The following is a 72089-nucleotide window of genomic DNA, read 5'->3' as shown; positions in this document are numbered from 1 at the left end:
GACTATTAAATTAAGAATATTTGACTATTAATTAAAAATACTGACTAATATAAATTAAAATTACTGACGCTTAAGACATTTTATCAAAATAATATGATTAGCTATTAAAAGTGTATATATAATCGTTATTATTATTTTTTTTAGTATGAATATAATTTTTAATTTCTAAAAGATTGAAATTGTGACTAAATTTTTATAGTGGTCTTTTAGATTCACAGTTTTTACCAATTTAATCTTTAATATCCCAATTGCATTATAGTGGGGTTCTCTAGATTGAACTTCGAACATTATAGTGGTTCCTAGACTCCTTTTTACGTTAACTCAGTAATTGCAGTGATGATGTAGCACTCTCTAAAACGTCGTTTTCGTTTGATGACCAACGAAAGTCTAAACGACGTAATTTTGATGTGTGAAAACTATTTTAGATGTCTACTAGAGTCAAAACGATATTTTTTCGACCTTCATTGGGCACTAAACGAAAATGTTGTCATTTCACACTAATCCAATGTGGCACGGAAATGCTATATCATCACAGCCATTACTGAGTCAGCGCTGAAAAAGGATCCAAAGACCACTATAGTGTCTGACAATTTCAAAAACTACTATAATACAATTGAGATATGAGAAATCAAATTAAGGAAAACCGTGAATCTTGAATCACCATTATCGATATTTAGTCCTGAAATTGTAGTTGTGGCCTTGCGGGAGTTACTATAAAAGGACCAAGAAAATGGCACTTTAGGAATTGCAGAAGTTTGCACTTAGAATAGAGAAATATTGGGCTTCTTTCAACAAAGGAAAAACCAGTCCATATTTCAACTGAAAAAGTGCAGCCCAATATGAGAACAAATTGAAGATTCAAAGGAAGATTACATCCTTGTTTTTGGGACAGGGATGATTCCATCCTCTGAGCAAACAAAACAAGAAAGATTCTATCCTATGTCCAAAAATCCGGAAGATTCTATCCATGACCAAGAAAAAAAAGGGGGGAGGATTGCATCAATATGGTATTTTTTTTGGTTAAGTTAAAGGCCCAACGAGAAAGACCCACGAAAATAAAAAATACCCTGACAGTCAAGTTTTTTTTTTTTTGACAGTATTTTTTAAGGCAATTACTCTGATAAAGACATCAAAATGTCTTTTTTTAAAGATGTTACGTGTATCATATTACTATTGGACGAATTATTAAATCGGTCAATAAATTACTTTTAATAAACCAGAATAAAATCGGTTTATTATAATTATCAGATTCGATTCGATCCGATCGGTTTACATAATCTAAACTGAATCATGTTTAAAATTTTTATCAAAATGATAAATATATCCCTAACTTTTTATTTCACAGACATTTAAATCCATAAAAATTTAAAATTACAATTAAATCCCTGAAAAAAAAATTCTAACTCTAGACCTTTGTTCTAGCCCAAACCCAAGCCAAGCCAAGCCCAATCTCAATGTCTCACCAAGAGGAGTGCTAGGGGCCAGCATCTTTTGTACAGCCATCAATAATGATTTTAATGGTCTGAGATTAGTGTAAGATTTCATCCAATGACTCACTTTTCTTTGCTGGTTGCATGCTGGCCAGAATTTGAAAAAGTTGCTGGCCCCTATGCTTTTCCGTCTCACCAATATCTGAATTTGACCCCAAAAAAGCCCTCGTCCTCAGAATCTCCTTCGTCTCATCTTTCTACTCACTAGCTCTTGTGATCTCAAGCTTTCTCCCTCTCTCATCTCCGGTCTCGCACTCAAGGTTCTCGTTGCTCTCCGTATCGCTAGTCGTCACCATCTCACACTCACTCGCGCTCGCACGCCTTCCCTGAGCTCGTTGTCGCCGGCGGCAGAAGTAACCAGTCCTGGGACTGGTCGTCGTCGTCGCTCCATGTCTCCTCACTGTCTCGCACTTAGTCGTGCGCCTTCTCGCGCTCGTCGTTGCCGACAGCAGAAGTAGCCGGTCCCGAAGTTGGTTGTCATTGTCGTCTTCTTACTTTAAATCTCGCCATCAGCTTCCTCCCCGCCCTCAGATTCCTTCGCCCAACCAGAAACTGGTCCCGATTTGGTGATTTCCAATAAATTTCTCTACCGTTGTTATGTTGGTAGCGGTTATGGCTGCTTTGTTGTGTTATTTAGAATTAGATAGAGGCCCCAATTTAATAATATCTACAGCTTGTTACAAAAGAGATTGATCATCAAACCCATTGAGGATTCACCATTTGATTCATAATGATCCTTGTGAGATTAATTTATGGCTTTGAATAATCCAATTGGTGCATGCAGTTTTAATTCATTTAATTTGGTTGACTCCTGTAACTTTTTGAAAGGAAGATCTGCTAGCTGCAATTGTTTCATTGTGAGTAACAGGATCATGATGGGTGAGATCCAAACAGTAGAAGATTAAGAGGTTAATGGAGGAGGACCCCTAGTTTTGTGTTGGATGTAAATATATTTTGTTCAAACTTTGTAAATTCATTTTCCGAGTTAGGATTCTCTTTCTTTTGTTTCTTTCTAACACAAATGGTTGCAGCATTTATTTTATATGCTTTAACTAATTTTGCCATTTTGTAGAAATTGGTTTGACTTTTGATCATATCCAGGATGATATACTATTTAAGTATTTATGTTCACTTTAATTCAATTAATTTCCTTTTCATTTTTCAATTTCAGTTTTGTGTGAGTACTTCTAGGTGTTAACAATTGCCTTTTCCATAGCATGATATATGAAAAATGTGTTTATTACTTTATTTTCGATTGTTCTTGAAGGAATCATCTTCATCTAGGTTCTATCAGCGGTAATAATTCTCCTAAATTGTCATATAATTGAAACATAATTTCATCGTATATAGGTTTAAGATTAGAATTATTGTAAATTTGTGATGTATGAATGCTTTTCGTTCAAGTCTTACCTTGATGTTTTGTTTATAAAAGATAGTAGTTTTGCATATAGTTGTTGGTTAATAGAAAGTAAGAAAGAGTTCTCTAAACTTTAATCTTCAAATAACATTTATCACATAATTCAAATCTATGCAAGAGATAGTGGCACTTTAATCTTTTCTCATATCATCACAAGAGACCCTTTTGAATCTTAGTATTTATCACATAATTCAAAACTATACAAGAGGTAGTGGCACTTTAATCTTTTCTCATATCATCACAAGAGATCCTTTTGAATCTTAGCATGAATAAGAATCAACAATAATTTGATATGGGCTATTATGTTTTCCTTTTGCAATTAAAAGTCTTTAATTATAAAAATTTTATATCAACCTTAATGCACTACTATTTGAAATCCAAAAATTTAAATAACAACTTAAATATACTCTCATCACACTATATAAGTACATACTACTGCATCCCATTGAACTTCGGATATTGTCCTTGTTGTACAATCTATTCTCCACAGCACAAACAAATTTGAGAGAAAAAGACATTTGCAGGATCTCTGTTTCAGATGAAGGTCAAAACTCAGTCTTAGAATACATGTCAAAAGCAAACAATAAATACCAGGGGAGATGGAAATCAATGAGATACAAATATAGACTAAAAAAGTGTAAACAATCGTCTTAAAGACTAGAGGAATCTTAGAAAAAATAAGAAAATGTTTTAAGTTTTAACCAATGAATCATATGTATTTAGCTAATGTTTGTAGCAATCAAAGACATGTAACAAATAGCAAATCATCGAAAAAAATGAACAACCATACAAATTTGTCCTGCTCTAAGCATAACTAAGCATGATATTACACAGTAAATCATCGAAAAAAGGAGAAATAATAATTTCTAGCAGCGATCTCCCTTTAACATTCATTTTCATGTACTAAGTGATTATTCAGCAAGACAACAACAAATCCAAGGTGCAATCACTAATATATTCAACTCACATTTTCAGCAACAAAAACATTTAGCTAAGTAATTATTTGAGCAAGACAGCAACAAATTCAAGCTTCATTGATGATAATCAGTAAAAAATTCATCTTAGTGATGATTTTAAGCAACAAAGATACTAGCTCAATAAATTATTCAAGGTTCGGTGGTAATAAATACTAACAAATTCACGTCAATGATGATTTTCAGCAAAAATAAAAACTAGTTTACTTATATTTTCAGCAACAAATTCAAATCAAAGTGCAGTGATGAATTAGGGCAACAAAACTGAAAAAAAAAGACCAGAGGAATTTATTGGAAATCACCAAATCGGGGACCAGCTTCTGGTTGGGCGAAGGAATCTGAGGGCAGGGAGGAAGCTGACGGCGAGATTCAAAGTATGAAGACGACAACGACGACCAACCTCGAAACCGGCTACTTCTGCCGCCGGAAACGACGAGTGCGAGAAGGCGCACGACTAAGTGCGAGACGATGAGGAGCCATGGAGCGACGACGACGACCAGTCTTGGGTCTGGATGCTTCTGCCGCCGGCGACAATGAGCTCAGGGAAGGCGTGTGAGTGCGACTGAGTGCGAGATGGTGACGACTGGCGACACGGAGAGCGACGAAAACCTTGAGTGTGAGACCGGAGACAATAGAGGGAGAAAGGTTAAGATCGCGATAGTGAACAGAGAGATGAGACGAAGGAGATGCTGATTGCTGATTGCTGAGGGCTAGGGCTTTTTTGGGGTTAGATTGAGAGATTGGTGAGACGTTGAGATTGGGATTGGCTTGGCTTGGGCTTGGGCTAGCAAGAGTCTAGGGTTAGGTTTTTTTTAAAGGAGTTAATTGTAATTTTATATTTTTATGTCTGCAAAATAAAAAGTTAGGGATATATTTGTCATTTTGATAAAAAAATTTTAAATATGATTTGGTTCAGATTATGTAAACCGATCAGATCGAATCAGATCTGATAATTATAATAAACCAATTTTATTTTGGTTTATTCAAAATATTTTATTGACTGGTTTAATAATTCGTCCAATAGCAATGTGACATATGTAACGTCTTTAAAAAAAGACATTTTTGATATCTTTATCAAAGTGGTCGCCATTTTTTAGCCCCAACAGTCAATAATTAATCCGGCTTAAATTTGAAGCTTCATTTAAGAATTTGTATATGGTTAATGAATTATTGTGTACACAAGTCTGATTCAAACCCTCAAATTGGCCCAAGAGGAACTTCTCTGGTTAAAAAAAACTCGTTGTAATTGGTTAGAGTTTGGGGACCGGAATACAAAATTTTTACATGCCTTGGTGCGGAATTTACAACCACAAACTTACCGATAAGTGCACCGGGTCGTACCAAGTAATACCTCAGGTGAGTGAGGGTCGATCCCACAAGGATTAAAGGACTAAGCAACAACGATTGATTAATTGGCTTAGTTAGACAAACAGAAAAGAGTGTTTGAATATTCAAAGAGCATTAAACAATCGTACAGAAAGTAAAATAGTAAAGTAAATGGATTGGGAGTAAAGTATGGAGAAGGCAGTTAAGGTTTTAGAGTTATCTATTCTTCCGGATTAACTTTTCTTACTAACTATTTTAATCATGCAGGATTTAATTTATGGCAAACTATATGTGACTAGACCCTAATTCCTTAGACCTTTCTAGTCTTCCCTAAAATTCATCAACAGCCAATTCCTTGGTCAATTAATTCCTAATTAGAGGGTGATGATCAAATTCCAGTTTATATGCCACAAAAACTCAAATTACCCAAAAAATAAAAGGATTATATGTCACATATCCCGTTAAATCCAGATAATTAAAATTTAGGAGAATATATTTTCAAGCTATTGTTCAAGTAAAGAGCTTTTCCAAGTTATACAAGAACTCAAATAGAAAGATGGTCATACTTCTGTTCCACCCAAATTCATAAGATAAAGAGCGAAAATAATTCTTAAATTATAAATCCATACATGAATTAAAATAGAAAAAGCAATAAAATCAATCCATACAAATAGACAGAGTTCCTAACCCTAACAATGGAGGTTTAGTTGCTCATGGTTCAGAGAAGAAAACTAGGATTGTAAATTGGAATGGAATAATGTTGTGTTGGAACCACCCTGTTGGCATCCTTTTTTATATCTAATCCTAATTAATTTAAAATATATCTTCTTAAAACTAAAATAATATTTTTTTCCTAAAATAATATTTGAATTTAAATTAAAATTAATTAACAAGTCTTCAGTTGATGGGTAGGGACCACTCGTTTTGTCCATTCTGCAGCTTCTAATATGTGTTTTCTGGGCTTAAAATTGAGTCAAAACAGCCCAGAAATCGCCCCCAGCATTTTTCTGCATTTTCTGCACGTGGTGCATGTCACGCGTACGCGTTGATGGCCTTTTCACGTGTCATGCGTACGCGTCAGTCACGCGTACGCGTCGCTGTGCAAATCTTCAAATCACGCGTACGCGTCAGTCACGCGCACGCGTCAGTCACGCGCACGCGTCGCCATGGAAAGCTCCAAATCACGCGCACGCGTCAGTCACGCGTACGCGTCAGTCACGCGTACGCGTCAGTCACGCGTACGCGTTGCTCCTTACTACCATCTTCTTTGGTTCTTGTGCTGCAGAAACTCCATCAAATCCAGCCGAATGCTACCTAAAATAAAAAAAATTGCAAAAGACTCAAAGTAACATCCATATTAGCTAAAAGATAATTAATTCTTTATTAAACTCAACAATTTAGATGCAAATTTACTAGAAAAAGATAGGGAAGATGCTCACGCATCAGAACACCAAACTTGAATTGTTGCTTGTCCTCAAGCAACCAAAATAATATAGGCTTAGAATGTGAATTTGCATGAGAATGAGAGTTCGATTAAGCTCATGTCTCTTCTTATAGTGGGGTTTACAACTGTAATTCTGAATAGTTTTGGCATCTCACTCTCCTTTGAATCAAAAGAATATTACTGTCATTCGGAATTAGAATCCGGATAATATTATGAATTCTCTGATCTTTTGTAACTCAATTTAACCCTTGAACACAGCATTTTTTTCTTTTCTTTGGTGCTTTGCACCTTGAGCCTAGCCGTGACTTTAAATGTTTTGTCTCAAGTTTTACTTGACACAGAAACACCACAAGCACTTAACTAGGGAACTCTTTTGAAGTTCTAATTTTTCTTTCAGCTACTCCCAGACAGTGGTGCTCAAAGCCTTTGGCATACTCTTCTAATTGCAGTTGATCTCGACTCTAAATGTTTTATCTCAAGGATTACTTGATACAAGAACACCACAAGCATGTAACTAGGGAAACAACTCTTTGAGCTTTTAATCATGTCTGACCTCCCTAGTCATTGATGCTCAGAGCCTTGGACCTGTTTTTTTTTTTTTCAGTGCTATTTCTTTTGCTTCAAGGATTAAACTTTTTACTTATTTCAGAGAATTCATAATAGTTCTCTAAATCCCTGTTCCTAGTACATCAACATTCTTCGATTCAAATTTAAATATGCACTGTTCATGTCATGCATTCAAAATCACAGAAAGTACCACCACATCTAAGTAAATAAGACTATTCTTCAATATAAACTCACTTTCTCATGCAATACATCACTTCTGTATTTTCTATTTGAATTCAAGCTCAGTGGGTAATACATGAAACATCTTTTTGGAATTAAGGCAATTAAGAGAAAATTAAACTAGCCTAGGATTCTAACTAATAAAGGATCATGCAACAAACAAAGCAAAATAGCAGAAAACTGAAACATCATATAACAAAAGCGGGAAGGAATATAGAATGAAAGGAACTCAACCACCTTAGTTATCCTAGCGGTCGTTTTATTCTTCAGGTTGTGCTCCTCCTGTGAAGATGATTCGCCTCCCTTTGGTGCCATAAGAATAAACAGAAAACTTCTAAGCGAAGCGTTAACACCAAACTTAAAGGTTTGCTTGTCCTCAAGCAAAGAAGAACTGAAAATAGAAAGAGACAAATATTATGATGAAAGAAAAAGAAAAGGATAAAAGAACAAAAGAGAACTAGGATTGGGAGAGGGAGAAAGAAAATTAAAACTGGGCCGCGAACTAGTGTAGTTGTGCGGCGAAGGCGACGCGTACGCATGCGGCACGCATGCGCGTGGGTCGCGAAATTTTCTTAATGACGTATGAGCGTCAGGCACGCGTCCGCGTGCCCATAATTTGTGCAATTCACGCGAAGCCAGCCGTGTGCATGCACAACTCTCTGTTCGCGTGGCTTGGGAACCAATAATTTCATGCGACGTGTGTGCGTCATGCACGCGCACGCGTGGATGGCCATTTGTGCAGATGACGCGCACACGTCAGAGACGCGTCCGCAGGAACAAGTTTTGTGCTTCTAGCACACTTCCAGCCCCAATCCAGCACAAGTCTCTGCCCAAACACTTATTTATGTCGATTTTTAAGGTCATGCGTACGCGTCGATGACGCGTACGCGTGGAGTGCCAAAATCACGAATGACGCGCACGCGTGGGCTTGTTTGTGTGAAAGGCATCATTCCTGCACCACTCCCGCGCAACTCTCTGTTTATTTTTATTTTTCACGCACACCCATCTGACGCGTACGCGTCAGCGACGCTTGTGCGTCGGGTGCTCTCCTTTTTTTTTTGTCCGGCTCCTGTTCTAAGATAGCTACATGATCTGAAAAACAGTAAAAACTTAGTAAAAATCAAATAAGGAAGAAAACTACTACTATGAAAAATAGCTAAGGATACAAATTTATCGGGTTGCCTCCCGACAAGCGCTTCTTTAACGTCACTAGCTTGACGGTCAGTTCTGCTAGTTCAGCAGATGAGTGGACCTCTGGCAATCAATCTCGCCTCCAAGATAGTGCTTCAGCCTTTGGCCATTCACTATAAATTTTCTGTCAGAATTCTCTTCCTGTATTTCCACATGACAATATGGTGAAGCTATGATAACCACAAACAGTCCTGACCACCGGAATTTCAGCTTCCCAGAAAAGAATTTGAGCCTTGAATTATATAGAAGCACTCTATGTCCTGGCTCAAAGACTCTGATGGCAATCTTCTTGTCATGCAGTAGCTTGGTTCTCTCCTTATAGAGCTTGGCATTCTCATAGGCTGAATATCTGAATTCATCAAGCTCATTCAACTGAAGCATTTGCTTAATTCCTACAGCTTCTGAATCAAGATTCAGGTACCTGATTGCCCAGTAAGCCTTGTGCTCCAGCTCAACTGGAAAGTGACAGACTTTGCCATAGACCAACTGATATGGGGACATGCCAATTAGAGTCTTGTATGCTATCTGGTATGCCCAGAGAGCATCATTAAGCTTCCTAGACCAGTCCTTTCTTGAAACACTGACGGTCTTCTCTAGAATCCTCTTAAGTTTCCTGTTGGAAACTTCAACCTGTCCACTTGTCTGAGGGTGATAGGGGGTTGTCACCTTATGACGGACTCCATATCTTTGCAGAAGAGAATCCAGCTTTCTGTTACAGAAGTGACTTCCTCCATCACTAATGAGTGTCCTTGGGACACCAAACCGGCTAAAGATATACCTCTGAAGGAAGCTCATTACCACCTTGGCATCATTGGTGGGTAGAGCCACAACTTCCACCCACTTGGACACATAATCAACTACCACTAGAATATAGTTGTTTGATGTTGAGGGTGGAAAAGGTCCCATGAAATCAATACCCCACACATCAAACAACTCAACCTCAAGAATCCCTTGCTGTGGCATTTCATGGTTGGCAGGGAGATTCGTGGCTTTTGCACATATGTCACAGTGCTTCACAAATTCTCTTGAATCTCTGAAGAGAGTAGGCCAGTAGAACCCGCTCTGAAAGACCTTTGTAGCTGTCCTTTCTCCACCAAAGTGGCCTCCATATTCAGAACCATGACAGTGCCAAAGAATCTGCTGTGTTTCTTCATCTGGAACACATCTCTTGATTATACCATTTGAACACCTTTTAAAAAGGTATGGTTCCTCCCAAATGTAGTACTTTGCATCAGTCAATAGCTTCTTTACTTGTTGCCTACTGTATTCCTTTGGAATAAAATTCATGGCTTTATAATTTGCAATGTCTGCAAACCATGGAGCCTGCTGAATGAGGAACAATTGCTCATCCGAAAACGTCTCAGTCACAGCTGTGGGTGGTTGTACTCCGGCTTCAGGCTCAATCCTGGAGAGATGGTCAGCTACTTGATTTTTTGACCCTTTCCTGTCTTTTATCTCAATATCAAACTCCTGAAGGAGCAATACCCATCTGATTAATCTTGGTTTAGAATCCTGTTTGGTTAGAAGGTACTTCAAAGCAGCATGGTCAGTATAAACAATAACCTTAGAACCAAGTAAATAGGACCTAAACTTATCAACAGCATACACAACAGCTAATAATTCTTTTTCTGTAGTTGTGTAATTCTTTTGAGCATCATTTAACACACGACTGGCATAATAAATGACATGTACAAGCTTACCATGCCTCTGTCCTAAAACAGCTCCTATAGCAAAATTACTAGCATCACACATTAATTCAAATGGTAAATCCCAGTCAGGAGGATCTATAATGGGAGCAGAGGTAAGGTTTGCTTTCAGAGTTTCAAAAGCATGCAGACAATCAGAATCAAAGACAAAAGGAACATCAATAACCAACAGGTTGCTCAATGGTTTAGCAATTTTAGAAAAATCCTTTATAAATCCTCTATAAAATCCTACATGACCCAAGAAACTTCTGATTGCCTTAACATTAGTTGGTGGTGGTAATTTTTCAATTACCTCCACCTTTGCTCTATCAACCTCAATTCCCTTACTTGAAATTCGGTGTCCAAGAACAATACCTTATGTAACCATAAAATGGCATTTTTCCCAATTTAAAACAAGGTTTGATTCTTGACACCGTTTCAAGATAAGAGATAAATGCTTAAGGCAGGATTTAAAAGAATTACCGAAGATAGAAAAGTCATCCATAAATACCTCAATAAACTTTTCAACCATGTCAGAAAAAATTGAAAGCATACACCTCTGAAAAGTTGCTGGAGCATTGCAAAGTCCAAATGGCATTCTCCTGTAGGCAAATACTCCAAAGGGGCATGTGAATGCTATCTTCTCTTGATCTTGAGGGTCCACTGCAATTTGATTATATCCATAATATCCATCTAGAAAACAATAAAAAGCATGACCAGCTAACCTCTCAAGCATCTGATCAATGAAAGGCAGGGGGAAATGATCCTTCATTGTAGCAATGTTGAGCCTCCTGTAGCCTATGCACATTCTCCATCCTGTGACTGTTCTTGTAGGAATAAGCTCATTCTTTTCATTCTTGATCACTGTTATCCCTCCTTTCTTGGGAACTACCTGCACAGGACTTACCCAAGGACTGTCAGAAATAGGATAAATAATACCTGCTTCCCATAATTTCATTACCTCTTTTTGGACCACCTATTTCATAGTTGGATTAAGTCTCCTTTGTGGTTGCACAACTGGTTTAGCATCATCTTCAAGGAGGATCTTGTGCATATACTTGGTTGGACTAATCCCCTTCAAGTCACTAATGGTCCACCCAAGAGCTGTTTTATGGCTCCTGAGCACTGAAATAAACGCCTCTTCTTCTTCAGGCTTCAGAGAAGAGCTAATAATCACTGGATATGAATCATTTCCACCCAAGAACACATATTTCAGAGAAGGAGGTAAAGATTTGAGCTCAAGCTTGGGGACTTCCTCCTCCTTTATTGGCGTGTTCATCAACTCCTTTTGGGGTGGTGAATCATCAACTTCAACTAATTCATATTCAGAAATAGGATCCAGAACATCATCAAGTACCTCAGCTTCCAATACTTCTTAAACAAGTGGTTCAATAACATCTATTTTCATACACCCCTCAGAATCATTAGGGTGCTTGAGGGCTTCAAAAACATTTAGGACCACCTGTTCTTCATTGACCCTCAGGGTTAATTCACCCTTTTGCACATCAATCAGAGCTCTACCTGTAGCTAAAAAGGGTCTACCAAGTATAATAGAGGGTTTTACCTCCTCTTCCATGTCTAATATAACAAAATCAACAGGGAAAATAAATGGTCCTACTTTAACAAGTAAATCCTCAACCACACCCACAGGTAATTTAATAGAAAGATCAGCAAGTTGAAGAGAAATACGAGTGGGTTTTACCTCCTCAATTTGAAGCTTTTTCATCACTGAAAGTGGCATGAGGTTGATGCTAGCTCCAAGATCACATAAAGCTCTCTGAATGCCGACATCTCCAATGGTGCAAGGAATGACAAAACTCCCTGGGTCTGGCATCTTCTCAGGAAGGTTGTGTTGAATTATGGTACTACATTCCTTGGTTAACACCACTGTCTCTTGTTCCTTCTAATTTCTCTTGTGGGTCAACAATTCTTTCATAAATTTAGTATAGAGAGGTATTTGCTCCAGAGCCTCTGCAAAAGGAATGTTGATCTGCAGCTTCTTGAAGACATCTAAAAATTTAGAGAATTGCTTTTCTTTGGACGCCTTCTGAAGCCTCTGAGGATATGGCATTTTTGGCTTGTATTCAGGAGCCTTTGGCAAGGTGGGATAAGTGTCAAGAGAGTCAAGAAACAGGTTGTCTGCACGTTTAGGAGGGGCGTGCTCTACATTTTCCTTTTTCTCCTCGGGAGCTTCCTTTTCAACTAGCTCTTCATTGGCCTTGGTCTCAGAGCCAGCTACTTTACCACTTCTCAATTGAATAGCCTTGTAATCTTCTCTTGGGTTCACCACTGTATCACCTGGAAACGTACTTGCAGACCTCTCAGGTATTTGCTTGCTTAGTTGGCCCATTTGTACTTCTAAGTTTCTAATGGAGGCTCTGGTTTTCTGCATAAAACTCCTCATCATCTCCCAATTGGAATCTTCTTGGGATTTAGAGTTTGCCTACTGAGGTGGTTGTTGTTGCTGAGACTGAAATTGGCGGTTGTTGTAATTGTTCTGTTGAAAGCCGCCCTGGAAATTATTGTTGAAGTTCTGAGGTCTCTGAGGTTGGTCTCTCCACCCAAAATTTGGGTGATTTCTCCATCCCTGATTGTATGTCTTCGAATATGGATCATTGTTGGGATTCCTAGGACCACTCCCCATGTAATTTACCTGTTCAGAAGAGGGTTAAGCATAATCATAATTATCATTTTGTACAAAGTTACCTGCCATGTCATAGGAGGCCTCTTGAGGTGGATTTTGGGTGTTGATAGCTGAGACTTACATGCCACTCATCTGTTGAGTAAGTAAATTTATTTGCTGAGACATAAGCTTGTTCTAAGCAAGAAGAGCATTAACAACTTCTACTTCCAACACGCCTCTCTTCTAAGAGGTCTCAGAGTTCACAGGATTCATGTTAGATGAGTATAAATATTGGTTGCTTGCAACCAATTCAATAAGCTCAATAGTCTCCTCTGGTGTCTTCTTCTTGTGCAATGAACCACCTGCAGAGGTATCTAAGCTCATCTTGGATATCTCACCCAAACCTTCATAAAAGATATCTAGTTAGTTCCATTTGGAGAACACGTCCAAAGGGCATTGCCTAGTCAGTAGCTTGTATCTCTCCCAAGCTTCATAAAGAGTTTCACCCTCCTTCTGCCTGAAAGTCTGAACCTCCAACCTAAGCTTAGTCAGCTTCTTTGGTAGGAAAAATTTAGTGAGAAACTCAGTAACAACCTTTTTCCAAGTATTCAAACTCTCCTTTGATTGGGAATCTAGCCATAGCTTTTCTTTATCCCTCAGAGCAAATGGGAAGAGCATGAGCCTGTACACCTCTGGGTTCACTCCATTTGTCTTCACAGTATCACAAATCTGCAGAAAATCAGATATAAACTGATTTGGATCTTCATGAGGAAGCCCATGATACTGGCAGTTCTGTTGCACCAGGGTGACCAATTGTGGCTTCAACTCAAAGTTGTTTGCAGCTATAGGGGGTACCACAATGCTTTTTCCATAAAGATTTGCAGTAGGGGCAGAGTAAGAGCCAAGCACTCTCCTTTGTTGATCATCCCCATTCGGATTTGCCACATTGGCATTAACAGCATTATTAGTATCCATAGTGGACTCTGCAGCCTTGTAAAGTCTTGCTTGTTGTAAACGCCGCCCGAAAGTTCTTTCAGGTTCAGGATCAAAGTCTAAGAGATGTTCTTTGTCTCTGTTCCTGCGCATACACAAACAGAAGACAAGAAAAGATGGGACTCTCTACGTCAGAGTGCAGAGAAGTCCCTGTGAGGTAACCTGTGTAAAGAAATAAAATAAAAATACTAAATAAATAAATAAAAAATTCGAAAATAATAACTGAAATTAAATAAAAAATTTTAAAAATTAACAGGAAAAATAAACAGAAAAATATTAAAATAAAATCAACTGGGTAACACCAAACTTAATTTTAGAAATTAAAAAAAAATAATACGAGATGCAAATAAAAAAATTTTTAAAGAGAAAAAAATAAAAAAATAAAAAAAAATAAAACTAATAAAATATAAAAAATAAAAAAAATAATGAAAAGAAAAAACAAAATAAAACGAAAAAAAAATAAAAATAAAAAGAAAAATAAAAGAAAGAACGGACGAGATTTAAATAAGAAAAATTAAAAGGAAGTAAGAAAAAAAAGAAAACAGGGGTACGGGGATGGGAAACGAACGGAAAGGAGGAAAAAAATATAAAGGAAACGAAAAAAATAAAAAATAAAAATTAATAATAAAAAAAATTTAATTAAAAGAAAAATTATCTAATCTAAGCAATCAAACAACGAGTAGTTGTCAATCACAGTCAATCCTCGACAACAGCGCCAAAAATTTGGTGCGGAATTTACAACCACAAACTTACCGGCAAATGCACTGGGTCGTACCAAGTAATACCTCAGGTGAGTGAGGGTCGATCCCACGAGGATTGAAGGACTAAGCAACAACGATTGATTAATTGGCTTAGTTAGACAAATAGAAAAGAGTGTTTGAATATTCAAAGAGGATTAAACAATCGTACAGAAAGTAAAATAGTAAAGTAAATGGATTGGGAGTAAAGTATGGAGAAGGCAGTTAAGGTTTTAGAGTTATCTATTCTTTCAGATTTACTTTTCTTACTAACTATTTTAATCATGCAGGATTTAATTTATGGCAAACTATATGTGACTAGACCCTAATTCCTTAGACCTTTCTAGTCTCCCCTAAAATTCATCAACAGCCAATTCCTTGGTCAATTAATTCCTAATTAGAGGGTGATGATCAAATTCCAGTTTATATGCCACAAAAACTCTATTTATCCAAAAAATAAAAGGATTATATGTCACGTATCCCGTTAAATGTAGATAATTAAAATTTAGGAGAATATGTTTTCAAGCTATTGTTCAAGTAAAGAGCTTTTCCAAGTTATACAAAAACTCAAATAGAAAGAGGGTCATACTTCTATTCCACCCAAATTCATAAGATAAAGAGCGAAAACAATTCTTAAATTATAAATCCATACATGAATTAAAATAGAAAAAGCAATAAAATTAATCCATACAAATAGACAGAGCTCCTAACCCTAACAATGGAGGTTTAGTTGCTCATGGTTCAGAGTAGAAAACTAGGATTGTAAATTAGAATGGAATAATGTTGTGTTGGAACCACCCTGTTGGCATCCCTTTTTATATCTAATCCTAATTAATTTAAAATCTATCTTCTTAAAACTAAAATAATATCTTTTTCCTAAAATAATATTTGAATTTAAATTAAAATTAATTAACAAGTCTTCAGTTGATGGGTGGGGACCACTCGTTTTGTCCATTCTGCAGCTTTTAATGTGTTTTCTGGTCTTAAAACTGAGTCAAAACATCCCAGAAATCGCCCCCAGCATTTTTCTGTGTTTTCTGCACGTGGTGCATGTCACGGGTACGCGTCGCTCCTTGTTGCCATCTCCTTTGGTTCTTGTGCTGCAGAAACTCCATCAAATCCAGCCAAATGCTACCTAAAATAAAAAAAATTGCAAAAGACTCAAAGTAGCATCCATATTGGCTAAAAGATAATTAATTCTTTATTAAACTCAACAATTTAGATGCAAATTCACTAGGAAAAGATAGAGAAGATGCTCACGCATCATGCCTCAACTATGGCCCGGAGAAGAAGAAATCGGATTGAGGCTCTGCACGATGACAATGGGAATTGGGTGCATGAGCGCACAACCCTGGAAAGAATGGCAACCAGCTTCTATAGCCGGCTGTACACCGAGGACGCTCCGGACACCTCTTTTATTCTGAAAAACTACTTCCCACCGCTTGATACAAATGACCTTGCAAGCATTGGAAGCAGCATCTCCTGGATGGAAATAAAGAGTGCTCTGTTCTCTATGGGGAGCCTCAAGGCCCCAGGAAAAGATGGAATCCAGGCTATATTCTATCAAAAGAAATGTGATACTGTAGGAACGGACCTGTGCAGACTGGTGGATAGAATTTTCAACAAGCCTTCGGAGGTCAGGAATATTAATGAGACCCTTATCACTCTTATTCCAAAGGTCGAACCTATAATATCCCTGAAGCAAATGCGTCCTATCTCACTATGCAATGTCTCCTATAAAGTCATTACTAAAGTCCTATCAAGGAGACTAAGAGGAATCATGGAGAAAGTGATGAAGCCGACTCAGGGCTAGTTTGGCTAAACTTTTTAAATAAGTTCTTTTAAAAAAGGAGCTTAAAATATAAGGACTTTTATTAATAACAACTTTTAAATAAGTTATTTTGTGTTTAAAAATTTATTATAGAAGTTCTTGTTTTAAAGTTGTGCATTAAATAGGAGTGATAAAATAGCTTTTGAAAATAGGAGAAGTCACATTTTTTAACTTCTTCAAAAGCTCTTAAATAACTTTTTGAAAAGTTAAAAGTTTATCTAAAAAATTATACCAGACACTATTAATGTAACTTTTTATAAGTCAAAAGCTAAAAAAAAAAAGTAGCTTTTGGAGTTTCCCAAACGGACCCTCAAAGCAGCTTTGTTCCAGGAAGGATACCTCGGACAATATTATTATCACCCAGGAAGTCATAAACTGCATGCGAAATAGGAAAGGCAAGAAGGGTTGGATGGCAATCAAGATCGACTTAGAGAAGGCGTATGACAGGCTGAAGTGGAGCTTTATCAAGGATACCTTGCAAGATATTGGGCTGCCAGAGTATATGGTGAATATTATATATGCTTGTATCTCGACGGCTAGGATGAGGGTTTTATGGAATGGTGAAGCTTTAGAGGAGTTCGCCCCCTCTAGAGGCATCCGGCAGGAGGACCCTTTCTCACCCTACTTGTTTGTTCTCTGTATTGAGCGCCTATCTCAACTTATCAGTGTGGCAGTGGAAATGGATGTATGGAAACCTATAAAACTGTGTAAGAAGGGGCCATCCCTCTCACATCTTTGCTTTGCGGACGACCTTATCCTTTTTGAAGAAGCTTTAGTTGGATAGGTTGAGATTATTAATAAAGTGTTAACTGCCTTTTGTGATAGTTCTGGCCAAAAAGTAAATAAGGAGAAGACTCATATCTTCTTTTTCAAAAATTTTGGTCACACTGTCAAGGATGACATTAGAAGGGTCTTTTAATTCTCTATCACGCAGGACTTGGGTAAATATCTAGGAGTTCCGATCCTCCACTCCAGAGTCGCAAAAAATACTTATAATGATATCATCATCAAGCTTCAATCGCGCTTGAACAATTGGAAGGCATCTTCCCTCTCCTTGGCAGGGAGGTCAACCCTGGTGAAATCTATGCTTACTTCCTTACCTAGTTATATTATGCAAACTGTCTTTCTGCCTATATCTGCCTGTAATATCATTATTCCAAATGCAGGAACTTCCTATAGGGGGAAACAGAGAATGTCAAAAAGGTCCACTTGGTTAGCTGGAAGAAAGTTAACATGCCGAAAGCAAAAGGCGGCCTGGGGATCAGGCATGCAAGAACCTTAATCATGCTTTCATAATGAAGGTTGGCTGGGGTTTGGTTGAAAAAAGAGATAGTCTTTGGACCAAGGTGTTGAGGACTAAATACAAATGCGGTAATGACATCATGCCTGACATCAGGAGGAGAACCAAGGATTCAAATCTATGGAAAGGAGTCTGTTCAGCTTAGAAAGATGTTGAGAGAAACACAGCTTAGTGTATTGGTGATGGGACAAGCATAAACTTTTGGAACCACAATTGGGTGACAAAAGCAGGACCTTTGGACCAATACTCAAAAAAGGTAATTAACCCCAATGATTATAAATCGATGTTAAATTACTTCCTCCTTGTTTCAGGTGATTGGAACTTGGAAAAGATTCGTGAATGGATCCCAGAGGACTGGGTTTCTAAGATTGCTGCTATGGCCCCTCCATCCCCGTGGAAGAATGCCGATCAGGCTGCCTGGGACCCAAGTATAGATGGAACCTTTACTGTGAAATCAGCTTATGAAGCTTTGAATACGGATCTCACTGAAAATGATCGCGTGTTTCAGTTTGTCTGGGACTGGAAAGGGCCTGAGAGGATTAGAACATTTCTGTGGCTATTGGCTAATGATGCTCTTCTTACTAACCACAACCGACGAAGGAGAAACATGACTAGTGAAGCAGATTGCCCAAGATGTAATTCCAATGAGGAAACTGTCTTACATACGGTCAGGGATTGCCCTACAGCAAGGTTGGTTTGGCGAGCTCTTCTACCCCATTAGAGAAATCAACACTTCTTCAGCTTGGATATTCGTGATTGGATATACTCAAACCTCGAAGCTAAGAACTCCTGGCCCATTACCTTCGGTGTTGGAGTTTCCTTCCTTTGGTATCTCCGGAACAAGTTTGTTTTTGAAGGCTCATTCACTATGCCAAAAGATGTCGCTACCTCTGTTATGATTCGCGCCAAAGAGATTTCAAATTGGTGCCGGAAAAAAGTCATCCCATGCTCGATTAACACCAACTCTGAGTTATGTATTAGATGGATCCCTCCTGACGAGGGTATTATTAAAATAAATGTGGATGGTTCGATTTTTGCTCAGACAAATAATGTTGCGTGTGGGGGCGTGCTCAGAGATTCTATGGGAACTTGCTTCATGAGTTTCTCTTGTAATCTTGGAAATTGCTCGATCATGCACGCCGAACTTTGGGCTATTATTAAAGGTCTCCAAATTGCAGCTGCTAATGAGATGAATGATGTGATTTTAGAATCGGACTTGCAAATGACAATTAAGCTCGTCCGAGAAGGTTGCTCTCAGTTGCACCCGTGCTATTCCCTACTACAAGACATTAATATTCTGGTCCGGCGAATCCATCATGTGAGTATATGCCATACCCTCAGTGAAGCAAACTTTTGTGCGGACGTCATGGCCAAAAAGGGACATCAACTTGGAATTGGTTTGCATTTATTTGATCATCCTATCCCTGAGATCTATCTTCCTATGCTATTTGATTGTGCGGGAACTTACAGGCTTAGAGGCTCTGCGTAGCCAGGTTCTGTATTCTGGTTTTCGGAGTCCCTGACCCCTCCCCCCTCACCCAAAAAAAAGTCTTCTACCAACGTGTGATCCATTAAAGTAGTAGATAACTAGATACTTTAGTCCCTTAACCAAAAGTTGAGTTTGACGTTTTTGAATGAAAAAAAAAAAAAATCCTTGCTGCAAGATTCTTACCCGAATATGGGTAGTCTTGCTCAAATGTCGGTGATTTCATCGGAAAAAAAATGTCACTTGTCTTTTAGTGGCATTGAAAATGAAACCCCCATATCATCACACAATAATTTGTCAGCAAGCACAGGAAGAGGGACTTCCCAATAGAAGTAGTCACTGCAGTCATTAACTCTATATTGGCAAGCTTATTTGCCACATTGAAGATTCCAACTTTAGTTGTATAATTCTAAACCCGGTGGCTCAAAATCCATACATACTTCTATACATAATTTAACATGCTTTAGACTTGTTATTCTTCATGCAAGCTAAGAAGTTTGTATCCACAACTAAGGCATTCTTTGCCATTGAAAGAGACAACTTACAAGTTACAACTATATTTATAACCATATATAGAAGATCAGTGTATTTACCCTAATTACTTCTAGACATACAATAATATAATGCGCAAGTTCAAACCAAATATCAATTGATCGACAAATTAGAATGTATGGTATTCTATTCTACTTTAAAATATATAAAATACACTAAGGATTCAGGTTGGTAGAAGAAATCACCTTAGTCTCTGAAATTTTTTTCCATCAGACATAGATACTATACCCCATTACATTATGAACTTCTACAAGAGATGTAACAAATATTACAGTATCTTTGTCAGCATCAAACTCAACATTATTATTCACTTTCACATGTTGCCTTTTTTATGGCGTCCTTAATCAAGGCCTGCCCCTTCTCATGCATGATGGGCATTTGTATTGCTTTATGCTCTCAGCCTTTGCCGGTGTGATCTTCACACATTTTCCATGGAACCACCTCTCGCATATGTCGCACCCAATCCAAAATTCGTCCGCGTTGTAGTTTCCGCCGCAGCTCCCACAAAGAGTTTCGCTGTGCTCGTCGTCTTCCTCCTCATAACCCTCATCGAACTTCGGGTTGCTTTTGACTTGCCCGTCACTTGATCTCTGCAGAAGTGTACAACAATTGCATCATAAAGCTTTGATTCAAAGGCACAAACTTTGTTCCACAAGGGCAGACTTTGATTCAAAGTCTTATACTCCCCTTTTGTTCCACAATATCTGCCACTTCGGAACATTCATAATATAATGCATCCGAACGCAATTTGTATCTAGATGCAGTGAGTTATTATTGATGCACCAAATTTTTAAAGTGATAGATATTATAGACCAGAAGTATTATTTGTACTAGTGTAGCAATAACATGGAAACACAGTGGTTAAATAGTAAAAGATGAAGTCCAATGAAACTCTGTTCAGTTTTATACTCCTAGACTTGAGTTGCAAAAAGAGAAAAAAGTGAGGCTTGATAGATTCTTAACTTAGATCAGCAACTAGATTAAGATCCACAAAAAATTTTTTTGTCATAGATTACAATTTGCCTGTACTCAGAGCTGCTTCTGAGAGTTAACCACAAGAAACTAGCATAAATAAGCGAGTAAATAATTCTATTTGATTTATGAGATACTCTTACCCTTTGCTTTTTTGATGAAAAATTAGAGAGAAAGATAATGAGAATATAGAAAACGGGTGGATTTTACTATTTTCTCTTACTATTCTCTCTTGCTTAGATGCGACAACTAAATCGAAGAAAGAAAAGAGTAGGTGTTAAGCTCAACAAAAAGTTCTCTCACTTTTGGAGAGAAAACTAGAGAGAAAGAGTGGTTTAATTTGGAAAGGCAATAAACAACATTATCTCTATGTTTACTTCTATCTTCATTCAAGTAATGATAAATGACCATTTAATATGATTTTCATTTCTTTCCTCTTACTTTCTCTTCAACCAACAAGAGAGAAATATTTTTTATTTTATTATGTCTCTTCATCTAAGTAATAGGAGACAAAATGAAGATTTATCTTCTCTTCAGTTTCTTTTCATCTTTTTTTGCTCTATATCTCTTCTTTTCAAAAGTTTAATATCTTTGAAAGCAACAAAACAAATTTATTTTAGTTACCAAACTTTTGAGTATTATCCAACTAACTGCTGATGATTCAACCAAAAATAAGAAAGACAAGGGATTGCTAACCTTTGTGCTGCCCCGCGATTTGCTTCCACTGTCTGCAGCTGGCTTGTCCTTTACTGGTTTCCTTTCAGTTACAACTTCAAAAACAGTTGGAAGATCATTGATCAAGCTAAACAAACGCTTCCTGCCATAAAGAATCAGTTGGACCATCAATATGAAAAGAGGGAGCATATGCCAATGTCACAGGAAGATGTTAAGCAAAAAGGCAACTACTAAAAAAAACCACGGGAATGGGAATGCTGAAGGTAAACATCACAAGGACTAGAACAGCAACAACCACGCATTCTACATACAACTCAAGCAATAAATTAAAGTTCAAATCATTGCACGAATTCACTCAAGTGTCTTTGCATGCATGAAACACTTGGGCAGACTTTGGTTATTGTCGTGAGATAGAGGAGACATAGATGTTACGGACAAAATCATGTGTGGATAGGAGTATGGAGACAAAAACTTGAAATTGTCCATTTCATGACAATTTTCTGTCTCGATATAATTTTTAAGTTAATTTCTATACTTTGGACACAGGAGACGGCTCTCTATTGTCCCACTATCTCCATCTTTCATGTCCTGCGACAGAACCAAATGGTATCTTAATTTTGAGCATCAAATCAAATAAGCACATAGGATGACAGCATGAATAGGGAGAGGTAAATGACACAAGAATAACAGAGTCAGATTTCACATGGGTTATCAGGAATAGATCAGCCACCTGGCTACTTCTACCAACAAACTCAAGTTCATGAATTAAAATATTGTTAATCTTTCAGATAAGAAGGAACCTTTGCTGATGTTACAATTTTCATTTAGACACATTTTACAACCTACTGAGGGAATCTATGTATTTAATCCAATCTACAATCCCCAAAAAACCAGAGTCTAGTTACAGTTACTTCCAATTGATAAAGAGAGAAAAATAAACTATATTTTCATTGAAGACATTAATTTATCCACTATGATACAGAATGTTGCATTTTCAGCCACAACTACAGATTCAACTGATAATTTCTAAACATTTCATAGGGAGCTAATTGATTAAGCAAGTCCATTAGTTACATAAAATGCATATATCCAAACCAAAACTACATTGTAACATGTACCTCTCATTGCGGTTAAGTCGGGCTCCAAGATAAAAGGCAACTGAGAGCAACCACGAATCACTGTGCACAGCAACTAGAGAAAGCCAATCCCTGCGGTTCATGCCATCTCTAGCAAAATTGATTCCCAGAGCCGGCTCTGGAAGCTCTGGTGGAACTTCCTCAGCTGGCAGGGTCACTTCCCAGGACTCATTTGGATGTCCGTAAAGGCACAAGTTCTCCTTTTCTTAAAACACCAAAGACCAAACACACCAGATAAACTTTGAATCAAATGGAACAACAAACAAACGAAAAAGTTACTAAACAAAAGATTAATAACAAGTTAACAACAATAATTGTTTCGTAAATGAACACATTATATAGCAGAGCATTTACCTGTAGTTCAAATCTCATGTTATTTTTTTTTCAAAAAAAAAGGAAATTAAACAAACAATTTTGTTCTGGCTTGTGTTCTTATGTTTTTGTTTTCATTCCTATCTTCTGGCTTTTAGAACTTTTTAAGAAAATTAAAATACACTGAAATAACAAAATCCAAAAAACAGAAAACAAATTAAACATAAAGTGGCATTTTTGTAATTTAAAAATATTTAAAAATGAAGAAAAAATAAAACCAGAGAGTATGTAAACAACAACACATGGGGCATGCAAAAACTTTGACTTTTATTTTATCCCCTCATTTTTTTTCCCACATAGAATTCTACGAAAAAATAAATAAAAAAGGTCAACTCTAACCACTGTAATTCAGAAACTAGGCCCGCACAATTCACACAGAAAACCACAACTTCAAAATCTTAAGAACAGTTATGAAAAGAAAAAAAAACATATTTTTACGTAAAATTAACATAAGAACAACACAGATCGGGGATAAGCGTTTTACCTGGATCGCAGAGCCCATAAAATTCATCAACATCTGAGAACAAATTAGAAAAAAACAGTGTCAGAACACATGTATATGGACAGGTGAATTTTCGAACGGTGAAGTACCAAAAAAAGGAGGCTTTGTTTTAAGGGAAAAAAATGGAAAATAAATAGAAAATGAGTTACCTTGAGTTAAAGCGCGAACGATGGCGGTTCTGCGAGAAGAGTAATCCTTGAAGATTTCTTCAACGGTGCGGGGGCTCGAACCCATTTCCATATAAGAATTCAGATCTAAGTTGAGAGGGGTTTGGAGAAGGTTCTAGAAGGAGGTTTGGGAAGGAAGAAGAAGAAGAGGAAGAAGAAGAAGAAAGTGATGCATGAAATGAAATGAATTGAATTGAATTGAGATTTGTGATGCGATTCGAAGGAATGAAAGGAAAGCTAAGTAGTAAGACACAGTCAGAGCGAGAATACACTCTTATTTCTTAAGACTTAAACTAAATTAAATTAAATTAAATTGCAAAGTAATTTTAAAAGGGAATGATATCCTTTGATTCAAGTTTAGCATTCTTCACTCTCTCCCATTTTGGAAAGAAAAATTAAGTGTAATTTTACCCTTAAAAAAAAAGTAGGCATGACTAATTTATTCTTTGAATATTTGCTTAAACAAATAAATAAACTTAATACTCGATTAATAAAAATTGGTTATATCGATATTAGATTATTAGTAATTTACATAGAAATAGTTTTATTTATTTATTTAAAGTTTTTTTATATCTCTAATTGATACGCATTCTTATTTGAAAATTATAAACTAAATTGTCAATGAAGATTATTAATATTGACATTATAGATTTTCAGGAAAGCTATTTTAATATCAAGATAATAAAAGATCCACTTCATATATAACAAATGTCAAAACTAATTTTAAAATAGAAAGTCAACTCATGAAGCTACTTGTATATTTATCAATATTATGTTAGATTTTTTGCAATCAATATTATATCAATGATGCTCTACATCCATGTGAAAATTTCATTCAAGTTATCTAAGCACCTTGGGTCAGACGCGCCTCCCCCACCCCCTCACTCGTTTGTCATACACGCGCCACATATAACCTAAACCTTCTCTGCTGCGTGATAAACCTTTGCTCAACATAAACCTTCTGCTGCAACCTAAACCTTCTTCTTTGCTCGCATTTTCGTTCTTCTTCTTTTTCTTCTTCATCTCTGCTCGCGTTCTTCCTTTTTGATCTGCATTGACTTCAACGTAATAAGCTTCGTCGTTTTCCTCTGCTCATGTTTTCTTTCTTGTTCTTCTTTTTCTTCTTCTCTGCTCGCGTTCTTCCTTACTAATCTGCATTGACTTCAACGTAACAAGCTTCGTCGTTCTTCTTCTTCTTCGTTTTCTTCTTCGATCTGCACTTCTGAATCGAAACAATGAATGATTCAACTTCAAATCAGTTGAATGAGAGCGATTTGGATTATTCTTCTGAAACAAATCATGCTGATGAGGTTTGGATTATTCAATTTTGAATCAAATTGAATGGAATGCAATTGTTAATTTTATTTGAATTGAATTCAATGGATGTAGGTGTTTTGTATCTGAATTGAATTGAATTGATAATATCTAAATTGTAGACATATGTGTTTTGAATCTGAATCTGAATTGAATTGAATTGAATCTGAAAATTTTGTATAATGGATTATGTTTCATTCACTCAGTACTATACAATTGGTTCACCATGAGTACGTGTTTCGATTCATTATGCAGAAAGCTTTTTAAATTTGATTTTATATACTAGATTATGTTTCGTTCACTCAGTACTATAAAATTGTTTCACCATAATGACGCTTTCAGTTCATTATGCAGAAAGGAGTTTGAATTTAAATATATATAATGGATTATTTTTCGTTCACTGAGTACTATAGAATTGTTTAGCATAATGACGTTTTCAGTTCATTATGCAGACCAGGTGTGTTGTGGATAAAAAATTTGTCCCAAAGGAGGGGATGATTTTCAAGACACAAGAAGAAGCTGGAAAGTTCTACAAACATTATTCAAAACTTGTTGGTTTTTCTACGAAAATAAGGAACACAACTCGGAAGGGAGACGAGGTTAAGAATCAACTAATCGTATACAACAGAGAGGGGACGTGAAAATCTAAGATATCTCCAACTTTGAAAACAAACTCCTCAGCCGGGTTAAACTGTCCAGCTAAGATCTATGTACATATAACGAAGGACGTTAGTCTTTGGACAATTTCCAAAGTTGTTATGAATCATTCACACCCCTGCTGTCCATACCATGCAGAGATGCTCAAACAACACAGGGAGCTAAGCATGTTCGTGTGACGCACCATCGAAACCAACGAGGAAGACGGAATCAGACCGAGCAAAACCTACCAATCATTCGTAGCAGCAGCTGGCAGTCATCGAAGATTAAGTTTTATAGAAAAAACGTAAGGAATTACATTACAAGAGAAGTACAGAATGTGTCCGAACAAGACGATGCCAAAAAATTCAGGAAGTACCTACTAAGAATGAAAGACAAGAACCAAAATTTCTTTTTTGAGCTCAACCTCGAAGGCGATCACTCCATCAAACATGCATTCTGGGCCGACGCAAGAAGCAGGGGGGCATGCGAGTATTTTGGAGACATAGTTTCATTCGACACCACCTACAATACAAACAGGTATTCGGTTCACCCAAATTCAGTATTTACGTTCACCATATGCACACATTTCGGTTCAGTAAATTGTGAGATTGTCCATTTATGCAGGTACAATCTGGGTTTTGGTTCTTTTGTGGAGGTGAATCACCACAATCAGTCGACACTTCTTGGACACGCGCTATGAAAAACGAGGACATCCAATCATTCAAATGGCTATTCGAGTGTTGGCTCCGTTGCATGGGAGGGAAGACACCAAAAGACATTCTCACTGATCAATGTGCATCGATGCAAAGGCCCATCGAGATGTCCATGCCAACAACAAATCACCGCTAGTGTATTTGGCACATCATGTAGAAGATCCCAAACAAACTAAACGGCTACAAGCAACACGAAGAAATCGAGCAAGAGATGAGCCACGTCGTTTGGAACTTGTTCATAAAAGACGCATTTGACAGAAACTGGAACGATTTCCTCACAAAGTTTGGCCTCAGAGGCAACAAGTGGCTCTCAGGTAACCGAGGTTTCAGTTCGGATTATTTTCATGTCGTTACCTTTTGGGTCAACACATGCACAGATTTCGGTTTAACACAGTTGATGTTTTCAGTTCATTCTGTAGAGCTGTATGAGGATCGGCATATATAGGTTCCAGTTTACTTGGATCACCACTTCTGGGTCGGGATGAGAAGCACACAAAGGAGTGAGAGCATGCACGCATTTTTCAACAAGTTTATCACACGCAACAGCTCCTTGAGTCAATTCGTGAAGCAATACGACAATTGCCTAGCAAGTAGCAAGCAGAGAGCAAAGAGAGAAAGAATTCGATGCTGCAGATTTTCACACCGTGATACTGTGCACAACAAAATCAGCAATAGAGGCTCAATTTCAGCACGTGTATACCCACGAGAAGTTCAGGGAAGTTCAAGCTCAATTCAGAGGAAAGGTGAACTACATCACAAGATCAAAGCATTCCACCCTAGGTTTCACAACATACGAAGTGATGGAGCAAGTTTCTAACTCCACATTCAACAAGTTTTTCGTCACCTACGATGTATTATCACGATAGGTAAAGTGTCAATGCTTTCTTTTCAAGTCAAGGGGTATACTGTGCCGCTACTCTCTAAGCGTCCTAAGCTTTGAGCGAGTAGATAACGTGGCACCGAAATACATACTGGAGCGCTGGAGCAAGAACATAAAGAGGAGGCACACACACATCAAGAGCAGCCAAGACGAGCCTCTACTGGAGCCAAGAAGCAAGAGATTCGACGATTTGGTGTTCCACTCCCACAATATCTGCGAATTTGCCTCAGAGTCCGAGGAGCTGATCGGAATTCTGCACCGTACCTTTGACAATGTCATAGCCGAGATGCAAGAACATCAAGCGAGAAGCAAAGAAAAAAGTTTTTTATCCCACGAAGAAGCGACGTTGAGCGACGTGAACGGCCTTCAAATCCCTCCACGTGTCAGAACAAGAGGTCGGCCCAAGAACAGACTTGGATCAAACTTGGAAAAAAAGATCTCAAACGCCACGAAGAAAAGGAAAAAACCAGCTACAAGCGAGGTAAAATTGATTTGCTTTCGATTAGGCAAACATCCATTTGTGCATTTTGCTAATATACAATTTATTTTTTCTTTTTGTAGTTGAATCTTTTAGACGGCGGACCAACGATTCAGTCAAGTTCTAGCTTTTACAATGCACCGGATATGAATTATCCCGGAGAGTATTATACGAGTTTTAGTTTTTATTAACATAAATTTCCTTACAGCTATGAGCAAATTTCGGTTCACTGAATTTATAGTAGGGTTAATTTCTGACTGATGCTAGTCTTGATTGAATATTCACTATTTTTTTATATTAGGTTTTGTGAAATTTTTTATTCAATAGTCACTTTTTTTGTTTATTGTGCCATGTTAGAGAGTTCAAGTGTTTCTGAAACTTAATACTGGTATATGCACTTTTTCGATTCACTGTGTGTAATAATTTCAGTTCATTTGTTTATTTGGGGTTCCTAATGTTTGATAAATACCCTAATTCTATTCACTGTGAACCTGGAACAAAACAGCAGCCAGACAGTTCCAACAGATATATACATCTTGAATCAGATATAAATATTAACATTAGATATATACATTAACATTAACATTAGATATATACATTAAGATTTACATTAATATTCAGATATATACATTGAAAGAAGTAGTGTTTGTTTTTTTAAATAAAATAATATTAATTACAACCAGTTAAACAAAGTATATCCTATTTACTACTATATATATCCCCATACGTGAATTTACAAAAAGGGCTTAAGAGGGTAGCAGATGGCTTCGGGAGTCTTATTGCTTCACATTCCCGAATCACTTGGTCTCTCATTTTGTTCAGTTTATGCAACACAATATTTGGACCATACTCAATCCTGAAAGCATCAATCTCTTCCTACATTTCAATTGAAAGGAATTAGTTACATAAGAAATGAACCTTACTGAAATGAGAAATGAAAGAATTTTATTAATTTAGAAACTACTTACTTGTGTCCAAGCTTTATATTTATACCTCTTCCCGGGTTTGATCTTTCAAGGATCAATTGTTTCAAGCCATTTCATGACGTATATCGCACTATCATAGCTAATCAAGAATTTAAGTAAAATACGATTAATAGTATACAAATGAAAACAAATTTAAAATACACTATAGCAGAGAAAGATTTTTACCTTGTACGTTGGCCATTCAGCATTATATACTCTGCTTCTTCTCCAACTTCATCCTTTAAGGGTTTCGCCCCAGTGTAAACCCCCATCTGGGAGATTATTAATCCCTGAAAGTGATAAAAATAGTGACTTAAAATTAGGTGAATCAAAATCAGCACCTTCACTATATAACGTCATAAACATTGAATCAACAAGGGAAACATTTATATAACTTACAACAAATTTGTTCAGTTGAATTCTTGAATCATGTATTTCATTCTTCTGCTTGTTCACGGGGTCAAGCACATAGAATGCTGACAAATGGGATTCTTGCTAGTAAAGAATTTTATAAGAATAATCGCGTTGTAAGTATAGTTTCTAAACCAACAGAGAATCCTTTCGTAAAAAAATTTGATTGTCACAAGTAACAAAACCCAATAAAATTTATAACCGAAGTATTTAAACCTCGGGGTCGTCTTCTCAAGGAATTGCAGGGAAGTATGATTTATTATTGGTTATGGAAAAGGTAGAATTTTGGATTTTTAAAATAAAGAACAAGTAATTTAAATAGCAAGAAAAATAAATTAATAATTATAAAGAAAACTCTTGGCAAGGTGTAAGAACTGGGAATCCTATCCTAGTTATCCTTATCAGGTGTAATGAGAATTGGATTTTGCTCCCACTTAGTTAACCTTTACTAAATAAAGGTAAGTCAAGTGGACTAATTAACTTGATTCCTCAGTCCTAGTTAACTCCTATGGAAAGACTAGTCTTAGAGGGATCCAAATCAATCAGCAATCCTAATTTCCAATCAACTGCTGAGTTTGATAACTCAAGCATTACCAATTACTTAACCAAAGCCAAAAAGGGGAGAAAATCTACTCGAATAAAAATTCCTTCAGATTGGAAGCAGTAGTAACATAAATAAAAGAAAGAAATCTTAAATCTGAAATACCTCAAATTATATTAAGTAGAATATTCAAATCTAACATGGAAAGATTCATAAGCCAATTTGGCAACATAAGTAATTAACAAGTAAAAGCATTAGAGTATCTAAAAGTAGAAGAGAAACATAAATTAAAGAACATTGAACCTGGAATGAAGAAATAACCATAAACTGAGACGAATCCTAATCCTAAAAATCTAAATCCTAAATCCTAAATCCTAAGAGAGAGGAGAGAGTCTCTCTCTCTCTCTCTAAACCTACATCTAAATCCTAATAATTATGAATTATGAATGTTCTCTCAATGAATGGATGCATTCTCCCACTTTATAGCCTCTAATATGTGTTTTCTGGGCAAAAAATTGGGCCAGAAACAGCCAAGAAATCGCTGATTGCGAATTCTGTCACGCTGATTTTCATCACTGCGACGCGTCCGCGTGAAGCAGGCGTTCGCGTCGTCTAGATGTACGGCCACTATAGCAAATTATATATCATTTCGAAGTCCCAGACGTTAGCTTTCCAACGCAACTAGAACCGCATCATTTGGACCTCTGTAGCTCAAGTTATGCCCGTTTGAGTGCGAGGAGGTCAGGCTGACAGCTTTGCTTCAATTTCTTTTATTCCTTCCACTTTTGCATGCTTCCTTTCCCTCCTCTAAGCCATTCATGCCCTGTAATCTTTGAAAATACTTAACACACATATCACGGCATCGAATGGTAATAAGAGGGGATTTAAATTAGCTAAATCAAGACCAAAGAAGCATGTTTTCAATCATAGCACCAAATCCAGAAGGAAAAAGTAAAACCATGCAAATAGTATGAATAAGTGGGTAAAGAGTTGATAAAAACCACTCAATTGAGCACAAGATAAACCATGAAATAGTGGTTTATCAAATGTCTTTTTCCAGACATCTGCAATCCATAACCACTAGTGCCCTCCATTGCAAATCGGCACAAACAGCTGAAGTTTGGGAAAATTATATAATATCTCAGTGCAAACAATAGCAAACGAGAGAATTATCAAAGAAGTTTTAGAAATCACGACTTACAAATGGATGCGATACAAGTTTTCTTTTGTCAAGAAATCGGAGTTGGTGTGCAACATAAACATCTGCAAAACAAATCTCAGTTAAATCACATAACTGAAGACACTAACAATCAAGTGAATGAAAATGACAAACTCCACTGAACCGAACGCGATTTATGTGCTGAATAAAACGTGATACACATTTAATCATCAAGAAAAAGATTTCTACATGCAAAAGGACCTAACTGAAGACACTAACAATCAAGTGAACGAAAATGACAAGACATACTGAACCGAACGCAACTCATGTGGTGAATAAAACGTGATAGACATTCAATCAGGAGCAAATAAACAATTTGGCTTACCACAATATCCGTAGGCACACAGTATATATCTTTCTCAAACCGGGGACATTTCATGTCATTGACAATCATGCAATGTGTATTGACCACCTACAGGAAGAAAATTTATGAGATATGCGGTATAAGAGTCTTTAGAAAAATCATTAGTGTTAGCTCAATAGGCAAAGAAATTACCGTGCTTTCCACATGTTCTCCGGGCATTAGAGACATGAAATGATGTCTAAGCCCCTCAAAGAGCACTTCATGCCTCAAGATGAATACGGGGTCATATTCATTTTTACTATCTTTGGTTTGTTTTAGATGTGTTATCCAATGATAACACTTCTCCTTTAACTCCTCTGTGATTTCTTTGTCTTTCTCCGGAGTTTTGTAAACTTCAGCGGCTGTGAAGCTCGGCTCGGCAGTTGTTGCTTCAGCAAACTTCAATGCCGCCGTCACCTTAGCATCTACCACCGCCTCTTCTAGGATTTCAAGCTCTGAAATCGTCGGCTCAGAGGGCTGACTTGGTTGAGTCACTGTCATTTGAGAGGGGGGAGTTGGTTGAGATGCTAGGGGACTTATCCCAAGGCTGAAGGAAGGCACATCATCTTCCCATTGCCTAGGACGAGCAGCACTGCAAGACAACAGAGATATTAAATAATGATATTAAACAAAAATGATATTAAACAATATAGTGAACCGAAATTAAACAATTTGGTGAACCGAAAATATCCATATTTGAACAAAATTGATATTAAACAACAGAGTAAATCGAAATAAAACAATGTGGTGAACAAAAAATATCCATATTTGAACAAGCATAAAACTTACAAATCAGGTTGTGCTTCTTCTTCCAATTCCCGTGCCACGAGAGCTTCTTGGCATGGTTGTTGTTGTTCTTTGGGAGGGCTGCTGTATTAAACAGAAAAGAGTTCAGTAACGACCCAGAATTATTATCCTGTACCATTAAAACTAAAAAAAAATTCTAATTACCAGCTAGACCAGAAGATTATAAAAAATGATATTAATTAAAACTTACACATTAATTGGAGGTTTTGGCTCCGTATTCCTCAGGGAAGATTCATCAACAGACTGCTTTTGTTGTTCCGATTGTTATGCCGATGCTTCTTCGCAGGGCTGCTGTTGCTATTCCAGAGGGCTGTTGTTGCTATTCCAGAGGGCTGCTGCATTAAACAAAAAACAGTTCAATAATGATCCCAAATTATTATCGTGTTCCATTAAAATTAATAAAAAAATTTTATGTGTAACTTACTCATTATCAGAAGTTTCCAGAGGGACATAGATAAAGTCATCTTTTATCAACTCTTCCTTAAGAGAACTTGGAAGAGACACCGCAATAGAAACTCTAAGGAATGTAAATAAGGAAGAAGTTAATGTTGAATAATTAAAATTGGTTATGAGAAATAGAAATCTGCACATTGAAAAACTCACATTTCCAAAGGTTCAAAATGAGTTTCTTCTCGAACCTCAATGATTTGTAGGTCAGAATCAAGTGTAGCGCTACTGACATTTAAACACAATTTCTATGTGATTAATTAAACAAAAATTATTACCTAAATCTAAAAGAGTAACATAAATATTTTTAACTTACACTAGTGGAGTTTTAAAAATCTTTCTTTGATGGATTTTCTTTCTTCTAAAATATTTTACCGGGGTTTCCAGGGTACTTTTCCTAATAAAAAAGATACCAAATTAAAATTAGAAACCAAGATTAAAAGCAGAGGTCTAGAAACACATGAAATTCATTTTTGGAATCCATTGAACCGAAAGCAAAGGCTGTAATGAACCAATTTACCTGGTATTGTCCGAGACATTTACAGACGGTGTGGAGCTCGTCTGAGACTGTAAGAGAGGTTCGCTACCCAGATTTACAGTCGGCAGTCTGAGCAAGATAAATAAATATTAATAAATGAATCCAGAGGAATTAGAAGAGGTTCTAGCAAAAGTTAGCAAAGAAAGAAAAAGAACTCGGTATAAGAAACCGAATCTTACGTCTCAGAGAAATCATTTTGCGCCTCCATCGAGTCAAACTGATCCGGAGCAACGTTTGTTGTCTGAGTTCCATCATTTCTTCTCTTTGATCTCTTTTCTCTTAACATCTCCAATGCTTGTCGTTTTCTTTCCCCAGCGTTGTCCTTTACTTGCTCAGTTCTGAAAATGCATAAAATAAGTATCAATGAACCTAAAACGAAAGCATCAATGAAAGAAAATATGAATCGAGAAACTTCCTCCTTGTCAGATTCAGTTTTGCTCTCAGCATCTGTCAAAACAACCTTTCCTGATTTGGTTTGTTTTTTTGTCATCCTCTGCGGTTGTTTTCTTTTTACTATGAGTGTTTTTTCCATTTCTTTTTCTCTGCAACATAGACAAACACATTGAATTTATACCGGAGACAAATATGAGCAAGAAAAAGATTTCTAATGCCAAAGGACCCAACTGAAGACAGTAACAATCAAGTGAACAAAAATGACAAACTCTACCGAACCAAACGCAATTAATTTACTGAATAAAACGTGATACACATTCAATCATCAAATAAAACATTTCTGCATGAAAAGGGAGAAGTGAAGATGCTAACAATCAAGTGAATAAAAATTACAAAGAATACTAAACTGAATGCAATTCATGTGCTGAATAAAACGTGATGCATATTCAATCATCAAGAAAAATATTTCTGCATGAAAAATGACTCAACTGAACACTTGACAATCAAATGAATCAACTTGACTAACTCCACTGAACAATATCACATTTGTAATTTACTTAACAAGCATACATAAACAATTTTTAGCAAAGAAAAGCAAAACTAAACCAGATGAATATCATACAATCATATAAATGAACATCACCCAATACTTACTGGCTTTCAGATTGGCTTGTGCTCTCTGAATTTGTCGGCACATGCTTTCTTTTTTTGCTTTATTTTTTAACCACCTTCTGTGGTTGTTTTCTTTTCTTTGTGACAGTTTTTTCAATTTCTTCTTCTCTGCAATACATATGAACAAGCACATAAGAACAATTTTAAGCAAATACAAGTAAAATGAAACCAATATGAAGATCAAACTTACTGGTTTTTGGATTCACTTCTGCTTTCTGAATCAGTGGGACTGCTTTTAGTTTCTCTTATTGTTTCTGAATCCGTCTCAACAAGCTTTTATTTTTTAACCACCCTCTGTTGTCTTGTTCTCTTGGCTAGCGGTGTTTTGTCGGATTCGGATTCAGATTCAGATTCAGAAAATGTGTCTTCTTCCGAAGAAGAATCCAGATCAACAATTTTCTTTTCTTCTTTCTTCCCTTTTCCTTTCTTATCTAACTTCTTTCTTTTTGTTTTTTACTTCTTTATTTGCTTTCTAGAAGTCCCTAAAACACAAAATTATTTAATGAACAAATACACTAACAATCAACTAAATCAAAATGAGCAACCGCACTGCACCGAATGATACTAATGTGCTGAACAAAACGCCATAGACATTTAATCATCAAGAAAAATATTTTTGCATGCACAAGGACTTAAAAAACACTATCAATCAAATGAATCAAAATGAGTAACTCCACTGAACCGAACAACATTCATGTGCTGAATAAAATGCCATAAATATTTAATCATCAAAAAAATATTTCTGCATGCACAAGGACTCAATTGAACACACTAACAATCAGTGACGGATCCAGAAAATTTTTTCAGTAGGGGCAAAATATATATAATATAATAATAATTTTTATAATTGATGTTATAAAATAGGAATATTTTTTAAATTATTTAACCAATAAATTAAAATAAAATAATAATTCAAAATAATAACAAATAATTTAGAATTCCATTCTTCTAGGTTTCATATTTTGAAAAGATTGAATAATCTTTTCATTGTCAATACAATCAAATGTCTCTCTTTCTATGTATGTCACTAAACAATCATTTAAAAATTCGTCTCCCATACGGTTTCGAAGTCGACTCTTTATGATGTTCATAGCAGAAAAAGTTCTTTCAACTGATGCAGTTGCTACGGGCAAAACTAATGCTAACTTCAAAAGAAGAAACACTAATGGATAAACAATATTTTTTCGAGTCTCAACCAACTTCTAAGAAAGAGCACCAATTCCATTTAAGTCTGAGAATTAATCATCAGAACGCACATCTAGTATGAAGTTCTCAAGTTGACTGTCAAGTGCCAAAAGTTGAGTGGAAGAAAATTCTAATGGATAGAATTGAGCTAACTGGATCAACTTCTCCTTATCAAATGCAAAAAATGAGTGTCTTGGATTCAAACAAGCTATGCAAAGAAGCAATTCAGTATTCACCTCTGTAAAACGATTATTGAGTTCTTGAAGTTGTCTATCAACTACTTGATAGAATATCTCAACTTGAAAATGATGAAAATTTGATATCTTTTGAGCTTTGCGTCTTGATCTTCCTTGTGACACAAATATATCATCCATGATTGGAACAGTAATATCATGTTTGTCACAAAATAGTGAGACTTCGTCAAGTAAAAGAGACCAGCCATCATCTCTTATATTTTGCAACCGTTGCTTAGACACTTTGACTAATGCCATAGCATTTACAATGTCTTGATCATTCCTTTGTAACGCTTGAGATAACTCATTAGTAACTCCCAAGATATTTTTCATCAAGTGCAAGTTGAAAATAAATTCAAAGGATTGAATGACATTCAATAAATGACATGCTTCAGCTCTTTGTTCTGAATTATTTCCATCTTCCTCAACATATTCAAGAACATTAACCACAGAAGGAAATAAAGAAATTAATCCAAGTATAGTTCCATAGTGTGAACCCCATCTAGTGTCTCCAGCTCTTTTTAAAGCTATTTCTTGATTCAAACCACGCCCACTAGAAATTTCTCCACTTTTTAGTGCTTCAATTGTCTTAGTCATTTGACTATCACGAAGCATATCTCTTCGTTTACACGAAACTCCAACAACATTGCACAAATTAGTTAACAAATTAAAAAGCAAAGCAATTTCAACTTGTTTTTTTGCAACCGTTACAAGAGCTAACTGAAGTTGGTGAGCAAAGCGATGTACATAGAAAGCATAAGAATTTTCTTTCAATATCAAAGTTTTCAAACCATTAAATTCTCCTTGCATGTTACTTGCACCATCATATCCTTGTCCACGTACTCTTGATAAACTTAAATTATATGTTTCTAATAATGACTCCAATGCTAATTTTAGAGATAAAGCATTAGTATTAGAAACATGAACAAGACCAAGAAAATGCTCCCTAACTTGTCCTTCTTTGTTCACATACCTTAAGCAAACTGACATTTGCTCCTTAATAGAAATGTCACGGGCTTCATCAACCAATACAGCAAATAATTCATCCCCAAGATCATCTATAATAACTTTTGTCGTTTCCCTTGCATCAGCTCTTACAATATCTTTTTGAATTGAGAGTGCTATTAGTTTAAGATTCCCACGAGCATTTTTGAAAGCATGACCAATCTCTTCATTATGTTGCGCAAGAAAGTTTAGAAGTTCCAAAAAATTTCCTTGATTAACAGAATCATCTGTCTCATCATTACCACGAAAGGCCAATCCTTGTCGCAAAAGAAATCTAATACAATCAATTGTTGCTGTCAAGTGAATTTGATAATTCTTTTTAGCTTGCTCAGATTGTTTTTCAATAGCAGCAGTGATGTGTTGTTTTGGTCTCATAAGTGCTTCACATTTTCTCCAAGCTTGATTATGAGCGCTATCATGAATCCCAACATGAATTTGTAGTCTCTCCTTTTTTTTCCAATTTGAAAAGCCAGTAGTTACAAAAGCATCACCACCTTCAGTCTCAGGTTTCATAAGATAACAACAAAGACAAAAAATAGCATCTTTTGATATACTATACTCTAACCAGTTGCCATAGTCATCAAACCAATTAGGATTAAATCTTCGAAAAGAAGAACCACAAACAGTTTGCGGAAAACCATGAGTCCTTGGTTGACAAGGACCTTTTTGCAAATATGCACATCTAACTTTGTCTCTGTCATTCGGGTGATAACTTGAAATATTTGGTCGTTGTCCTGGATCTGCTATAAGATTATCTACTTTGAATTCTAAAAACCTCCTTTTATTAGAAGAGGTTGATGAATTGTTTTGGGATCCAATCTCCAATGATGAGGTTCTTTTGAAATATTTCTCCATTACTAATAAGATAAAATTATAAATACAAAATTATAAATACAAGTATAAAATTATAAATACACAATTCTACACAAATTAAAAATTACAATATAAAATTATAAATACAAGTATACAACAAAATAATTTAAATAAAACAACAACAAAATAATTTTTAGCCTCTCTTGTCAGCTACTCATTTCTTTGCCTTATCATTGCTTAAAGAGAATTTGCCTTATCATTACTTAAAGAGAATGCTTGTGATTTGTGAATTCCAACAAAATAATTTAAATAAAACAATAAGAAAATAATTTTCAGTCTCTCTTGTCAGCCACTCATTTCTTTGCCTTATCATTGCTTAAAGAGGATGCTTCATGCTTGTGAATTCCAATCAAGAGGAAGCCATGAAGGTAATCAAGCTGCTATGAAAGAATTAAAACTACCCAAATGCTTCATCTTAATCAACAAATATATATCAGATCATTAAAAAGAATCATAAGAAGATTTTTACTTTCTACATCCAAAAATTCAAAATCAATATTAGACTATTAGTTGATTATTGACTGATTTATATTGTTTTCTCGTATTTATACATCAGAACAAATTAAATCTTCAAAAATAATTAAATCAATGCACAAAAACAATTAACAAATAAATTAATCAAACTAAACTTGCATTACATCAAAACAAAATCAAATATTCAATACAAATTCACAATTAACAAACTAACTAAATCAATTATCAAACAACAATGAAGCAAATAAGTGAATAAGCAGAATTGCAGATCTTAAATCATGATTCATGAATGTACCAAAAAAAATCCAAGATTGAATCTGAACAGTTGAACTCTAGGAAGCAAAAGTGTAAAACCCAGTAGACAGTAGCCAGTGACAGATTTATGCGGTGTTCAGCGGCAACAGGAAGAAAGGCAGGCGTTCTCTGCTGAAGCCTGAAGAGTGAAGACTGAAGAGTGAAAACCAAAGAGAGAAGAAGATCGCAGATTTACAGTATTCGAAGAAGAAGGACGAACGGAACCGATCGATGAAGAAGAAAGCAGAAGGAGACGCGGAGATGTGGAGACACGGTAGTGACTCTGGAGACAGGAGGGCGGAGGCCGGAGAGCCAGAGACGTCAGCGGGGAGAGAGCCGTGACACTGGCTAAGACGCGGAGCGGCGGAGTGGCTCTGATCTCTGGAGACAAAAGTGCCGACTGCCGAGTGCGGGCTGCGAAGTGCAAAGGGGAAGCTGCGAAGCTTGGAGGCTGCGAAGCTTGGAGGCTTGGAGCAGATGAAGAAGATTGGGAAAAAAGAAGGGTTAGGGATTTGATTTGGGGTTGTGGGGTCAAAATAAATTATATAGTGGGGGTATTTAAGACATTTTACTATGAAGTACTAATGAATTTCTGAAATTTCACTGGGGGCAGTTGCCCCCACTACTCAATGAATGCATCCGTCCCTGCTAACAATCAGGTGAACCAAAATGGGCAAGCCCACTGGACCGAACAAAATTCATGTGGTGAATAAAACGTGATAAATATTTAATCATTAGCATGCGCAAGGATTCAAATGAACACACTAACAATTGCAACTAGGTGAAATCAATTAATTATAACCTTAAACACAAACTTATTTAGTTAGCAGAGTATTTTAGAAGCATCTGAAACAAAATTTTAGGGGAAAATTTTTGTTTAATTTACCATTGTGTCCGTTGCTTCCTCAAAAATCCATTCGAGCATCATATTCTTTGTCCAATGGGCCACCCACAGTGGCAGGGGAGCATCAGGTCCATACAAGTGAGGGAACTTGGTTTCATGAAAGTAAATCAGCATCAAAACAAAAACACAGCCGTCAACGGACTGTTTCTTTCCTTTTCTCTTGTTTTCAATTCCCTTCCTCAAGAAGCTGAGCACATGATGTGCCCAATCCCACTGTTGGATGTTGTCCACATAAAAGATAGGCGACTTATGGATCGGGGAGGCCATGCTTACCGTCGTTGGCAGCAAGAAGCACTTCTGTATGAAGACGACAAAAGTCCTTTGGAATTTTTGTCAGTTCTCCTCCCATTCAACACTCATATCCAGGACAGACTTTGTCAAAGACGCCAACGTAACACATTTGAGGCTGTCAAATATTTCCTTGTCTTCCTCATTCAGTTTGCCATATTAAACCTTTTAAGGAAAACGATTTTCTACAATATTTTAATAGCAAAAAATCGGCCAAAAAGGTCAGTTTAATTTTCTGTACATCAATGAACCGAAATTAAAGGGAGCAATGAACCAAAAATAAGCAGGAAGTAGAAAATGTATTACCGCCATGACTTATGCCCAGCGCAGCTGCTACCTTGCGAGGAGTTATGTATATTTTCCCATGGAGAGTTTTCAGGCATCCATGATACTCATCATAGCAATCAATCAATTCTTTCAAGAGGGCGTGAGAGACATTCATTTCCGGGACATGTGCCAGGGCACCGAATCCCATTTCTTCAACTATATCTTTCTTTTCCTGACTCAAATTCTTGAACACTGTTGCTATTGCCTTTATTTGGCATCTGCAATCGTGAGTTTTCTGCAAGTTTTCAAACAGAATGTGATGATATATTTATAATACAAAATAGATTTTATTCGAATGAAAGCGGATAAATATATTTAATGTGCTTACATTATAGCGCGGCTTCTCCTTCTTTGTCATCATTGTCTTCTTGATTTTTGCTATAATGAAAAAATTTGGTTAATACTTCACTCAATACACTGACAAGCACAAGCATGCATATCATAATCAAGTCAACGAAAATGTCCCAGTCCACTGAACCGAACCCCCTTGATGTATTGAATAAAACATGATAAATAATGAAACAACTAGAAAAGCATTGCTGCATGCAAAAGAAGCTAGCTGAACACACTAACTATCAAGTGAATGAAAATCACCAAGCCCACTAAACAGAACACCATTCATGTGCTGAATAAATCATTATAAACTTTCAATCACCAAGAATAGCATTTCTCCATGCAAAAGAAGTCAATTGAACAGAGTAACAACCAAGTTCAAATTTACATACAGTATCTACTCACATACACTATCCACTGAACTGAATGAAAATAAGAACAAATTTCATTAAAAGCCCTAGTTACACTGTAAAAATGCAATCAGAATAACCCTAAACCCTGAACACACTAACTATCAGGTGAATGAAAATCACCAAGCCCACTGAACAGAACACGATTCATGCGCTGAATAAATCGTTAAAACTTTCAATCATCAAGAATAGTATTTCTCCATGCAAAAGAAGTCAACTGAACAGAGTAACAGCCAAGTTCAAATTTACATACATTATCTACTCACATACACTATCCAGTATCCACTGAACTGAATAAAAATAAGATCAAATTTCATTCAAAACCCTAGTTACACTATAAAAATGTAATCAGAATAACCCTAAACTCGGAACACACTAACTATCAAGTGAATGAAAATCACCAAGCCCACTGAACAGAACACCATTCACGTGCTGAATAAATCGTTATAAACTTTCAATAATCAAGAATAGTATTTCTCCATGCAAAAGAAGTCAACTGAACAGAGTAACAATCAAGTTCAAATTTACATACACTATCTACTCACATACACTATCCACTGAACTGAATGAAAATAAGAATACATTTCATTCCAAGCCCTAGTTACGCTGTAAAAATGGAATCAAAATACGTCGATTTACTAAACGAAGCAACTCAATCCAGTAAACCTAAAATGCAACTAGAAGAAATGCGACATTGCAAGATTTTAAATGAACAGTAGTTTTTCTCATACCTTTTGCATTCGTTGTTGCTGTTTTCGTTTGTTTTTGCTTCTTCCTTCCGAAATGTTCTCGCGATTCTTCTCCAGTAGCGGTTTCCGCAGATAATGTGAGTGAAGTTTGAGTGATTTTGAGAGAGATTCGGAGAGAATGAGGAGTTTTGTGCGTGTTGAAGAAGAAGGAACGTTTTTCATAATGAAGCGCGAATGAAGTAGCGGTTTCATGTGTGTTGGGCGCGTGGAAGTAACGTTTCATTTAATTAGATAGGGGGCGCATGAGTGTTTTTAGGCTTAGGCCAACTTGAAATCTTGGATACGAATTTTACATGGATGTGTAGCATGACTGATATTATATTATATTAAAGAAGTTTAACTAATGTGTGTTTTCAAAATACATGTTAAGATTTTTTAAAGTTTTCTACTTCAATAAATGTATAACAAAAATAAATATATTAAAACCTTAAAATTTATATATTTTATATAAAAAAGCCATACTAACTAAATTTTAGATTAAATAGCATGCTCTCTCTTAATCAAAATCAAGATATGTATTATTGACAATAATGACTATTATTAGAGCGGATAAATTACATGACTTTTTTAGGTTTTAATATAATCATTTTTTTAATCATTATCCTTAAAAAAAATTTTTTCCGATGATCAACTCAACACTCCTCGATTTACATGTCACAATAACCGCTCGTCATAAACACATCTTAGCTCCTTTTTTTTTTTTTGTCATATTTGTCTAATATTTGAGAAGTAAAAGAAAATTTAGTGCCTAATTAATTTTTATTTTATTTTCAGTATTTTCTATTTTAAAATTTTATAATAAAAAATTGATGTAAATTGAGAGTGCCGCTTATGCAACTCATATTTTGGCCTATTTTGACAAAATTTTGTTTCCCTTTTTTTTTTTTTTTCCTTTTTCTTCTTCATTTCTGCTCAAACTATGGGTCGAGACAAAATCATATTAAGAATATAATTTAATGCAATTTTTGCCAAGCATGATGGAATAAAATAAGTTAAATCTAAACATGATATAAGTAGTTTCCACAATTTCTGCAATATGCATTTAGATCGCTGAAATGGTTAAACAAAGAACCCTAATATGCAATTACAAATGAGTTGAACTCTCCCAAAAACATGTGAGAGAAACAAAAAGTGCAAGTGGTTGTTAATAAGACTTAAAAGAGAATTTTTCACCCATATTACCAAAAAACTAAGTAACACATGAAAGAAGCAACAAACAAATAACAAACTTCTAAATAAAAGTTAAATAAACTGTTCTAATTGAAAACCCAGTTCACAAAGGCAAGAATTTCCGTGTGGAAAATCAAAGGCCGAGAATAAAAATAATTGCAATCTTACATGGGTATGGTGCAGTGGTAGGGAGAGCTACCACCATTGTTTTATTATGGAGAGGTCAATAACCGCTTAATGCCGGCTTTTTGCTCGGACGTAAGCCTCGATGGAAACTTGATATTGAACTTGATTCTCAAGTTCCCCCTTTTGGAAGGTTCTTTGGGGATTGGCATGCCCTCGCCTTTGACTACTTCTTCATATGAGGGACTAATGATGGAGTTGATGGGGACGGAGATGCTTCGCCCGTCAAGGGTTGTCAGTTGCGCCGTGTAACCCGTGAGAGCTTCTACTAGAGAAATCTTCTGCGTCACAACAAGATCATTGCCATCTCTTTTGAAGAGGCTATGAGGCTTCTCATCAATAATGAAAACTAGGTCAGCCGGTATAACTCCTCGCTGTTCATTCCCCTTCTCCGGGAAAGTTATTTTTGTTCCCTTCTTCCAACCTGGCTTGATCTCGATTGTCAGAATTTCCTCTACTGTGGTGGCTCTCCTACGCAAGAAGAAAAAACATACAGTAGATTAAATAGTCATAGTCACAATTAATACTATTCTAGTTTTCTCTTTTCTGTTAACCTGAAAATTTCTTGTACCAATGAATAAAATAGAAAGACAAGTAACAATATTTGTAACTGAATAGTGTAAAATTCGACACCTTGAAGGTGCAAAAAACTGTTTCTGAAATGTGCATTAGATATGTTCATATCCGAGAACAAAAACAGAGGAACATATACTTATTTCTCAGGCATGGTGTTTCATTCCTTCTCTATGCAAAGAAGTTAATCATTTTAAAATAAGCATGTAAAATACTTAATTACCATGTCTGAGTTAGCAACTTAACCGACATTCATGAAAATGGGATTATTTTTTATGAACATCAATCAACTGACATGCATTATGTTTCAGCACGTAATACACATATCAATCGTAACTCAGACCTCATCTAAAAGGTAATGAGCATCGAAACAATTTGCACATTTCACTTGAAACATGAGATCTAGAGGCATGGCCCAAAACCTTTGACATCTCTAACGAGAATAAACACAACTTCCAATCCACCGACCTCACATATTCAACCCCTAAAACAACTGTCTGGCCAAATAAGGTGATCTTAATCCAATTTAACAACATTTGTAACAAGTCATACTCAAAGACTTGGGGGTACCTTACAATCTTTGAATTGTTTGATCTATCAGTTATATCTGCATACTATGCATATTTGTCCACAATGTAACGCAGGCATTGAGTTCATTACATCGTAGCTCAACTAACATTCATGAACAACATAAAACACAACAGCATACATCTGATGGCTATAACCCTCCTAAGTCAATATCAGGATTTGTGTATTCAAAGGTCTTCAATGTACACAGCATTGTTAGCATAATATCATAAGTGGCCTCTTCTTCAACTAATAATGGACTTAAACAAATACTTACAGACTGGCTAATTTAAGTCCCCTTTATTACTTCAATGTCAATAAATATACCCTTTATCTCTATTTCAGCTTTACATTTAGCATCCTCATTTTCATCATAGATTCATTTCCGGTTTCCCTATAGCTATTATCTCAAGATACCTAACAAGATCCTTCAGAAAATTAGAGTAAAATATGTGCCTTCTAAGTATTTATTTTAGGGGGACTTCTTCTCTTTGAAACTTTTGCTTTCATGAAAAAAAAAAAAGTGGTATCACTTTTGGGCTGACTCTTTGTCAAAAAATGAGATTTGCTAACCCAATACAAGATGTGCATGACCAAGCAATGAAAAAAAAGGTACTTACATATTTTGTCATAGGCCCTGCTCATTTAACAGAATATATTTATAAAACGAAAAAAAAAAAAAAAAGGGAAATCATGAATCATCTACATAACTAGTTTGAATGGAAGAGAAAAGTTATTATAATTTATAAGCAATTTGTTTCAACTGGTATCTTGGAAAAAATTTAGAACACTACTAAGAACACAGGTCTACAATTACCGTGACAAAAATAAAGATCCTAGCATAAGACTGAGCATATAAGATGGCAATGGGATAGCTCAATTCTTATCTATCAACAAGATCAGAAAATCACAGCTAAATAGTAATGGAAGCTCTAAAACTGACTTCGAAATTAGAATTGAGTTTAAATAAAACAATCAGTGCAACTGTGCAAGCAACTTCATGAAAGTAAAAGAAATATGAAACATGCAAATAAGTTAAGAGTAAATAGCTCACCCGCTGGCATCTGTAACATCCCTGGAGATCTTCATTTTCTTGGTGGTCCCTTTGTACAAATCCTCCAAACTGCACTGCAATGTTCTCTCGATCGGTGCACTTTTCCTTGGCATATTGGTAGAGCCTTCTCCAGCTGGATGCCTAAACGAAGTGAAGATATCATCACCAAACATGCCCCTGGGAAATCCAGATGCACCTGGACGGCCGCCCATATCACCCATTCCACCGAAGGGGCTTGAAAACCCAAAAAACTCCGAGAAAATATCATCAGCACTTCTGGGGTTGAACCGGAACGTCGTTGGCCCACCATCTGCGGCAGAAAATCCACCAGCTCCTGGGGGTGGCACCTGCCCCTTCAATCCCTCCTCTCCATACTGATCATACACTGCTCGTTTTTGTGGATCACTCAACACCTATTGTTCACAGAGTAAAATTACTGAGGAAAAAACCGCAATTCCAATTATCAAATCACAAGAACAATAGAAAAATTCAAAAGGAGTAAATTTGGCCCAGAAACACTTTTTTCTGCACAACCTAATTCAATAACATTGAGTAAATTAAGAGAGATGAAGTTCACTCAACACGTGTTCACCAATCAAATTACTAGCAAAAACCCACATTTCCAATTATCGAAATCGCAAAAATTGGATAAATTGACACCCAACAAGCTCTAATTCTAAACCCAGAAAAAAAGTAGGAAAATGGGTCGCAAAAAACACCTTTTTTTGCACAACCTAATTCACATTACATGCAGAAAATTAAGATAGATAATGTTCACTCCACCTATTAGCAAATCAAATTCCTAGCAAAACCCCAAAATCCCAATGATCGAAAATCACAAAAAAAAAAAAGAAAAATTTACACCCTAAAACCTCAAATTCCTCTTTTTTTTTTTTATAACAATCCAATTCAATTCACAATTTCACATAACATTGAGTAATTTGAGATAGGGCAATAAAACACATACATCATAGGCTTCAGAGATTTGCTTGAATTTGGCTTCAGCTTCCTTCTTGTTATTAGGGTTCTTGTCAGGGTGCCACTTCATTGCAAGCTTCCGATACGCTTTCTTGAGATCATCATCTTTCGCACCTCGATCTACCTGTAGAATTTTGTAGTAGTCCACACCCATCTCTTCTTCTTTCTATCTCTAATTTTTCCTTTTTTCTTTTTCTATTTTTTTCTCCCTCCGATTCCTCAGTTATTTTTGTTGTGGCCGGAGAAACGTGTGTAATCAGTAATCACCGGTGAAAAGAAGGAACAGACGAAGCAGTGGTTTGGTTTACAGAGAAACATAAAACATATCTGGGCTCAAAACAACAAATGACAGTTGCACTTGTGTCACACAGCACTGAGTACTAGGTAAAAAAACGTTGGTGTCGAATTACTAGGCCCAAGTTTATTTCATTTTAATTTTTAAGTGTCACTTTAAAAAAGAAATATTCACTGACCAAAAAAAAAAAAAAAAAAAAAAAGAAATATTCATCTTGATACAATCACATGATAACATTTTATCCACGCTATTTTTAGATAATTATTAACGTGGTCAATATAAAAAATTATTATTACGTAATTAAAATTTATAAATACGTGTATTTATATTATGGTATATTAAAATTAAATTTAAATAAAAAAAAAGAAAAATAGTATTGGTATCGATGATTTCATTCTAATTATGTTGTTTTTCTATTTGGGTTAACTTTTAATACTCATTTTGGTCTTTGTATTAGTATCAATGCTAGCTAATTACATACTAATGTAGAGTTTAGTAGTATGGGATTACCAACAGTGACATCTCATTATCTCAGCATGCAGATGTTTCTCAATATCTCTTTTTGGTTCTTAATGATTATCATTTTAGTCATTTATATACTAATTACAACCTCAATTAAAATTTAAAACTTAATTACAAAGGTATTCGCCAAATTATCATTATTGAATAACCAACTTATAGTGAATATTTTATTGTTTATTATAATTAATATTATTTACTTAATTATTTTAATGTAAGAGTACAATCTGTATAAAAAATGTTATATTGAAATGTGAGAATGACATATTAAACCCAGAAAAATAAAAAAAATAAATGATCGATATAGTGAAGCAAAAGGAATACTTTTTTACTTGATGGATCTGTATTGAAAAATGGCTAATGCTATAATGATTAAAAATATTTAATTTTATAATTGAATATTATAAAATTATTATTTGTATTTCTATACTATCATCCACTTAATATTGATTAGCGTCTTAAGTCTAATAGTAAGAATCTTCCGTAATTTAGCACCTATAGGCAAGTTAAATATTTTGTATACGTTCACATTTATTTATGATTTCTTTGTTATATATACTTATATAGGGTGAAAATGTAATAAATTCTTAATTATATCAGCCAAGCAGCAGCAAAAATTACTTGCAATGATAAACAACTGCACTCCTAAAGAGAATAAGAGAAATATATTTACACCACCTTTTGTGTATACCTTTTTTTTTTCTTGCACATTTTTTGGTTTGGAAAGTAATTGGATTCTTTACCTCTCAGAATAAAACGCTATCCATTTAGTGTAACGAGGTGCAACGCCTTCCACTGAAGGCAATGCCACTTTACCCCCTTTATGTTCCATCAAGCAGCAGATGATTCGATTAAACTTTAAAGCTTATAAATTATATACCATAGCTTATCCTATAAATCTCAACTAAAACAAGTTCAATACAAGTAAACATTAGAAGGCAAATGGATGCTTAGAATCTAATGAGACAACATTTTAGTTTACCAAACACCTGGCTCCTTTGATATATTAAGTCGTCGACCCTTCGACATACATGAAATTCAATGAAACAAATGCAGGACCAACAAGTACATAAACATTGGTATAGGATCAAGCAACGGAACCAAAATTGGGATTAAATTGAGGAAAATATTATTACTACACATTTTAATATACATTCTTTCACCTATAAATCTTCACACCAGCTTGTTATCCTGTTAGTGAGGGAAGGAATGATACAGGCTCATGCCCAAAAACTATCTAGACCTACCTAACTGTAACAAATTCATCGGTACTAGCTCTTCATTCCCCAAGATTATTGAGAGGTAGCAGCATGGCCAAACTAGAATCTAGGTATATGTGACAAGTTTATCAGTACTGGTTCTTCATTCCCTATACTATTGAGACAAGTCGCAGCACCAGTTAGTCTAATTGGATCTAGGCTTTCCATTGATTGAATAATAGATTCCACCACTTACAGTTCAGCTAGCCGTAGATGATTCTTTAGATTTTTCTGTTGCCGTATCCTTTTCGGAGTTGGATGTCTCTGCAGTCTCTGTTTGACTAGTTTGTACCTGACTTGTAACCTGAGAGTCTGATACAATTCCCAGAACAACCAGCACAGACCTGGACACAATTCAAAATTTAAAATCAGTAACAAATTGGCAAATACAAGAATCAGAGATCCAACCTAAAGCAAAAAAAAGGGGAACCCACACAATTGACAATCCCAAAAAGAAAAAAAGAATCAAAACTATTAATCAGGAAATAAAGTAGAAAAAAAACAAGCTCAGGATGATATTTAATAGTGAATGTGAAACAAAAGTCAATTTCACAGCACTGTGTCAAGTGAACTCATGAACCTGGGAAGTGTAGACTGTATATCTGGCTGGCTAGCATAAGCAACCAATGGTGCCTTTAGTGCTGCAATTCTATTTAACGCATTTTCCAATTGTGCTGGAGGTAGCTGCTTGCATGCATACACCACCAGAAAACATATTAGTAAAAATATACAACAGCAGAAACAAAACGTTTAGAATTGGCTGATCAAATAACACCAACTATCATATGCTATGTCTATAAATAAGTCACTAAAATATAAGTCCCTTTAAACACAGTTTGTCTTAAAGCATTGAACAGATATATTTAAAATTTAGAAAGTAAGAAACTTAAACATTGTTTAGAATGAATAAAATCCACTAGCTTCCTTTTTAAAAAATAAAAATATTAAATATTAAAAAAAATATCTTTAAACAAATCATAATTTAAGCATGAACAAATTAGCCCTAAAGAAAAACATAATGTTACCTGAAGCAAAACTCCAAATGATTGAGGTTTTGTCAACTGAGCACACTTCAAGAATCCCACCCACAACTTTGGGTATTTCCAAATCTGGAGCATTTCAACAAGTAATGCATATAAACTCTGAACAGCTCGATTGATTTACAAAGAAGTAAGTTAATAAAATAATAACCTGCTTCCTCACGAGCCGCGAGAGAATTCCCATTATAAAGTCCACCTAAATGTCAATATATGTTTTTTTCCCAAAAGGAAAAAAAAAATTATTAAGAGACTAAATGATTAAAAAAGGAGAATAATGTATATTCACAAAAAAGTAATGAACAGCTAAAACCTAAATGGATAACTGATACAATAAAGCATGCCACATCCTTCGCTTATTAGGTGAAAATCACCGAACATTAAACAAAATGACCAAAATTATCTGTGATCCTGAAATTAACATAGCCTTTTCAGGACATTTTCAGCAATCATAAGAGTATCATTAAATTCTTTCTAAATAACCTGCATGATCCTGAAACAGAATTTTCTTGAGATATTCTAAAAAACTCCAGGATCATGGCTATAAACTTTTATTTAAAATGTTGTTAACCACAATTTTCGAAACGTGAAAAATCAGGGAGTCACTAAAATGAACACAATTGGTGTATCAGTAAACTCAATCTTCACCGTCGAATTGCCAGGTGCATGGTAGCACTTGCCACACACCACAAGGACAAGACGAAACTAAGAGCTTAACAATATGGATCTATTTCATTCCATGTGTCATTTAACTCATGGAACCCTACTCATACATGAAAACTTCCATCATATTTTTACCCCCCTAACTGAACACACCCCAAGATATAAGTTTCCAAGAACTAGTAAGAATAACTTCTCAGAGAGTTGGCACCTAATAAATGTCAATAATTTGTACCAAAATACCAAATTCAAATCAAACAATGAAGGCAGGTAAAAGGGTGAAGGTAGGTTCATTTCATGTGACAGTAAGGAATTAAGTAGAAGGTAGCATCCCACACACTAAAAATAAATAAGCAAAGACAATATATAAGCAGCTTAGATTTGAGAATCATTTGGGATTTCAAAAACAGAGACATAATTCTAAGCAATCAATCATTGTAAAAAATAAATTCTGGTAAACACCTCGCATTATAGAACCAAGCATGTTCCTTTGCATTATAATTCATAAATTTTACTTGGAAAAGCTTCTTACCAACGTTGGAAAAGCACCAATTGCTTGCAACACTGTACGCATAAACAGTAAAGGAAGAGGAATCTGCTCAACCTGCAGGGACACGCAGCTTCCATGATGAGACCAGGTTGAAAATACATTCCAAATATATAAAGGCATTTCCCAATAACTCACTAATTGATTCAAAACTTTCGCAAGAACTTCCTGGGTAAAAGTTTGTCGTTGCTCAAAGCAAGCATTACATGCATCTGTGACCTGCACATGAAACACTTCAGTTATGTAGAATGTATCAAGAATCACTGCAACGCCTTAAATGATTATCATACAAGCCTACCTTTTTCAAGGGAATCCCATCTCTTTCTGGGTCAACTCCATGTATTGCAATTAAAACTTCAGCAGGTGTGAGCACAGGACCAGATTGTGATGATCCCTGCATATAAACTCAACAATCAAATTCATTCAATTGAAAAAATGAATTCAAAGTTCAGAACTATTTTTATTCTAGTAAAGAAAATGAAATATATGTCTAACAAGTAACAACTTTGTGATCAAGGCAGTTGACTCTGAAATATTAAGTTTCACGAGGGAATAGAATTCATGAGAATTTAATCAGCAGGATTGCATGTACCCTATCCATCATTCTACCTCATGATGAGGTGGTTTTCCTTGTTATTTTTACTCCAAATCACATTAGTCTCTCTGGAAAATCCTAATTCATCATTATGGCTGTTATCCGCTAATATGTTCACATATATTATCTGGTCCATGCTATTCTAGCACGACTTATCCAATATCCGAATGTACGAAGTTGCAAACCACTCTTTGATTTGAGACTTAAGTTGGCCTAACACCACCCAAAAGCTAGCTCAAGGGAAGAGGGTTTGCCTTGAAATTATGCAAGGTATCTTTCGTCATATCCATAAACCATGCAAAACTTGGAAACAAATCCTCATGGGGTGGATATTTGAATTGTGAAGACTACAGGATTAGAAATCTCTAACCCCAAGATATCAACCATAGGATAAGTTCTAATATCATCCTAGAATTGAGAAGACCTAATTCTACCACAAAAGCTATCTCAAAGTGGGGAAACAGGAGGAGATATTATAATGTATTTAGGTGTCTTTAGGTTAGTGGACATAGATCAGTCATAGTTTATTTCTTGTATGTAAATTTTTTTTCCTTTTGGGTATCTCAGATTGCATAAAAGGCTTGCAAAAGTTGAAAGAACTTGGTCGATCTGAATGAAATCCTTTCTCTAGATTATTCAGAGTTCCTCTCAACTAGGAACTTGTCAATTTCTAATACCTAGTTTTGTTCATTGCAAAGCATGGCAAGCCACATGAGACAGACTATGGAAAAGTGATTTCACTGCACAATCAACATCTTTGCAGTTGCGCCTCTTGAATTCCCCAAATTTTCTTCTTAGGATCTAATCACCCTCCTCAACTTCAACACTTTGAAACCTATCCAAAAAGAAGTGTGAACCTTTTTTTTAAACTTAGTTTTTGCCTCCATCTTACCTTGTAAAGTTAAGCTTTTACAATATTCCAACAAATCTATGAACTTGGTTCTACCTTTACTCAAGCTTTAAGAGTGAGGTATGTCTCCCTAATCTAGTTTAGCATTGACAACTCTAATTAACAACTGTAAAATGAAAGTTACCTGCAACATGCGACTAAGCGCTGCTTGGAACTTCTCCAAAGGAAGATTCACAATATTCGGAAAAGCTGGCATTACCTATCAAAAAGTTTGTTAAACCATGTTGCATCAGATGAGCTGCTGAAGAAATAACTCCAAAAAAACATATAGGCCCCAAATTTGTATTTATCCATTGAAAGTAAATCAAATCACAATCTTATTGGTGTATATTCACACGACGGCTATATTATAACTATCGGTGAATGTAAAATCCAGTTGGAAAAGGAAAAAGGGGGGAACCTCATCTTTTTGTAAGAATGGTAATATTGGAATAAGAACCTCCGCATCCTGTCAAGCGAAGAAAAATATATATAAGATGGAAAATCAGTATCTCAAGACAACTGATACGAGCATTTCATATACCTTAAGTTTTGAATCATGCAACTGCTTCACTGTAACCACTAAATCCCTAGAAGGGACTGTACCATCTGTAAGTGTATGTAACACCTGACAAGATCAATACTAATGTGTCAATATCCACCAAATCTATAAAATCAGCGTCTCTTCTACTCAAAAAAATTCTTCTTCTATAAATTAAAACAAAATATACTCCCTCCAGTTTCAAATAATTGTTCATTTGAGATATTTAGATTATTTTAAATTCCGTTTTCCCCAAGTATACCTTTATTCAATAAATGATTGGAATAAGCAATATGGATACAACGGAATGAAAATGGAAGAGAAAAAAAGTGAGAGGAATCATAAAGTACGAGAGATCATTAATATTAAGGAAAATTTTGTAAAATACTTTTTTTGTTTTCTGTAACTTCAATTCTTCTCAATCATTTTCTTAATAATATTAGTATAGGCTAACATTAAACTGGATGATTATTAATATATACTTCATAAAACTAAATGGGTGGAAGTATAAACCTGCATTAGGAGGCTCTCGCTACCAATTGGAGGATCTGAAATAATTTCAAGGAGATCTGGAGATGAGCCCATAGTACGTACTAATATAGGAATTTGACGCTGAACTGCCTGCACCATAAAATTAAAGGTATAAATAGTGAAAAAAGTATCAAAAATGAAATAATCACTCTAATGCCATATCTGGCACCCCATACCTGCTTCACTGCTTTTGATGTGCTCTTATAGATGGAAAATATTTGGCGAAAGAGAGAGTGTTTCTGCCATCACAGAGCAACAATAATATATATATATATCACACTTATAGTATGACAAAAAAATTAAGTTACAGAAACAAGATGAAGGATCCAGACTAAGAAAAAAACACCAATACCTTCGTACACAAAGCAAAATACAATGACATTAACCTCTGAGCCTCAAGAACTGATTCTGGAGAGATACTTTCAGATGCGACTGATTGATGATTATCTGCTGAGATGTCCTTAGTGCTGCTAGTCATTGATGATGTCTCATTTGCAAGCTTTTCAGTATCAGGTCCCTGAATAGAGGACGAAAGAACAAAAGAGCAAACAAAAATATTATAATAAGTTGAAAGGTTAACAGGAATAAACAATGTGACCAGGACTCTAGTTAAAAATAATAAAAGAAAAAGAAGGGTAAATAAGCTAATAAATAAAAGAATACCTTTTGTAAATCAGCAAGGGATCCTTCAGCATCAGTAGCTTCAGATGCATCACTTGTCACTGAGCACAACATCTCTTTTGCAAAATCTTCTATTTGCTTAGAAATGGATGGTAAAGGATAAAGCTTATTTGCCACCTGAAAGAACTCAAGTTCTTAGCCAGTGCTGTTATCAGTCAACTTAAATGTTTTAAGAGGAACTCTTATTCTTAAATTTACCAGACGTATTGCCTTCATACGCACTTCTTCCATGTGATGCACTGCACTCTTCATTCCAAAGGACAATAAATATCAATGGAGAGATCAAACTTTGCAACTGGAAATTTACAATTACTAAGGAAAGCTAGCTATAAGGTCAATTTAAGCATGAGGAAAGAACAGTAAAAGGGGAGGACAAGTAGCAACAATAACAAGAAGCACCATACTATTTCATAAAATAGAGAGGCAGGAACCAAACCTGTAAAGCAATTTTTAAGCAGGTATTCCGAATGGGAGGCCTCAGAAGAATCAAACTCCATACAGCACTGAGACCTTGAGTAACTCTGTCGGCATTCAGAGAGTTTGACTCCTTTTCAATGTTATCCCCATTTCCAGGAGAACACATGTTCTCTAGAATTTTCAAAACTGATTTTGGTAAATATGGTGATTCACTGAGCAGTTTGCTTAATGATTTATCTGAAGGTGGGAAAGAATCTCTAAGTGCTTCTGCCTGCATAAGGATTAAACAAAAAGTTCAATGCTAGCATTGCAAATGGACAAAAAAGAAACAAAGGAACAAGTACAGACCACCGTTCGGAGGAATGTTTCATATGCAGAAGCTGCAGTTGTGGAAGAAAAGAAGTCAGGCTCCTCTTCAGCCTCACCAAATAACCTGTAGAGGACACGCAATGTCAACTCGTGTCCCTGAGACATTAAGTAATCATTGTCAGCATTTATAGATTGTGAATGAATGCAGTCTGCATGCAATGGGTGCAAACTTGTATGAGAATTGATTAATCACATTAAAAACAGTAGCAAACTCAATTGGCACATATGCAGTAACCAATTTTTGAGATATAAGCTTACCTCATGACCAGTATAATCAACCAAAATATGATCTTGTAATAGTTTCCACGGGTCTAATTCCAAGGGAAACTGCATGAAATAACCCAAGAAACAAAAAAGTGAAGCCATTATTCACAAAGTGGATGATTAAGCAATTGTGTATACAGGTCTTGCTACTTATTTCTATATCATTTTTGTGAAGGTGGTAGATAGTAGCTTCCACCATAGAGCCAAAGAACAATTCGATTTACATAGCAGAAGAGAAGAAAAGACCAAAATATGAACTATAACTATACATTAGACACACAAGAAGTATTTACATCCTAATTGCTTTCACTTGACCACAAAAAAGGTAATTACATAATTTTGATATTCAAATTTTTAAGTATTATGGAAACACTAGAAAATATAAGCTTAATGCTACCATAGATAATGACTAATCATGTGTGTATAAACTAAATGGGTGCTCCATGCGTCTAAAGGAAAGAAAAATATAAAACATATCATTTAGTATATGAATCAATTATCCTAATTGTAAAATATTTAAATTATACAAGTAAAAAACGAAGAGCAAGAGTTTGAGAAGCAAGAATTTCACCTCTACTCCTAAATAAGCAAGTATTGAAAATCGGACTTGTGATCCTCCAGCTACAGCTATTTGCTTATATGCATCAACGATACGCATGAAACACAACTTTTGCAATTGATCCTTTTGCTCATCTGAATGGTCAACAACAGGTGCAATCATCTTTGGCAGGACTACACGGGAAGGCAACACAACCGAAGTAGCAGTTGACGACACCAAGCTGTTGACATCTGCAACAGCTGCTTTTGGGCTGAGCTCCTCAGATCTATCTGTAGATACTGATGTAACTAAGTTTAGTGGTGACCTTTGATCTAAACTAGTTGCTTGTTCTTGATTAGTTTCTTCATGTTGAATCTCAGAGGAGGCCAATGAGGAAGCAGCCAAACTTTCTGAATAAGCATCACTACGACCGAAAGAATCCAGGCCAGGGATTCCACTCTCTATGTTTCCAATATCATGAATATTAGAAGGCACAGTTGCACATCCATTCTCCACTCCAGGTATGCTGGCATCAGAGGACGGAAAGTCAGTAGGAGAGGAGACATTTTCGGAAGTAAGAATTAGTCCAGAATGCACAGCAGCACTATCTACCCCACTTGCAGAAACTTCTTCGTCCCCTTGAGACCTCTATAATATGCACCAAAGTTAGGATTGGAGGTAAATGAGAAATAAAGAAGTCTTAAAAACAAAAATATGAGTTAACTAAATAAAATAAATTATAGATTTACTTCATTGGAGACGGATTGATGAGCACCAAGAAGTGATGCTATTGGTGGGAAAGTACTGGAAAGTGACATGACGCCAGCCACAAAAGATGGTGGATATTTAGCCTTGTCATCAGAACCAATAATGTTGATGTCATGCAGCAGTTCATCATCTCCTTCGGAATTCGGGTAAGGTAGGTGACGCATATTAGCCATCACCACATCGGCAAGCAAGTCAGCAGAAATACTTGATATAAGAATTTCCAAGGATGCAACAGCTTCTTCACCTCGTGCAACCAAAGCACCAAACATGGCAACAAGCTGCTGCACATGGCCATTATCTACATCTCCTTTTGATGATTTTGGAGCCGTTGAAGGAGTGTCATCCTGAGAGTTAGTGGTACCTCTGTCTAACTCTTTCTTAGGTTCCTTTAAATCAGAAGTTGTTTTGACACGTTTGATAGGCACATCTTCATCTTCAGCTAAATCACCTCCATTTTGTGATCCTGCTCGCTTACCAGCCAAATTACTGTGCACTGAATCACATGAATTTACAGCATGTTCCTCTTTCTGTAAAAAGATAAAATGCTAATCAACAATTGAAGAGCAATGCCCTTTAAAAAAAATATAACCATTAGCAATAAATCCTGCCACAAGCATACTAGTAAAAAGGTCTCCTTTTAGTCACAATTTAATATACCCTTCCCAATTCCCAAATACACCCTTACTATAAGAAATAGACTAGCAAATTCAAAGTGAAAAAGTTACTCAATAGTCCATGAAGACGAACCAAAACTCCAACTCTATTTGGCACTAAAGAAATTACCATCTCTTCCTCATGCATATAGAATTATCAATCCTTTATCTAAATCCATTAGGAACTAATATTTTATCCAGCTGACACAAGTTCCATATCTACGTGTATACAGCTCAAAGAAGCACATATATAACAATGGAATAATCAAAAAAGAAAAAAACATCCCAGGGGGCAGGGTAGTTACCTTGATAAGTGGTTCAACATCTTTCTCTTTCTCTAAGCTTCCGTTAATATCAGATATCAGGTGGAAAACCTGGTCTGCCTTCCCATCAGACTGCATCTCCTTCAAGGCACCAGCCAAACGATCTCTCCACTATGAAAATGAAACTAATCATTTTTCTATAAAGCCAGATAAAATCAAATTTCACAAATATGAAATGTGAACTAGACTACTCATACAGTCTCATATGAAAAAGTTAGAATTACTAAATTATTTTTATACTTTCAACTCTCTATATATAATTTTGTTCACAACCAACCCCAAAAATAGAAAGGGATATATACATCATTTCATTCCAATGACTTATTATTCCAATAGAAGCATATGATTTGCAAGACAATGAATTACAATAAAAGATTTACATATAAAACAATTGGTTGTACCAAATGCAAACTACCACAAACCAAGAACATATTATTAAAAGACATCATCTCAATGAAGGTAAGCAACAAAGTTTTAAATAAAAACTAGGCATGATTTATTATATTAGAATAGCACTTTCTAATACATCTTTGAACAAATTAAACTCAAACCTTCTTGACGCTCATTTTCAATGCAAATTTACAAAATATTAAACACAAAATAAGCAATAAGATCTTTTTTTTTAATCAACAAGAGATGTCAAGATTGGGAGAACAATAATACAAGATAGGAGAATAAGATATCCTCCTCATGACCTATAAAGACAAGGAAAAAAATTATCAATGAACCATAGCTTTTCCAATCTCTCAACATGTCTAAAGGGAAGAAATTCTCTAAAACAATGAAGAGCTTTACGCCAAATATAGTCCAAACATAAATCCCATCCTTCATAATTGTTTGGGCCCAAAGTATGCAAAATCACATGAAATTTCATGTCAATTTCTCGTATGCCTATTTGTTTGAGCAACAGGTTCCCACAGCATGCAAAATCCTCTCAAGTAACACATTTCCTCCTGAAATATCTAGCTTCTCAACCTTACAAGGTATGTCATCAAGCACTCATGCCCTTCATAATAAAATACCACTCTTGTTGCTTTCAAACTCCAACATTTACCCATTTGTATACTCAATGAATTTTAAATCTGCTTATTTTTCTACAACTGATCCACCCAGAAAACCCTATGGCTGCCTTATTAAACACTACCACTTCTACTGCCCATCAAACATTTTTTATGACATGCAAATAAAATAAAGAATTAATATGGAAACGCAGTAAATATTCAAAAAGTAGGCACTACTAAACATCAACATAAGTTACTTAACAAGAAAAGGAAATAAAAAAATCCAACTCAATATTCAAATTCAATTCATCTATATGACACTAAAAGGTGTGCAACCAAAAACACCATTAAATTAAACAACCAGGATATCAAGCACATCTTAGTCTAAAAGAAATACCGGAGCAGCACTTGGATGTGTACATTTTGAGCATGTCAGAAAGGCATTCTTCAAAGCAAGATGTGCCGCTGTTACACTCACCCCATTAACAACAGTGCTCGAGGGTTCCAAATTGAGCAAAACTGGCAAGATGCGGCCATAGAATGTAGGCCTGTCTATTGCAATAGCTGAAAGGCTAGGAACATCAATAAAGAAATCAATAGCAAGCAACTAATATTTGGAGAAACAGAATTCTACAAGCAACGTTATCAGCAATCAATTAGTGACACAATGTTATAATTTGTGTGAGGCCATGTGTTTCTCTGCATGCTTGTGGACAAAACCGAGAGGGAGAGAGAGAGGAGCTTGAATATATAGAATATTTAATCATGCAAATAAGGACTATAATACGAAGTCGTGTGCCTTTTGAAACCACTTGCTTCATTAACTAATGGGCAGCAATCAAATGGCGTATGAGAATTTATAAAATACCTTTTAATTAGCACAATGATCACTGAGTTACTCAGAGACTTCACAGTTGGAGACCTGAGTTGATCAAGCAGGAGACCCAAACTGTGACTAGCTTCAGTTGACAAATCACGAACATTAAGCACAGGATGACCACGCCTCAGCCATGATATATTAAACCCCATGGGCCTTCCTGTAAATAGATGAGAAACCATGTAAGCAAGTAATGGAGGAATACATCAAAATTATCTTGACAAAAATTTCTGCTGAGGTTTAAGACCTTGATGAGGAGTGGGCTCCAAGGAACCATTGGGATCAGGTGTGTAAAGACGAATAACTGCTTCAACAAACTTCAGTGCCAGCAGCCTTGCACCACCACTTCCATGCTTAAAGTATATTAAGAAAGAACCATCAAATAATAGACCAAAACAGTAATTCCATATTTTGAAGAGTTGAAACTACTTACTTGAAAAGCAATTGAGTATACTTTATCTTTGAATTTCACCATCCATACCCATGCAGATTCAAGTGCACTGTCTAAATCACTAGAATATAGACCCTAGAAAAGATAAGTAAACAAAAATGAAAATGTCCATACAGTCCCAAAAATAAAAAAGTATTCACAAGGTAAGATGGAAGAGAATCAATAATAATAATAATAATAACAACAACAACAACAATAATTTTCAAAATTTGAGCATGAACACTTGCTAAGTTTTCTCATCAATTTCCTGAGTTCTTTTGGTGGAGATATAAATAGTATACTTGCTTTATCAGTTTCTATAAAATGTTTTAGTTCTGCACCAAGAAGGGGGATACCATATTTAGATGGATGGCGACAAAGCATACATAAGAGTAAAATTATAATGCTTTCAACACTATTCTCTCACTTTTGGCCCTTCTCGATTTATAAATAAATTCTAATCTAACTAGCCAACATCTCTCTCAACTTGGAACACCCCCATTCCATTCTAGAAGCAAGTAGAGTATTAACAATTGTTGAATACAATCAGAATAGCACCTATCTCAAGATTGCCAGAAAGAATTTATTAAAGAAATCAAAGAACAGAGCAAACTTCACAATATTATCTTTCAGATGCATGAATTTGAGAATAAAATGCGATAGTAAAAATAATTTACAATTGACTGAACTAAAAGCTCAGAGACTGCGAATTCAGGCATTGACCCAAGAAAAAATGAAAATTGAAAATTGAAAAGAGAAAAACCTGAAGTGCGATTTTCTCAAGCGTGGAACGAAACAAATCGATTCCCAGCAATATAACTTGTCGAACAACAGCAGGAGTGTCATCGTCCAACACTTCAATCAGCACAGGCACAATGTCTGGCAGGAACTCCGTGTTCTTCAATCCAATTTCACCAACCATCCTGCATGAAAACACCACAACGAAAACAAAGTTCCAAATTCAACTTCCAATTGCACAAACTCCAATGCCGTAAAATCGAAAGAGAAAAGCTGGCGAATTGGAAGCGTACTCGGTGACAAACTTGCGAACGGGGCTGAATTGATCAGAGAGTAATTCGAAAAGCGACGGGAGGAACTCGGCGAGGATTACGGGGTCCTCCGGCGGAAGTTGGCGCCGCAACCGGCGGAGAGTATCGAGCTTGGAAGTTACATCACCGGCGAACTTGGCAGAGTTGAAGAGGTTGGCGAGCTTCTCGCGCGAGGTCGGGGCCATGGCTTTTCCGACCATGACTGAAGAAAGAAAGAAAAGAACCCTAATTTTCTAGGGTTTGGATAAAGAGGGAGAAGGATATTTGAATGTTTTACTCACAACAATGGTGTTTCTTTCTTAATTTTACGAAATTATGGTATTTTCAGAAATGAAGAACAATGTGGAGCTTTCTGCCTGGGTGGGTAGTGGGCTTCAGAAATCACGCAGTGCGATAACTTATCTCAGTCATGGGTCGGGTCTATTTGGACCCGACTTTTTTATTCAAACCTGAATAAACTATTAAATCCGCTCCTAACTTAATATATTGATAAAAATACTTAACTTTTATATTTAGTAAAATATTTATGTATATGATCTAAAATGTTATAATAATATTTAGATAATTATTTAAAAAATATATAAAAATACTAAAATTTTATTTTTAATTTTTAATTTTTTAATTATTTTTTATCATTGGCAAAAAAAATATAAAAACATTTACTTAATGTAAAATTATCAATTTTTTTAAATAAAATTCTCATTTTATTAATCATGTATGTAAAAAATTATATTAAATTTAATTTTTAAAATATTTTTTGAGTATATATATTTAATATCATCAAAAATAGAAGATTTTTTATCAACGTATTTAATAAATATTATATAGAATAGACTAAATTTTTTAGCCAAAAAGACGCTTTAATTATTATAAAATAATTTGATTATTTTAGTAATTAATTATTTTATTAAAAATTATATAAAAATATGATAATTATTAACTTCTGACTTTTATATAACATTTTTATATTTATGATTATATAGATAATATAGATAGATTTAATTTTAATATGTTATGAAAAGGGTTTAGGTTAATTTTTTTTATCTATGGAAGTGATACGACTGATATTCTTAAATATTGTAAATTTTTATTTTTTTTAATTATGAAAAGTATACAAATCAAAAGATTCGAATTTTTTATTTTATTTTTTTCAATTTTTGTATGTCTCAAATTAAACAATTTTTCATTTGAGATTAATATTCCAACATAATCCAAAATAATATCATTGTTAACTCAATATCAAAAATAAAAAGTGCAAACTCAAAACATATTTATTCAATTTAAGATTTGTTGTTTTACAATATAATTATTGAGTCATGTTTGGGAAGTTAAGTCCTATTTTGGTAACTGAGATTAGCGACTTGCATTGATTTAATTTTTGAGATCTTAATTGCTACAATTTCATCCTCCAAATTTAAAAAAGTACATCAATATAGTCTCTCATATATTTTCTGTCATCGGAGCTCAACGCCGTTAATGACGTAGTTCAAGTGTTGCCACGCTGGATATATTAAAACAACATCGTACGTGTTTTTGGTGCTAAAAAAGATATTAAACACGTCGTTTGAGAGTTTGAACAATCTTGTCATAACCAAATTCATTATCATAATCGTCAAACGAGTCGTTTAATACTTCTTTAGCACCAAAATGTATGACATCGTTTTAATATGTTCAAAGTGACAAGACTTGAGCCACGTCACTAACGGTATTGAACTTCGATAGAAAATACATAAGAAAGTACATTAATGCACTTTTTTAAATTTAAAGGACCAAATTGTTACAATTAAAAAGTGAGATACTAAATTAGTCGTTAATCTCTCATACATTAAAGTGAGATTAATTCCATGTTTAAATCATGGTTCAATAGATTCGATAAAGACTATAATCATATTCTATAACTAAAATATATATTTTATAAGGAAATTAATATTAAAATATTATATTTCATTTCAACTGATATTTTTTATATTATGTGATATCGTTTTTATTTTAAAATAATTTATTTTAATATAAATATTATAGAATTAAAAAAATTATATAAAATCGTGTATATATATATAAGTCGATCCAATTTAAACCATTTTATTTCAAATTAATTTAAGAGAAAGTCTAGAAGACCAACACTTTTATTGAAATCTGGCCAGCACTTAATCATCAAAAGAAAAATTATCAATCCTACACCATTAAATATCATCTCACACCATTAAAAATATTGATGATGGCTAATTAATGACTAAACATCATAAATTCTGCTGGTCTCCTAGCACTCCTCTTTATTTAAAATCGAATTCTAGTCAATAGAATCAAAATCTAATTAAGTCCAATCCAGCTCTATCCATATACAACTCTAGTTGCGAGCTTAAAAACTTTTATCAAAATATTGTTAGGTCTATCTCCTAAACTGTGGTCCAAAAACAAGGTTTTTATCAAAAGTAAACTCATACACATATTCAACATTAAGTACTATTTTCTTATGGCCTTTTGTAGAGGAAAAAAATATCTCCAACTCTTATCCAGTATAAATGATAGAAAGATAGAAGAGCAAGATGCAAAGAGACAAAAAAGAAACCTAAGAAAGCCAATGGTAATGGTCCTCTATATATTTTACTTCTAATGTTATCATCCAAAACATGTCTAAATCAAATCCTTCAAGATTCAACATAACAAACACATTCAAGATTCAACAAACAGAGAGATAGACATAGGAAGAACATGGCAACTCATCAATTGAACCACATGTTCAAAACATCCATGGTGAAGAATCACAAGAAACAACAACCAAGAACACCAAGGTTCCATGTCTTCAACAATGCAACAACATCTTCAACCACAACTCCTATGAGTGCTAGGAAGCTCATAGAATCTGGCACCGTGAAAACTATATTTCCCAAAGATGCTTCAATTGCCATGAATTCTGAAGGGTTTCTTCTCCTTGATGTTAGGCCAACATGGGAGACAGAGAAGGCACGTGTTGTGGGGTCTGTGCACGTGCCAATCTTTGTTGAAGACACAGATAATAGCCCTGTAACATTACTTAAGAAATGGGTGCATTTTGGTTATATTGGATTATGGACTGGTCAATATCTAACTACATTGAACCCTGAGTTTCTTGGTCAAGTTGAAGTGGCTATTCCGGATAAGGGTACCAAGGTTCTTGTGGCTTGTGGAGAGGGATTAAGGTTAGTGTATCTAGCTGGATCAACTTGCTAATGTTAATTTAATTTCATCATTAGTACTTTTTGTGAACTTTTTTTATATATTGGATTATGATTGGTGAATTCTTTAAAGATGTCCTAAATTATGTGTTATATGTTATTGTGGGCTTTTACAAAATATTTGTCGATGCATATTATCACATAGTTTAGCTCAATATATCAAATCATCTAACAATTTTTAATTATCATCTTTATATGAATACATTTTCACGTGAATAATCACTAAGAAAGAAAAAAACTCAACAAGCAGAACTAACAAGTTGATCATGGCAGTGAAGCTAAATGATTGTTGGTTTTGGTGAGTGATTCAGGTCAATGGCAGCAGCTTCAAAGTTATATAATGGAGGTTACAAAAATCTGGGATGGTTAGCCGGCGGCTTCAGCCGATCAAAGGACGACGACTTCCCTGGGATCGAAGGAACAGAGAAGTTGCAGTATGCTACAGTTGGAGGAGTCTCTTACTATTTTCTTCAGTTGCTTATACTTCTACAAGCAGTGGGTAAATGATGATAAACCATTAGCATATATGTTTTATTCTAGTGGCTGAGAAGTTATATAGGAGTTCTACTTACTTGAAGAAAAAGATTCAATCCAATTATCTATTTCTGTGTAATTTTATTTTGATTTTCACTTGAAAAAAAAAAGAAATAACATTTTTTGAACAGTAGTTGAACTTGAACCTGGCATAGCCAGAAATAGAAAAATACAACTAATAACAAATTCTAAGTTACACTAATAGCAACAAGTCAATAATTAACACACATAAGGATATTATTATATCATGATATTCTGTTACGTTGTCAACATACACTAATCTAATTTTAAAAGACAATCAATACACAATAGCTGATGAACATAAAGAGGAAAACCAATTATAATAACAATCATCATTCATCTTTTTTTGTTCTATTTCATCATCCAAGACTACCCTTCATTCATCTTTTTTTGTTCTATTTCATCATCCAAGACTACCCTTGATTAATTACTTGACTACTTGAGTTGTCTATCATCACCTAATTCATCACATTTCTATATACATACTAGAGCTTTTACCTTTGTTTTTTATTGTATCTTCTTCTATTGGTGATTAATTATTATTTAGAGATGGGTGAATAAGAGGTAAACAGATCCAAGAGTATGAGACATGTAATAGAATATGGATGGACATTTTTGGGGTGTCTCAAGAAAGGATGGTACAAGGTCCGAATGAACCTTCATGTGTGATTTGATCATTTTTTGAGTACATATTTAATTAGCAATAGAGGTTCATACATCCGATTCAAAAAAGTAGTACATATTGAACTTTAATTTTTTTTTTTAATTTGTAGTCTTGTTAATTAGACAAGCCATGCCATCTTTCTCATGTCAATGTAGTAGCTTTGCAATAATGTGCAGGGTTCAATATTGCACATGTAGACTTATTGTACCTTTATTATTATATAAGCATATTTTGACCATATATTTGCAAAGTTTTATGGGAACGATAGATCGAGATATATAAGAATAATTTTTTATTTAATAACTTAAAAGAAATATTTAAAATAACATGTCCATTTCTTAAAATTCATGATCTTATTGAAAATTGTATAATACATAGAATGTTATATTACACAGAAAGTTCCACCGAGGAGAACGGGTTACACTAGTCAAACATAGCTTAAGCCATCATTCATGACAAACATTTTTTACATGATGCAATGCAGTTGTAATCTCCTTCTCCAAAGAACTTTTCTTGTAGCTCAGGAGCATGGCACCTTAGGCTCTTCTAACCATTTTCACACATTCAACAAACCAGTCCCATCTCCAGTAAAGAAGAGTCCGTTAGGGCCTATCTCAAAGGATTGAACTTCTTGTCTTGTAAACAGTCGACCTCTCTCTAAAAACCTGTAGAAACAGGCACAGTAAGTAGCTACAACAGCAAGAAAAACAAGAATGATATAATACAGAGACATTGCAAGACAACTAGATGCAAGCTTGATGGTCACTCACGTCGGCAATTCATATATACGAACTGAATTATCTTTGCACGAGCAGAATAATATTGGTTTCGCCTCTGCATCAGTCATCCCATACAGTCCAAGAACAGCCTATAATAAAAAATAAATAAATAAAATAAAATAAAAATATGAATTGTACAAACCAATAACCTCCTTCATAACCAAAATTAAAATATCAACTTGTACAAATATTGGTGGGTTAAACTTACATTTTTTTCAGTGTGAGTGTATGCCACCTTCAGAATTCCCTCCTCAGTGCACACCCAAACATTGACCGTGCAATCAGAAGAACTCGATAACAAGTAATTGTCCCAACAAATAAGTGATGTGACTACCTCAGAATGTCCATTAAGTGTCATTGTGCACTGTAATGTATCAAGGTCCCAAACCTATAGAGAATAGAATAACAATTACAAATGAATCCATTTACTAAAAAAAATATTGTGAGGATGGTGTAAAAGCTCTACATGAAAGATAACTCACATTGAAATAAATAAACCAACACACTGCTAGTTGACAGAAAACACTACCTTAATGCTATGGTCCATGGACCCAGAATAAAGCATCTTGTAGCATCCAATAGCAAGACAAACCACCGGTTTAGTATGACCACTCAGTGTTGCAACCAGTTCGAAAGGAGACTCAGCTTTGGGATCAGAGCTGACTCTCCAAGCATAAATAACACCATCCTGCAATTTAAATAAACAGATTATTCAAAAACTAAGACAACAGAACTAGCTGAAATGTGACAACTCTAATCAAACAACAAAAGTAGCAAATGGCTAACTATAAACAAAGGTTGAAATTACAACAACCATAAATCACTGCAAGGCAATTTACCTCTGCTCCAGCAAGGAGGATATCATTGCCAACATTCAAGGACAGGACTTGCCCCATAGGTCCATCAAGAGTAAAATCTGCACCGGTTTGAATATTCCATGCCTTAACAACAACCACAAACAAATTATCAGCTCACAGTTAAAATTCCTAATACACGAGATATCATTGTTACAATTAAAAAAAAGAGGAGTGAAATATGAACTTACCTTCACAGCATTCTTCACACCGGCAAATATCCATGAGCCCTCAGATACCAACGAGGTAACTTCAGAATTAAGGTTTATCACACCAAGACAGCGGCCAGTGTTGCAGTCCCAGGCTCGAACTGTGCCATCAGTGCTGCCAGAATAAAGTTTGTCCGAACCAGCCGGCAATGCAATCCCGGTTACAGCCTGTCAACAATTTTTGATAACATAGAAGGATCAAACTTAATGGCACTTATTAAGTAATTTAATTTAGAGTAAACATTTTAGAAAATAATTTTCTTAAAGCTCAAACTTCTTTCAGCTACAATATTTTTGTACCATCCATATTCATAACCCAAGGCAATTCACTAAACAATTAGTTTGGCAAAAGAACTAAATAGAATATACTTTCATGTGTTTATATCAAATAATAAAAGGTGGAATATATAGAGTAAACATCTATACCTTCTTGTGTTCATGAAGCTTTGCAAGTGTAGAAAACCCATCACCATAAAACCATGAATGCAAATTCTGGCACAGGTCACCATGCACACAAGTGTCAGTCATCCAATATTTACAAATACTTCGTGATTTCTCCACAGGAGCCTTAGCAACAACAGTGTCCACATCTTCCACATCTGCGGTCTTTTCAATTAATACAGCCTTTTGTTCACACTTGGTTGGCTTCTCAACGGACACAGCCTCTAGTCCACACACTGTAATCTTCTCATCAGACATAGCCATTGGTTCACACTTGGTTGGCTTCTCAACAGACACAACAGCCATTGGTGCACGATTTGCTGGCTTCTCGAGGGCCTTCGATGCGCAATTTGTTGGTTGCTTTGAATGCTTATATGTGGTATTGCCATTATAGTATGCATTCGATGGCAATGTTGGTGAGCTATGCGAAAATCTACAAGGATTTCGGTTGCATCTCCCAGCTAGCCAATACGTACATGTCGGTGGTGTTGTTCGCCGGAAACGTTCACTCCTCCTTGTTGTGGTTATAACAGCCATAATACTATGAAAAAAAAAGAAAGCACATTCCAAATAACATCAGGCACACAGTACTCCCATGAATAAGATCCTTCATTGCTCATTTATCTCTTCCAAAACTCAAACAACAACCCAAGAAGAAGAAGCTGCAGAATCCATGGCCTCTTCAAAACCGAAATTTCGTTACTCCCCCAAGTCTCCATAAACCCAATGTAACACCACTTAAGTAAAATACAAATTATGAACACCAATGGAAAAAAGAAATTTCATATGACCAAATCAAACAAAACCCCCAAATTATTTAATCTTGCTCTCCAACACGCCAAACTACTGTATCGCCGGTGATAATGAAATTAAGAGGAACCCTAAAAATAAAAACCCTAACTTTCGACCAGGGAATGGCGTGGAGCTTCGGCGAGGCCAATCCAATCGGAGAGAACAACGCTTGACGCAGAGCATTCATCGCAAAAAAGGAGAAAATAACCCAAATAGAGAATTCCAAAGAAGGTGCGTTCTGAGAAACAAACCTGAGTAGAGTGTAGAACTGGGATAGTAATGCGGAATCAGAGTCAGAGAGATTCAGAGAAAAAGAAAGTGTTTGTATAATAATGCAAAGGAAAATTTGAGTGAAGGTCCTCTTATTTATAGGTTCTGGTTGACGGTTTAAGATTTTAGACTTCTAGTGGTTTGGGTAAATAAGGAAAGAGATTTCATAAGATCTTAAATTAAATTAAACCTAAAAAGATCAATTAAATCATCCGATTACTACTTTTATATAATAAATATTAAATATTAAATAATTTTATAATGAAATTTATTTATGGTTTGAAGTTGATTTTGATACATTTTTTTTAAAAGAAAAAGTTTTTTATACATAATTAGTGTAACATACATTTAATTATAAACAACTTAATAAAAGTACGAGGAAATGATTAAATTTTTTTTTTGAAAAGTCACTCGTTCTCCAAATTAATTTTTAAAATATTTTTTAATCAAATTCATCTTTTAAAAATTGTATGTTTGTCACATTAATTTTTTCATCATTTCTGTTATTGATGATATGATATATCAAGTGACAATATAGTATAGGAAAGTTATCTCATGTGCCGGTCGAAAAGTGCGGAACATGAAATTCAGCGTACGATCAAGTAGCTCTGTTGAATTTTGTTTGTTAGTGAAAAACAAAAAGTCGAATATAACTTTGAAAATGAATATGGAATGACATTAATGACCAACTATAAATGCACAAAAGGTGTGTGGCTTCTTAAAGGGTGCTGGTAGAGCAACTTTGGGGGCTTGGACCCTAACCCTTTTTGTGCCCAGTAACACAATTTTTTGAATACTTGTCTAAGTTAAAAAATTTCTATTAAATTCTCTTTAATTTCTATTTAATTCTCTCTATTTTTTAATATAATATTGTATAAAAAAATTACATTACTTTTGGTTTATTTGTTAAATTTAAAAATATGAAAACACATACATTTGTCGAACTGAATTTATTTTTTTATAAACTCTTTTTTCATTGATTTATTTATAATTTTTCATCATCATTACTATTATTCTATCACTGCCATTATCTATTGCTATTATAATTGTTACTATAATTGTTGTTGTGATCGTCATTATTGTTATTACTATTGGTTAATCGTGAACAAATTCTATTTAATTAATTAATTAATCAATAAAAATAATAATTGTGAACAATTTTTCTTTTAATTCTTTTGTAAATGCAGTCTTTATTTAATTTGAAAAAAAATAAATATTATTTAAATTATAATTATTTTCATAATTTTTTTAGGTAATCATCTTATAATAAATATATTAAGAATATGTTTAATTATTCTGTTAGTCTGTGTAGTTTTATCAAATTTATAATTATATTTAGAGTAAAGTATTGTTTTTGTCCCCAACGTTTAGAGTAAATTTTATTTGTGTCCCTAACGTTTAAATCGTCCTATTTGTATCCCTAACGTTTGTAAAAGTGATTCAATGTTATCCTGGCGTCAATTACACATCATGAACGCTTTAGTTTGAGTTTTAAAAATCTCTTCTTGAAGTTAGAATACAAATGTCTGGGATAGAATCGATGATTTACTCCGAAAAATAGCTCATCAAAAGTTGAAACTAATTCCTACAACATTTACAACATTTACATAATTCACTTTTCTAGGGACATAATTGAATCTAAACACAAATAGTGGGTATAATATTAAAATCGAACACATCCAAGTGAGACCTAATTGAGAAAGAATACATTCAAGTGAGAATAATTGAAAAATATAATCTGATTTGTTAGTATAATTGATAGTAGGATAACATTGAATCACTTTTATAAACGTTAGGGATACAAATAGAACGATTTAAACGTTAGGGACACAAATAGGACTTACCCCAAATGTTGGGGACAAAAACGATACTTTACTCTTATATTTATATATATTTTTTTCAATCACGTTCCTACACTACTTTTAACTTTATAATTAAGTTTTTTGTGTTAAAAATATTAAAATCAACGAAATATTTCCTCTAAAAAATTTCTGGTCAAAGTTCTAATTAAATTTTTAATTGTGGGTATATTCAATTTGTATAAAAATATTTCATTAACTCTAGCATTCTTATACTGGAAAGGATTGAATTACAAAATGTAAAATAATATAAAAATTCAATTAAAAGAAAAAAATTTAGTAACTTAATTATAAATTTGATAAAATTATAAGGACTAATAAAATAATTAAATCTTAAGAATATAGTTAAATCAAATTTCAACTCTTTTTTATATATAATTAGACTCTTAAATATGAACTCTATCAAAGATTTTTTTTTTTCGTAAATTAAAAGTTTTTTCTTATTTTTCTGTAAAAAAGAATTAGTAGTGAATTTTTTTATTTTCAAATGCTTTTATTATGTGCTCTTTAAGACTAGTTATTTTAATTTCGAAAAATATTTTTTTTGTTATCTTTTTGTATTATAGTCATAACATATTGTAACATGTAAGACCCGGTTAATTAACGGCTAATTAACCCATAAAATGAGAATTCATTGTAGAAAGTCAAAAATGTCATTTTTATGGCTTAATATGATAGAGGAGATTGAGACGAGAATTTCGGTACCAATTTTATAGAAATCGGACCAAGATTGGACCGAACGGGCCAAACCGGACCAACCGGACCCAAAGTGGGTCCTTGGCCCAACTAAACTAAATCAAAACCCTAGTTTTCAGCATTCTCTCTCCTCATTAAATACACACACACACGCTGAAATGGGGTGAGGGAGGAGAAGAACACTCTCTCAAGTTCTATCTCTCACTTGATCTTCAAACCACCATAACTTTTGATCTAGAGCTCCGATTGCCGCACTGTTTACGGCCACGCGTTCACCGCGGAGAGCTCTACAAAACCCATACAATTAATCTTGAGGTAAGCCACGTTTTACTGTTCGAAATTCCAGCCCTTAATTTTGAGTTTCATGAGCAAAAATGTTGAGATTTTGGGTTCTTTGATGTTATAGGACCCAACTCTCTTGAAGGAGAAGGTTAATCTTATCTCCTTGGACCTTGGGTGTGGTAAGATTCTCAACCCTAGTGTAATTTGTTGTTCTATGAGGTTTGGGTATTGAGATGTTGTGTATGGGTATGATGATTGTGGCTTAGGTTGTGTATATGTGAATATTGGAGCTTGATTGGTGATTTTGGAAAGCTTAGAAGAGGGTTTTGTGTGATAAGATCTGTTCTTGGAGGTGTTGATACCTTGAGAGCTTGTGGACAAGTAGTTTGGAAGTGCTCCGGTTGAGCTTGGAAAATCGGCTAAGGTATGGTTTCGGTTTTTCGTATCTAATATGTAATGTGGTAGGAAATACTTAGGCTAGAGGCCCTAAGATAGGCATTGAATTGTTGGTGTTGTTGAATGGTTGAGATATATGATGTGTTCATATATGTGATTATGAATATTGATGCCTTGATTGTGTGATATATGAGAAATGCATGTTGTGATATATGCTTGATGGATGATTGAGGTTGAATTGATGGGTGGTACCATGTTGATGGTGAGTATGATGTTGATCATGTATAATGTGGTTGATTTGGAAATTGATATTATTGGAAATTGGGATGAGAATGATGTATGACATGAGATTGTGTTTGTCCTTTAGCCATTAATTGAGAAGTGTTAAAATGGTTGGAGGTAGTTTTGAGAATTTTGGTAAAATGTCAATGTGTGAGTTGAGGATGGCTTGTTGTTGAATTTGGTACACTTTGATTGATTTCAAAGAAAAGGGATGAAATTGGCATGTTTTGATGGATTTTGAAAAGAGTTGAAAGTGGCTTGTTTTGAAAATGGCACTTTGTGGTTTTGAATGAAAATATGGTTTTTGGGCATACTTTGACGGGACATAACTTAGACTACGGATCTTTGATTTGTGCCAAATCTGTTTAGAAATGAAATTGGATCCGGGATGTCCGTACCGTTCAAAGAACGGGTGAAAAATGATTTAAAATGAGAGAGTTATGACCGTCGGAAGATTGGGGTTGAATCTGTGAATTCTGCAGCTTTTAACTTAGAAAATTTTTAGCAGAATGACCCCTCGCGCGTAGGCGCACTTGGCGCGTACGCACCGTTCTTCGAGAAAGCATCATCCACGCGTGCGCGTGGTGTGCGCGAGCACGTCGATGCGCTGCATCGACTGCCCAGCCATTTTCCAGAGAGTTGTGCCAGAGTTGTGCCAGTTTTGTGCCTGAGGCACAATGTATTCGCGCGTATGCGTGGCTGACGCGTGCGCGTCGTTTGGCTAATTTTCAATCCGCGCGTTCGCGCGTATGACGCTTGCCCGTCGATGAGTTTTAAGTTCATCCACGCGTGCGCGTGGAGTGTGCGTACGCGTGGCCCTGTTTTCATCCCAAAGTTGATTTTTGAGTTTTAAAAGCCAAATCTCATACTTCTAAGCCTCCAATCTCACCACTTATGTCTTAAATCATTATGATATGCCTAACATGAGAAAAA

The 72089-nt window shown here is 35.2% G+C and overlaps 5 protein-coding genes and 1 pseudogene across 6 annotated transcripts; 1 reads left to right on the top strand and 5 right to left on the bottom strand.

Moving 5' to 3' along the window:
- Positions 1–19932: 19932 nt before the first annotated feature.
- On the bottom strand, positions 19933–24043 carry LOC107625753 (PHD finger protein ALFIN-LIKE 2). The gene is made up of 5 exons (XM_016328459.3): positions 23642–24043; positions 23475–23507; positions 22601–22823; positions 21504–21624; positions 19933–20425 (listed from the first exon to the last, which is right to left on the bottom strand). Exons 1-5 carry the CDS (start codon positions 23730–23732, stop codon positions 20180–20182), a joined length of 714 nt encoding a protein of 237 aa, XP_016183945.1. The 5' UTR covers positions 23733–24043; the 3' UTR covers positions 19933–20179.
- Positions 24044–34951: 10908 nt separating this feature from the next.
- LOC148575185 (uncharacterized) lies at positions 34952–37297 on the bottom strand (annotated as a pseudogene).
- A 4892-nt stretch (positions 37298–42189) lies between these two features.
- Positions 42190–46087, bottom strand: LOC107625752 (DNAJ heat shock family protein). The gene is made up of 3 exons (XM_016328458.3): positions 45609–46087; positions 44642–45054; positions 42190–42918 (listed from the first exon to the last, which is right to left on the bottom strand). The coding sequence occupies exons 1-3, from the start codon at positions 45771–45773 to the stop codon at positions 42477–42479; spliced, it is 1020 nt and encodes a 339-aa protein (XP_016183944.1). The 5' UTR covers positions 45774–46087; the 3' UTR covers positions 42190–42476.
- Positions 46088–47517: 1430 nt separating this feature from the next.
- Positions 47518–60231, bottom strand: ESP4 (HEAT repeat-containing protein). 2 transcript variants are annotated; one of them, XM_016328453.3, is made up of 27 exons: positions 59845–60231; positions 59577–59736; positions 58817–58909; positions 58631–58736; positions 58375–58543; positions 57904–58078; positions 56488–56616; positions 55511–56056; positions 54795–55409; positions 54218–54286; positions 53939–54055; positions 53610–53861; positions 53372–53419; positions 53156–53290; positions 52845–53009; positions 52669–52731; positions 52475–52582; positions 51965–52048; positions 51842–51889; positions 51566–51640; positions 50235–50330; positions 50075–50155; positions 49922–49993; positions 48884–48928; positions 48718–48801; positions 48273–48376; positions 47518–48036 (listed from the first exon to the last, which is right to left on the bottom strand). In XM_016328453.3, the coding sequence occupies exons 1-27, from the start codon at positions 60060–60062 to the stop codon at positions 47892–47894; spliced, it is 4002 nt and encodes a 1333-aa protein (XP_016183939.1). In that variant the 5' UTR covers positions 60063–60231; the 3' UTR covers positions 47518–47891. The 2 variants fall into 2 exon arrangements, with proteins under 2 accessions (XP_016183939.1, XP_016183940.1); XM_016328454.3 differs by having other exon boundaries at positions 57985–58078.
- A 2174-nt stretch (positions 60232–62405) lies between these two features.
- LOC107625751 (Rhodanese/Cell cycle control phosphatase superfamily protein) lies at positions 62406–63741 on the top strand. Its single transcript, XM_016328456.3, has 2 exons — positions 62406–63041; positions 63389–63741. Exons 1-2 carry the CDS (start codon positions 62575–62577, stop codon positions 63582–63584), a joined length of 663 nt encoding a protein of 220 aa, XP_016183942.1. The 5' UTR covers positions 62406–62574; the 3' UTR covers positions 63585–63741.
- Positions 63742–64630: 889 nt separating this feature from the next.
- Positions 64631–67757, bottom strand: LOC107625750 (zinc finger CCCH domain-containing protein 48-like). Its single transcript, XM_088503759.1, has 8 exons — positions 67623–67757; positions 66565–67120; positions 66121–66306; positions 65915–66016; positions 65605–65763; positions 65284–65463; positions 65067–65164; positions 64631–64961 (listed from the first exon to the last, which is right to left on the bottom strand). The coding sequence occupies exons 2-8, from the start codon at positions 67114–67116 to the stop codon at positions 64853–64855; spliced, it is 1386 nt and encodes a 461-aa protein (XP_088359885.1). The 5' UTR covers positions 67117–67120; positions 67623–67757; the 3' UTR covers positions 64631–64852.
- Between the last annotated feature and the right edge of the window lie 4332 nt (positions 67758–72089).

This window comes from Arachis ipaensis, chromosome B2 (assembly GCF_059453495.1).
Source record: "Arachis ipaensis isolate K30076 ecotype BB chromosome B2, ASM5945349v1, whole genome shotgun sequence".
Taxonomy (NCBI): domain Eukaryota; kingdom Viridiplantae; phylum Streptophyta; class Magnoliopsida; order Fabales; family Fabaceae; genus Arachis; species Arachis ipaensis.
Note: the sequence above shows the minus strand (reverse complement) of the source record. Positions and strands in the feature narration are given on the sequence as shown.

What these genes read in the sequence shown, in the direction of transcription:
- LOC107625753 (XM_016328459.3), bottom strand. Translation starts at nt 23,732, where the DNA reads ATGGAAATGGGTTCGAGCCCCCGCACCGTTGAAGAAATCTTCAAGGAT. An exon ending in CGTTCGCGCTTTAACTCAAG is followed by an intron (nt 23,508 to 23,641) that starts GTAACTCATTTT and finishes ATTTGTTCTCAG; the next exon opens with ATGTTGATGAATTTTATGGG. An exon ending in TTATGGGCTCTGCGATCCAG is followed by an intron (nt 22,824 to 23,474) that starts GTAAAACGCTTA and finishes TGGTGTTTTAAG; the next exon opens with AAAAGGAGAACTTGTGCCTT.
- LOC107625752 (XM_016328458.3), bottom strand. Translation starts at nt 45,773, where the DNA reads ATGGGTGTGGACTACTACAAAATTCTACAGGTAGATCGAGGTGCGAAA. An exon ending in AAATCTCTGAAGCCTATGAT is followed by an intron (nt 45,055 to 45,608) that starts GTATGTGTTTTA and finishes TGTGAACAATAG; the next exon opens with GTGTTGAGTGATCCACAAAA. An exon ending in GATGTTACAGATGCCAGCGG is followed by an intron (nt 42,919 to 44,641) that starts GTGAGCTATTTA and finishes CTTCTTGCGTAG; the next exon opens with GAGAGCCACCACAGTAGAGG.
- ESP4 (XM_016328453.3), bottom strand. Translation starts at nt 60,062, where the DNA reads ATGGTCGGAAAAGCCATGGCCCCGACCTCGCGCGAGAAGCTCGCCAAC. An exon ending in TTGATTATACTGGTCATGAG is followed by an intron (nt 54,056 to 54,217) that starts GTAAGCTTATAT and finishes TTAATGTCTCAG; the next exon opens with GGACACGAGTTGACATTGCG. An exon ending in GCTTAAAAATTGCTTTACAG is followed by an intron (nt 53,420 to 53,609) that starts GTTTGGTTCCTG and finishes TTTGGAATGAAG; the next exon opens with AGTGCAGTGCATCACATGGA.
- LOC107625751 (XM_016328456.3), top strand. Translation starts at nt 62,575, where the DNA reads ATGGCAACTCATCAATTGAACCACATGTTCAAAACATCCATGGTGAAG. An exon ending in GCTTGTGGAGAGGGATTAAG is followed by an intron (nt 63,042 to 63,388) that starts GTTAGTGTATCT and finishes TGAGTGATTCAG; the next exon opens with GTCAATGGCAGCAGCTTCAA.
- LOC107625750 (XM_088503759.1), bottom strand. Translation starts at nt 67,116, where the DNA reads ATGGCTGTTATAACCACAACAAGGAGGAGTGAACGTTTCCGGCGAACA. An exon ending in TCCTCCTTGCTGGAGCAGAG is followed by an intron (nt 65,764 to 65,914) that starts GTAAATTGCCTT and finishes TTTAAATTGCAG; the next exon opens with GATGGTGTTATTTATGCTTG. An exon ending in CGTATATATGAATTGCCGAC is followed by an intron (nt 64,962 to 65,066) that starts GTGAGTGACCAT and finishes CTGTTTCTACAG; the next exon opens with GTTTTTAGAGAGAGGTCGAC.